Here is a 72,089-nt window from a genome sequence, read left to right as displayed (position 1 = left end):
TGGCAGGTGGCTTCTTTACTGCTGAGCCGCCTGGGAAGCCTGTGGGTTGATTAGCACAGGGGATTATTGGCTTGGAGTGGATCCCCGTGAGAGCCTGGCACAGGAGGTGGTTGGGGGCTCGTTTTGCATGTAAAAGATTGACTGCATTCAAAAGGCACACTCACAGGGGAGTTGTTTGTTGTCTGCAGGAACTTGCTGGCCAGAGTGGCCCCAGGAGCCAGAGTGTCAGGAATTCAGAAAAGAAGAAAATATGGTTATTCTAGCACCATTGCCATGGCTTTGGGCAGGACCCATGCCCTGGCTTGTCTGTCACTTTATACTGGTATTTAAAGCTGCTCTGTGGGCCTCGGTGGAGCCCTTCAGGGTGGGGGTGGGGACAAGGCTACCCACCCAGTTGGCTCTAACTTATAGATTAAGACTTCTTGCACAATTTCCTCTGAACAGAGTTTCCAGAGCACTTTAAAAAACATAATTTAAATAGCATGGTTTTCACTTTCCTCATCTGCAAATGAGATGGTAGATCTGGAAGGTGATGGATGCGCTGCAGTTGTGTGGAGGACCTTTCTGTGGTTCCTCTTGCAGAGGTACAGAAGGAGGAGAAGAGGGGCCCTTTGTGTTAGGCGGGAAGGGAGGCGACTCTGTCCAGGGAGGGGGGTTGGTGTCAGGAATGAGGAGGAGGGGGCTCCAGGGCTCCGGTCTTTGCTGACAGCCTGCTCATTCTTGTTGTGCTGCCTTTTACATCTTCATCCTGATTTCTTCTCCCTCTGCTGTGACTCTAGACTCCTGTCTCACCTTTTCGTCTTCACATGCCTGTGGAGAGTTTTTAATTGTCACCTCCTCACTTGTATCCTGGAACAGAGAATGTCTCCCTGTAGGAGCAGTGTTTTAATGGAGGTGTTTTTACCAAAGACTCACACACTTTCTCCTGCTTGTGTCTCCTGGTTCACTGAAATGGACATTTTAAACAGAAATGATGATTCAAAACTAAAAATTGGTTATAAGTGTGATGTGTCCATCATTGGTGGCCAGGGGAGGGAGGTGGTAGCATATACCACTGAGTCAAGGGGACCAGGTGCAGGAGAGGGGTGAGGATGTTGGCAAAGGGGTGGATGTGAGCTGAGTGGCCCCTCTCAAGATGCTCAGATTCAGCAAAGCTCAAGGCACTTTGGACCCAACACATCTGAGTCCAGTGTGCACTTTCTACCATAAAGTATTTATCCAGCCTGTTAAACGCAAATCACTACCTAATAAATCTTGACCTGAAACTATTTTGTTAGTTGTAAACTTTTAAAAATGTTTTTCCTTTCCATCTTAGGTGTTGGAAGGGCTTTGTTTTGTTTTTACAGGATATTGTGGATTGCCTAGGCCCCTTTTTACTAAAATAAAGTGTTTGAGCCAAAGTATACTTTTTTTTTTTGACATTTTCCTTTCAGTGTTCTCATAAGCAAAAAGTTTCATTCACTTTATAGCATGTATTCAGTGTTTTTGTTTTTATCATGGATAATCTATTATATGGATATATACTGCATTTTACTTACCAACTCTTCAGTTGGTGAAAACATTTTGATTGTTTTCACTTTTTGCCATTATGAATGATGCTGCTGTAAACATTTGTGTGCAAGATTTTGTGTGGACATATGTTTTTTGTTTTCTTGGATAGGTAACTAGGTACAGACTTGCTGGATCATGTCCTGACTCTTGTTTAACCTTTTGAGGGACTGCCAGGCCATTTTCCAGTATGGCCGCACCTTTGTATAGTCTTATAATGTAGGGAGGTTCCAGTTGGTCCCTATCCTCGTTAGCACTTGTTACTGTCCATCTTTTAACTTGGGCATCCTAGTAGATGTGAGGTCGTATCTCATTGTAGTTTTGACTTGGATTTCCCTAATGACTCATGGTATGGAGCCTCTTTTCAGGTGCTTATTGTCCATTTGTTTACCTTCTTAGGAGAACTGACTTCAGATCCTTTGCCCATTTTAAAATCTTTTTTTTGTTGTTATTGTTTTTACTATCCAGTTGCGAGAGTTCTTCATACATTCTAGATACAAGTCCCTCATCAAGTGCATGATTGCCAAACATTTCCTACCACTCTGTGGTTGTATTTTCACTTTCTGGAAGGTGTCCTTTGAAGAACAGAAGTTTTCATTTTGGGGTCTGGTTTATTTTTCTTTTTGTTATTTGTGTATCCTGAAACTTTTACCTTTGACACTGCCCTTAAGCCAGTTCTAGGTCTTGGCTCAGGCATGGGCAGCCATCTCAGCATGGGTAGCCATTCTATTGACAAGGAGCCCATTCCTTCTTCCCTTGAGCCCTCCTATCCACATGATATGATGATTGAGTGTGTGCATGGGAGCCCAGGTAAGCTGTACCCAGAAGTTTTATAAGCTGGCGGCATCTTTAGTAAAGAGAAAGCAGCCGGAACCAGAAATCCGAATTCCTACACCCAAGTCCCAACCGTATGATTTATGAGCTACTGAGTCTTCAAGCCTCTGCTCCCTCATCTAAATGAGGATTTGAGGTACCTACCTCAGTTGTTGTAGAGATTAAATGAGGGGATTTGGGGAGTACAAATGCTTTGTATTATGTCCTAAACATACTATAGACTGAATGCATGTTGGCTAGTTCTTCAAAAAGTGGAAGATTTTGAATGTTGACATGGTTCATGTTAAGGAAAAACCCCAAAGGAAATTGAGAAATGAACATTGGAAGTGCTTAAATTTTTTGAGACTGGAAGGTTATAGACATAAAACTTATGTTTATTAAAAACAATGTGGGAAAATGGTTATGTTGTAATGACTGAGAAGAGTAGGATTTATACATATAGACATGCAACACACAATTTGTCTCTAATTTGTGTGTGTTGTTGATGAGATCACCCACTTATGTGGCTGTAAATTCAAACGGTACAAAAGAACAGCCTTTCCCACTTCTGCCCAGACACTCAGCCCCCCTCTTTGTGGACAGTCATATTACCGTGAAAAAAATCCTTCCAGAGGGATTTCATGTACAGCAGTATTCTGCTGTGAGTATATTCTGGTTCCTCCGATACACTATAATTTAAAAGCAGATACTTGGGGGCTCCCCTGGTGGCTCAGTGGTACAGAATCCTCCTGCCAGTGCAAGGAGACATGGGTTCTATCCCTGGTCCAGGAAGATCCCACATGCCATGGGGCAACTAAGCCTGTGCGCCACAACAACTGAATCTATACCCCTAGAGCCTGTGCTCTGCAACGAGAAGCCATCACAATGAGAAACCTGTGCACCGCAACTAGACAGTAGCCAGTGCTCACAGCAACTAGAGAAAAGCCTGCGCAGCAGCGAAGACCCAGCACTACCAAAAATAATAAAAGCAGATATTCGAGGTCTGTATCTCTAAGCAACCCAACAAAAGGAGACAACTCAAAGGATGTTATTAAGATAATCTCCTCCCCTTTAAGAGGAGGTTTGTCATGGATGTTTTCATGTAGTCAGTTCAACTGGTGCATTCAGCTTCTTGTTTATTTCACCGTAAGGTTTTAAAACGGGGAAAAAACAAAGTGGAATTTTAGCTACTCATGACATAGAAGACAAACCTTACACTTGAGACCTCAACATACGTTTTAAAAATCTCAATCCTTACCAAAGTATCTAGTGACCTACATAGCTAGTGTGTTAGTGGGGGATGAATGACCCAGGTTAAAAGTCTGCCTCAGCTACTGTGTGACCTTGGGAGAGTTACCTAACTTCTCAGCGCCTTAGTTTCATTATGTGAAAAACGGAGATCTTAAGATGAGTGGAGATAATAACCTACCTCATAAGGTGGTCGTGAGATTAAGTGAGCAAATGTATAAAACAGGACAAAATCTGACATGTACTTGGCAGTTGAGAGTTCACTGTTGTTTTACTTGGCTGTGCTACTCTGGTACTTCAGATAAAGCCATTCAATTTCTCATCAGTTAACAGGGAAATGAAGGCATGCGCATGATTTTTTCAAGGTCTTTTCCAGTTCTAATGTCCTTTGATTCACAATTTGCGTCACTAGCAAAGGCTGGTATCCTGCACACAGTAGGCGCTGCTGATTCCAGGTGCTGCAGCTGACCAGCTTTCAAGAACCTGAGTGTGGTTTGGTACCAGCAGCCTTGTTTCCTCATGTGTTGAGTCTGGAGAAAAAACTAAATAGTCATCATGTTTGAAGGATGGCAAGGTTGTTCCAGAGAGGAGCAAGTCTTGGGAAATTGTTCCTAAGATTAGTAATCAATCATGCACAATAAAATTGGACAGTCCTGTTTCACAGATGGTTCATGTGCTTGTATGTGCAAGATTAAAGATGTCAAATATTGACTCGAGTGCACTGTGAATATGATCTTTGTGGCCTCAGAGCTGCTGGATTGGGCAAAAGATGACTGATTGTTCGTGGTGGGGACTATAGTAGGTCCCTTCAATTTTCAAAAAGAAAATGCATCTTCTTACAAGGTTCTATGCCTCCTATTCCTTCCCCAGCCACGCCTGGAGGACCCAGCAAGACAGATCACTGGCTATTAAAGCCTGATTCCCTAGCACATGGGAAGTGCTCCTGTGGGTGCCATCAGTCCCTGTTTGTGGGTGTTGCTTGGGTGGGTTTCTTTCTCTAGGGAACAGGCTGAGGATGGGAAATTCAGGTTTCTATGGATACTGGGCTAGTTGGGATTTGTGTCATGTATTTCAGAGACAGTCTAGGAACAACGTGGGCTCAGGAGGAACATAGAGGCACGTGGAAACAGTTGGAGGGCATGGGTAGGCAAGCTCCATTTCAGCCCTTCTCCGGGGACGCGGATCTGAGATCCCCACCCTTTGGAGAGGCTGCAACTTGGAGCATGAGGATCCAGGGAGGTGGTGTGCGAAACGCACCCCCTACAGGATGTGGCAGGTACTGAGAGCTCTACAAAAGTTAATACCCTTTTGCTTCCCTTTTTATCTCAGCAATTCCCTCTCTAGGGGGTCTTCCCTACCCAGGGATCGAACCCCAGGTCTCCTGCATTGCAGACAGATTCTTTACTGACGAGCCACCAGGGTAGCCCCATTGACTAAAGAGTCCATCAATAAAAAGGTTTAGTATGTGAATTCTCCCTTGTTTATTTATAAAGCATTCCACCATGCCCCCACTTCTCCATTATCTTATTTTAAATTTTTATTGTAAAATACACATAAAATTACCATCTCATTTACTTTTAAGTGTACAGTTTGATAGTGTTAAGTATATTCACATTGTGGTGTTTCCTTCCTTATCTTAACCCCAATGTTAACTACAGTTACATTTTTCCATGTCCTTTCAGAAAATGATATTGTGCCCTCTTGTTTTAATCCCCACTCTCCCTTGACCACCCTGCGAGATAGATTCACCAGGTCAAGAGACTGGTCTATACTCATGTGACTAACTGGCAGCAGATCCAGACCTCAACCCCAGGTCCCCTGAAGTTAGCATCTCCAAATCCAAAAACACCTTCTGGGGTCCCCAACATCAAATGTGGCATCATGGAGGCAGTTCTGTTTGTGAGGCCTGAACTGAAGGATGAGGTGTAGGGATAAAGAGGAGAAATAGGCATTAGATATACTGGAGGAGGTAAGAGGGTCAGGAAAGGTCCTGGAGGAATGTCCTACATGAGGAAAATCAGGAGTCTGATGGCTGCCAGTTTCCTAGCTTGAGTGATGATCCAGTCTCTGAGCAGTGGACCATAGGAGAACAGGTGAGTTCAGTGTTGTGTAGGGGACATCGGGTGGAATTACAGAGCTCTATAGCCCAGGATTCGAACAGCGTGTGGAATTCCAGAGGAGCTCTATAGCCCAGGATTCGAACAGGATGGGAAATAGGAGTTGTTGGCAGAGTTGTCTTGTTGAGACTACTGGAGTCTGAGCTCTTGTGTAGAGAGTATCTGGAATAAAAGGAGCAGAGACAGGGTCCTGGGGGCACTGACACGTTGGAGGGGGGCTGAGGATTCCAGGTCAGAGACATGAGGGAACAGAGAAGCAGAAGCAGGGCAAGGTGGTATGGCCGAAGCAAATTGAACATGTAAAAGGTAGAACAGAGGAAACCACAACATTAAAAGACCCAGAAAGTCAGGTAAAGGGAAGATGAAAAAGAATTCATTGATTCCAGTTTACCTGCAGCCCCTGGCACAGCTTCTCCCAATATCAGGGAAAACAGAAAAGATGAAAATGTACAGTATCCACAAGAAGCAATGGGTGACCAGTCTGTTGGCAGAAATTAGGAGGGATGATCCCAAATTATAAAGCAGACGAGCTTGAGTTTTAGCTCCCACCCAAACTTTGCTTCTTGAAATGTCCACTCAGGAGACATCAAAAGCTACTTTATCCTCCCCTATCTCTATCTGTACTGTGTGAACCAGATGTTACAAAGGTTCTGCCATTGGGCTTTGGGGCTCTAATGGGGTGGAAAGGACAAAGTGGAATTTAAAAGAATATTTCATACTCATAAAAGCGTCAAAGTATATAAGGTGTTAGGCATACGTTACAAATTTGCTGCTATAATATCTGCCTATAAACCCAAGAAAATCAACTGAAAGCAGAACTAATAAGAGATTTGGTAAAGTGAATCCAAATGACAGTTTATAAAAAACAAAATTTTATGCCAGTAATATCCAGCTGGAAAATGCGATAGAAATAAGATTCCAATCACAAAATCAACCAAAATATAGAACTACTTTGAACTGAATTTTAAAACAGAATTAGAAACTTTAATGAAAAAAAATTTTTTTTAATTAGACTGACCAGTCATAAATCAAAATAACTAAGGTTTGGCTTCAAAACTGAAGTGATTCAAATTTAATTTGGAATAAGTAGAAAGGAAGCTTAACCAGAATATTCGTGGCAAAAAGTCTTTAAGATAATCCTATCCCTAAGATTGCATCTGGAAGAAAACTAATGATATTGGGTCCAGAAATTATGTACAAAAGACCCCTCGTTCAACACAGATTTAAAGTAGGGAACAGTTGGAAATCATCTAAATATGTAAGAATAGGGGTATAGTTAAATTATTCTGTTTGCTGGAAAACTGTGATGCCACTAAAACAAAATCAAACCACTAAGAATATTTAAAGACATGAGGAAATGCTTACATGAGACAAGCCAAAGAGGAGAGAGGACAAAGTATTTATAATCAGTGCCATTCCAAATTTAGTGCAAATTCCAAATCAGTGCAAATCTATCATCTTTCTAAAGTGACTGATATTGTTAACCATGGCTATCTCTGGATGGTGTTCACCCTTAACTTCTGTTTTCCTCCTGTTTTTTTTTTTTTTTTTTTTAACGAGAAAGCATTACCTTAAAACTCAGAAAAATGTAACATTATGAAAAGCAGAGCCTGTTACAGGTGGCTGTAAAATGATGCCGGGTTTTATTTTCAGAACTGTGAGGCTAGGAGGGCAATGCCTGAACTGATGAGGGACAGGAATCATCCGACGCTGACTCGGTCCCCACAGAGAGGATGAGTGACAGTATGAGGACAAACGGAAGCAGTCACATTGACTTGTGAACCTTCGATTGCTTTCAGCCGTCTGCTGAAAAAGCAAGCAGCAGAGGTGTCCGGGGGAAAAAAAGTGGTGAAGCTCTGGATAGAATGGCTGGGGGAGGAAGCCAGAGCCCTTCAAAGAGCTGCCGCACAAGGGACAGCACCGCAGACTCAGAGACCCTAGGCTGGCCCATGTCTAAGCCCAGCCTCAGGGCGAGGAGGCGTCTAGATCCCCAGGTCTGGTCCACAGCATTCAGCCGCCCACATCTCAGGTGGAAACGTCAGTTCACTAGCTGGTCCAGAAGTCTCTTTAAGGCATCCGGGTCTTAGGGACACTTTACAGGCAGGGATGCTACTATTGGTTCCTGCTCCCGGCATGATGTCACCATCAGCCAATCTGAAGTCAGCATTTCCTCCTAGGCAAAGGAATTAATTACGAATTAATTAACTCTTCCTAAGCCATAGAGGCAAGCAAAAGCAGTGCCCGTCATCTTTTCTGGTTTCTCTTTGCCAGCAGAGTAAGGAGATGGAGTTGGAATAAACTGGATAAGAGCAGATGCTAGGTTTTGTAGATACGTGCTGTGCTTAGTCTCTCAGTCGTGTCCGACTCTGCGACCCCATGGACTGTAGCCCGCCAGGCTCCTCTGTCCATGGGGATTTTCCAGGAGAGAATACTGGAGCGGTTTGCCATATCCTTCTCCAGGGGATCTTCCCAACCCAGGGATCAAACCCAGGTCTCCCGCACTGCAGGCGGATTTTTTTTACCGTCTGAGCCACCAGGGAAACCTTTTGTAGATGTAGGCATAGATACCATTTTTTAAGGTGTAAAAGTAATATATATTCACTGAAAAAATTGTGAAAAGAATTACTTGAATTCCACCACCTAGAGTTAACAATAATAAGCATTTCGATGCAGGTCCTTTCTACATTTTAAAACTCAGAATTGTGGGATTTTTATGGAAATTAACTCCCACTATAATTTTTGTAACATTTTAAATTTATTTGCTGTGAAGAATTAATGATCTTCAAATGAATAGTACTTAATGGCTGCAAAACTTTTCAACTAAATGGACATTCCATAAGTATCCCATTAAGTATTGTATGGGCATATCATAATTTATTTTAAAAGTGCCCTGATCACAACCAAAAATAATACTGTCACAAACACTACTGTATATACTTTGTATATTTTGTTATTGTTCAGCAGCTAAATCGTGTTCAACAACTTGTGACCCCATGGACTGCAGCACACCCAGCTTCCCTATCCTTCACTATCTCCCAGAGTTTGCTCAAATTCATGTCCACTGATATACATTGTCCAATTAATTCCTTAAGATAAATCCCTAAGAGTGAAATTCTCGTGTCAAAGATTAAAATGTGTGTTCCCAGACTGCTCTCCAGAAATGTCGCCAACAGTCTACAAGAGTGTTCAATTTTTCACATCCTAAACAAACCAGTACAAAATGATAGATAGCTCATGAAGCTTTTTCAAAACTAATCTTCTTTATTACTGGTGATATTGACCATGTTTTCATTTATTCAGTGCCCTCTTATATTTCTTTTTTGTGTTCTTTGTCTTTGCCCACTTTTATATCAGGATGTTTGCTTTTTTTTTTCTGACCCATGTACAAGACCTTTAATTCAACTTGACAATATTTTCTTGAGTGTTTTTTTCATAGGTACATTAGTGGGTATACATAGGCACACGGTTGCCTTGTAATGTACTATGTTTGTCAAGCTTTTGTTTCAGGGTTCAACCCTTTTCGTAGTGCAGTTGAACAACTCTCTTGTTTTTTTCTGTGCCATGAAATAGTTTCTGTAGTGTGTTTCTGGAAAGTTTAAAGAATCAGAGTCATTTTTGAAGAAATTCTTTGAATACTTTCAAAATATCTTACATAATTATTAGTCAACCAGGTGGCACTAGTGGTAAAGAACCTGCCTGCTAATGCAGGAGGTGTAAGAGACGCAGTTTCAATCTCTGGGTTGGGAAGATCCCCTGGAAGAGGGCATGGTAGCAAACTCCAGTATTCTTGCCTGGAGAATCCCATGGACAGAGGAGTCTGGCTGGCTACAGTCCATGGAGTCGCAAAGAGTCAGACATGACCGAAGCAACTTAGCACAACATGGCACATCTTTGGCCAACTAACCGGGTCTTGAAAGGTGGTCCACATGTAGCATGAGTCTGTGTATGGCAGGAATGGAGGGCAGGAGGGGAGAATATTTCCCATGGAAGACTCAGGGACCCACAGAGAGGTCTGGACTCTTTTCTGTAGGTTCTGGGGAGCCATTGGTGATTGTAAAGGAGGGTCAAGGTATGATCAAGAGCAGGTTTCCCCTCTTTCTCTTTCCCCTGGTCCCCAGCCCAGTGAGATTGTTCTCCCTATAGGAAAGGATGACAATAATGACCTGACTTCCAAAGCTATGGTGCTCATTACTTAGAGAACTGCAGCTACTCAGGGTCCCTGAAGGACCTGCCCCATGAAGTTGCTGGGAGAACTGAGGGCATCACTGGAGTCTCAGAGCCTCACAGTCAGGATGATGTCATGCTCACTGTGACCTGAGACCTCCTTCCCCCACGGACAGCTCTCACTGGGCTTGTTACTAGCAGGCCTCTCCCCAGGTGCAGAGAGCATGCCCGTCGGCTGAGGAAGGTCACAGATGGTGAATTGAGAGTCAGGCAGAGATAAATGCCCAGAGATGACTTGGGATGTTTTCTGAACATTAGACAGTAATTTTTCAGATTCTTTTCCCATATAAATCATTATAGAATATTGAGTAGAGTTCCCTGTGTTATACAATAGGTCCTTGTTGATTACCTACTTTAAATATAGTAATGTATATATGTTAATCTCAAGCTCCTAATTTATCCCTCCCCTCTGTGTTTCCCCTTTGGTAACCATAAGTTTCTTTTCTACTTCTGTGACTCTGTTTCTGTTTTGTAAATAAATTCATTTGTATATACTTTTTTAGATTCTCATGTAAGTGATATGGTATTTGTTTGCCGTCTATGGGGTTGCACAGAGTCGGACACGACTGAAGCGATGCAGCAGCAGCGGTTTTTTGAAAAATCAACTTTATTGACATATAAGTTACCAACAATAAAATAAACTTGTACTAAATTTGATGAGCTTTGACAAACATTTAATCTCATGCAATCACTACCACAGTCAAGATAGGGAAGATTTCCATCACCCCAAAGTTTTTTGAAAAACTTTTTTTTAGAAAAAAACTTTTCAAAGTTTTTTGAAAAACTTTTCTTTAGATTCTCATGTAAGTAATATGGTATTTGTTTGCCGTCTATGGGGTCGCACAGAGTCGGACACGACTGAAGCGACGCAGCAGCAGCGGTTTTTTGAAAAATCAACTTTATGGATATATAAGTTACCAACAATAAATAAACTTGTACTAAATTTGATTTAAAGTTCTCCTGGGCCCCTCCCCAGAGAGTCCTCACACCCCAACCCAGCTCTGCATACCCTCTAGTCTGCCTTCTATCCCTTCAGATGAGACTAGTCTTTCCTGGAGTTTCATATAATTGAAGTAACATGTGATTGTTCAAGAAAGAAACCTGTGTGGATAAGAAAAAGCCAGTTTCTTTCTGAAAAATAAGAAAATCATTTAAAAATGTGAATCATTTCCTTCTGAGGAGCAAACCAATATTCATTCTTTCTAGAGGGCAAACACACAGAAGTGTAACCTTTTGACTGCAGATTCCAACTAGCTCCACATCTCTATGCCTCCTCCTGCTGTGCCCTTCCTTCAATTTATCTGTTGCCGTTTTCCTTCGATGTCTTATTTATTTTACTACAGTATGAAAATGCTATTGGCATTCCGCTTATGGCTGTTTCTAATTTCCTTGGATTTGGGGACATAAATAGATTTTTCATGGGCTAATATGTCTTCAAGAGTGCTTGAATTTGGCCTGTTCATCAATCTAAAATGGGTTTGAAGCCTTTGGACAGAATGAGGCAGATGCTAACCTACATGGTGAATGAGAGTCTCCAGGGCTTTTTGTCATTGTGGCAGGACTATGTGTATTTCTTCCTATTCAGCTCTTACCCTATTCCTCATCCCTATAGTACCTTAAAGGTTTCCCAGGTGGTGTAGTGGTAAAGAATCCACCTGCCAGTGCAGGAGATGCAAGAGATATGGGTTCGATCCCTGGATCAGGAAGATCCCCTGGAGGATGAAATTGCAGCCCACTCCAGTATTCTTGCCTGGAGAATCCCATGGACAAACGGTCACAGGGTCATGAAGAGTCTGTCACCACTGAAGCGAATTAGCCACTGTTCTCTTACCCTCCTGAGTGGAGCAAGGAGGGAACATATCAGGATGATCCCAGAGGTAATACTAGCTTCCTGATTCTATCTACGTGCAGAAACATGCAGCAAGCAGACCTGGGCAGCTGGGCTACCTGTGACCTTGACTGAGGGGCAGGTGGTCCCCTCATCTCCCAGGCCCCAAGCCATCTGACACACTGTGTTTGAAGCATCACTTCTTTTCAGTTATCCTTTTTAAATACTGATTGATTTATTTGACTGTGCCGGGTCTTAGTCGTAGCACATGGGATCTTTGATCTTTGTTGCAGGATGTCTAGTTGTGGCATGTGAACTCCTTGTTGCAGCATGTGGGATCTCATTCCCTGACGAGGGATAGAACCCAGGCTGGATACAACCTTCATTGGGAGCTTGGAGTCTTAGCTGCTGGACCACCAGGGAAGTCCCTGAAGCCTCCCTTCGTAGCTCCCTGCTATGATACCAGTCAGAGGAGGCATCTTTCTAGGGATTCTACCCTTGCTTCCCCCAGGAATTCTGCACTGGGGATGGAGCTGGCTCTAGTGCTAGCGGCCAAACTATGCAGAAAGGCAAATACTCTTCTCATCCTCCGCATTTCTCTTTTATACCTGTCCTGATTCGAGCATTTTGCTACTGGCAGTTAGCTATTGTTCAAGGACATTTTTGCAGTGAATGCAATATGTATGGGATATCTGCTCCACTCTCCACGATGCCCCACTCTGAGAACAGAACCCTTACTCCCTGCAGATTCACGGAATGAAACCCAGCCCCTGGCCCAAATCCTTGACCTCAGACACACACACCTCAGTGAAACTGGGCCAGGTGGATTCTTTTCCCTAGACATTTGAAATGGGGATTGAAAGGCAGCTAGTCTGTCTCTCTGTCACCCCAAGAACACGAGATGGCCAGGGCTCACAAAGCAGAGGGACTCTGTCATGGAGATGGAAGGAAATAGCCATGTAGATGAATGTACATGTGGACACGCGTGACCACTTGATGACAGAGGTGGGAAGGGCATCAACATCCAGAAAGAAGGAGAGAGGCCGAGAGACAGAGGGAGACGGAGAGAGAAACTGGCTGTCCAGATTCAGTCGGTTTCCCAGTTCCTAGTTCCAGCCCAGCTGTTCTTTTGTGTTAGTTTTTCTGTGATAGCCTGGTAAACTTGAATGAACTTCCTGTTTTTGCCTAAGGTAATTTGGAGAAATTTCCTGTTAATTTGCAGCCAAAAAACTCTAAATAAGAGGCAACCTGGTACCAGAAAATGAAGCTGCACATAACCACAGAAATGGCCCATTTCAGAATTTGGGAATAATAAGGATTCTGATGTCTTGGGATATGGAGGAGTGTTGTTGTTCAGTTGCTAAGCCATGTCCGACTCTTTGCGACCCCGTGGCCTGCAGCATGCTTGGAGGAATGTTGGTGCAATTGAGACTAAAGCAGCCAGGGAAATTAGTGTCGGTGGTTTTGGGGGACTTGGATGACTTTCCTTGAGGCTGAAGCTTTAGGAGGCTCCAGGGCCAACTTGAAGTACGCAGGTGATTCCTTGGGACTCCAGTATGGTGTATGGGAGACATGCACCTGTATGAGGCTTAAGGGGAATGAAGGAGAGCAGGTCAGTTATGCAACTCTGCTCCTGGAAGTCCTTTCTGCCTATAGTATGGGAGCTGAGACCACTTCCAGTCCAGTTTTGAAATTCATCATAGGATTTACTGAACTGCAGCACTTACACTGTGTGGCAACAGGCATCAAAAACTAAATCTGGTGAACCAATTATGAAACAGTGACGGTAGCAGTTAGAAAGAGGACATCTGGGGAATCTTGATCCATCAACACTTCTTCCAAGTGTCTGCTCTGCCCTCTTGCTGGAGAGAGGTACTGACACCCTGTGAAACCCACCATTGGACAGATGCAGGGTGCTCTATTCAGCTAATGAGGTGAAGCAGGCTCTCCATTGCCCTCTGCACCCAAAGGTGAAACCCATTAAACACAGAACTGGGCACAGCCTTCTGAGAAACTGAAGCCTCCCAGGCATGGCCCACCTCTGGCTGCCTAGTTGTGCAAGATGTCTAGGAAAGGTGTCCAGCAAGTTGAATCTCTAACTTAAGCCCAAGTTGAATCTCTAACTTAACAAAGCCTTAGATGAGGTTTGAGAGAGGTGGGAGGTTTGGGGAGCGTCCTGAAGGCAGCTGTGAGTTGGCTCTGCAGTAGAAACACCGCTGTGACAGGCAAGATCCCTTTGGGGACAGGACACGCTCCTCTGTGCCTTAGGGCTGTAACTATGTGTTGCTGGTGAGTCACTGAGCAGGATGCCTTGGGGCCCCTGGCATCTGAACAATCAATCATCTGTGCTGCTGCTTCTTTCCACACTTCCAATCAAAGGGAGGATGCAGGAGTTTCCTGGCAGTCTGGGATTCCAGTGCAGGGGCTGTGAGTCTCATCCCTGGCTGGAGAACTAAGATCCCACTTGCTGTGCTGTGCAGCCAAAAAGAGAAAAGGAAAAAATAAAAACGCAAGAGGATGCAAAGCCCATTCCCACACATTAGACAGTCATGTTTCTACCCTTCGAAGAGGCAAAATGAATGAGGTGCCCACGGCGCAGCCAGGCAACACATGGGGATTTAAGGAGTGGCCATAGGTGCCTGTCTGGTCCCAGTACCATTGCCCCAGTACAGCGCGGCGTCATGCAGAGTGAAGCCACAGATCTGTGCATTGTTAGCCCAAGTCCCCTGGACCAATGTTCAGCAACTGCATTTTGATGGATTGGTCACAGTCATTTATCCCAACCCCAGCAGACCCAGCAGGTCCTGGGCTATCCTCTGCCCGCACATCTTTCTCAGCGAAACTCAGGGCAATGCTGGAGGTGTGAGAAACACGTAGCCCACTGCCCTACTTTCCATCTCTTCCCTGGTCACCACCCAGCCCTCTGAACCTCCCAGGTTTGACCTTGCCCCTCTTTCTCCTCACTATTTATCCTCTGGACTTGAGGCTTGACCCATTTTCTTACAAAACTCCAGACCATGTTTTTCTCTTTAGTCTACCACTGTGTTGCCCTATGCCACCTCAAGGAAGCAGCCCTGGTGAGACAGGAAAGGGGCAGGGCACAACATTTAAAAGAATGATGTAGCTTGAGGACCCTACATAAATGGATTAGAACCACCTAAGTCCAAGATGGCAGACAAGTCAACTTCACACATTATAACACATCAGCAAGCTAAATGACACATCCACAGACACCATGAACATGAAGGTCAAAAGTGGACATGACCCAATTCCTGCAAATCCCCACCCCTTCCCTAAAATAGCTGTTACACCCCACCCTTCCCACTCATTAGACTATGAAATTGCCCACTCCTGTAAAAACTGACAACCCCATACCCTGGTGACTCTCTGGCCTTCCAAGATGGCCCACACTCTGTCTGTGGAGTGTGTTTCCCCCAGATAAACCTTTCTCTTTACCATGGCTCGCTCTTGAATTCTTCCCTGTGCAAAGCGAAGACCCACCCTTGGCAGTGGTCCCAGGCTCTCAGATGCGGCCTGGGATGTGACCATCTTCTCATGCCCCACGCTCTTTCCTGCAACACTGGGACTCTCCCTTCCAGCAAGGCTCCGGGGGGAGGGTCGGTTCTGCCCACCTCCCTCTTCCCAATATTATTTTCCCTCCCCCTTACCAGCTAGGCTGTCTGCAAGTTACCTTTCCTAGCTGACTCTGCTTCCTTTATAAATGGGGTCCCTTTTGAGTGGGTCCCTTTCTCACAAGGCTGACGTGAGATTGATGGATTCCATTATACCAGGGGGTGTGATGGTAGAACGAAAGGGAAATTCTTGTTTAAATGGGCACAAATTTTCAATTTCTGGAGATGCATGGCAGCACATCATTGTAATTATACTTATATATCCCATCACGTCTTAGTACTCAAACCGTAGTTAGATAATTCTAGAAATGGGCGGCCCTTCCTTTTCCTGTCCCCGTCTTGATCTCTGCTCTCAGATCCTGATAACCTGTCCTCCACCCCCTGGTCCCACTCCCACCCTCTTATCAGTCACTCAAGGGGACTCACAGAGCGCCCCTCTTACCCAGCAGTGGAGGACCGCTCCCTGACTGCCATCACCATGGCAACTCACTGTCTTCTCCTTCCTCCCCACCCCCCATTTTCCAGTGCTGCTGGCAGATTTATGGAGTTCCAGACTTCTCAGGGCTGGGAGGGAAGAGGAAAGAGGCTGAGGGAGATGGGAGGCTCCCTTGACTGCAGAGGCAGCTGGCCACACAGCTTAGGTTGGCTTGGGTCCCTGATCCCAGCCTGGTATGCAGTGTTCCCTCTGTTGTCCCCACACATTGTGGAAACCACTTGGGGATCCCTAGGCACCCCCAATTCCCTCTGAGAAAGGGCCAGCGTGGGCCCTGAGGGTGGGGGGTTAGTGGCACATGGCAGGCATGGTAAGCGTGTGGTTCAACCAGAAGATGGGTCTCTTCTGCTCTTGCAGCATGGTGGGGTAGGGGCTGGGGGATTACCTGATTGAACCGGGGCAGCGAGCTTTGCAAATGCCAAAGGCTGTCAGGGGGCATTGGTTATTCAGCCATTCCCAATGTGATTGGCCAGAGTGGGGCAGCCTAAGGAATACTCACCCCTCCTGACATGAAGTAGGGAGTTTGGAGATATATTTCCGCATGGGACCCCCTAGAGGACAACACAGGGACAGTGGGCATGAGATGCCAACCAGTAGGTCCCAGCTGGGGAGGCAGCCTGGTGGGGGTCAGCAGCAGACCCTGAGAACTTACCTTTTCCCCAGCCCACCTGTAGAATGAACACACCCATGTCTTATACATGCGGGACCTGCAACATGCAGATAAACTCTCACTGGTGCTCTTGTAGTCAGAAGAAATCATTTCAAGGCATGAGCTGAATTTAAGGTAACTTAAAATATTTTTAAAAATTTATTTATTCATTTTGGCTGTTCTAGGTCTTTGCGGTTGCATAGGCTTTTCTCTAGTTGCAGAGAGCTTGGACTACTCTACTCTTTAGTTGCGGTGTGCGGGCTTCTCATTGCGGTGAATTCTCTTGTTGCAGAGCACGGGCTCTAGGGTGCATGGGCTTCCGTACTTGCAGCATGGGGCTCAGTAGTTGCGGTTCCCAGGCTCTAGAGCATACACTCAGTCACTGTGGCACACGGGCTTAGTAGCTCCACAGCATGTGGGATCTTCCAGGATCAAGGATCGAACCCATGTCTCTGGAATTGAGAGGTGGATTCTTTACCATTGAGCCAACAGGGACACCCTCAAGGTAACCTTCTGTCATGATGTGTATTCTTAGTCAGCAGGGCTGTGGTGGTGGCAGGTGAGAGCCCATGAAAATGATGGTGGTTGAACAACCCCTCCTCTGAAAGGTTTCCCAAACGTGGTGGAATTGAGACCCAGGCTACAACCTGGATGAACCTTGAGGATGTTCTGCTGAGTGAAGTAAGCCAGACACAGAAGGACAAATACTGTATGATTCAACCTACATGAGGTAATAGATGAGGTAATGAATTTACTAGAATAGGTGAATTCATTGAGACAAAAAATAGATTCGAGGTTATGGGAGGTTGTGGTGGGGAGAGGGAGTTAGTGTCTCATGGAGGCAGCGTTTCAGCTCAGGAAGGTGAAAAGGATCTAAAGATAGGGGATGATGGTAACATAGCCTTGTGAATGTACTTAATGCCACTGAACGGTGCATGTAAAAATGGTCAAAATGGTAAATTTTAGGTTATGTGCATTTTACCACAGTAGCAGAAATCACCTCCCCCGCCCAAAAGGGGGTGGTGAGGTGAGGCTGGGTGGAGGATTGCTCTGTCCCGGCCATGGGCCGTGGGGGTGCAGGGCTCATCTGAGGCTTTGATGTAGAGCAGTGTTCTATGCCCCTAACTGCCTCACTCTTCCGCCTCCAGCCGCCTGTGGTGTTGAGAAGGCTGTGTCCCAGCGCCCTGCCCCTGATTGCTGAAGCCACTGTGGATGCCCCGTCACCTCCCCGTGGGGTTCCACCTCATTTGGGAAACCCCAGGGTGGTGACCACCCTCAGCGTCAGTCATGTCTCCCTCCCTCTGGAAGGCACAGGTATGTGAGGTGGACTGGGAGGACCCACCAGGGCTGGCCAGCTGGCTACAGCGAATGTGTGGCCCACGTGCCAGCCAGCTGGCAAGAAGGTGGCTCTGCTCTCCTAGGACCCCCATGTCGCTCCCACACCAGCTCCAGGGCTTGGGGTGCTGGCAGCCCCTCCTTGCCTTCTGACTCACTGTTCAAACCCACCAGCCCTTCTGAAAGAGCTGGAAACAGGCACAAAGCCCTCCAGGGAGCTATTTTTAGGGTTCATCTGTTCCTTTTGATTTCTCCTCTAGATTCTATATTCTCCCACCCCCAGATCAGAAAAAGCTAAAGATTCTGGACACCGTTCATCAGTCCCTCTGTCCAGGTGCTCTTTCTTTGCTGGGCAGCTCAGTTTGCAAGCTGGGCCCTCACCTCCACCTTCCCGTACCACTCCTTCTCTCTTTCTTCTTCCCCAACCTCACCCTCTGGTTCCCCAGCTCCAGAGGCAGTGCAGAAGGCAAGCTATTTGTCTGACATCATCTTCTACTCCCTGGTCTGCTAAGAGTTACTCACTCAGGCAATCCCTGTTCAGCCAGAGGAGACTGTCCAATTGCCAAGCAACCCACTGTTGGCCAATCACAGAGCTCAGAGGTGATGTCATGGTGAGAGCTGAGCAGTGGTGCTGATGTGGAGAGAAGCCCAGGGTACCACTAATTGAGGGAGTGAAGAAGGCAGCAGCTCGCATCTAACTGGACTGCAGGTAAGTAGAAATGGAAGGCAAATTATTTGGGGCTTTTCATACAAAAGAAAAGAAAAACAGCAGCTGTAGAGAGGAGAAGCGAGGAGTCTGGTATCTATTGTGTTGCCTTTTGGTTTCACTCAGTTCAACTTTGCCAAATCCTGGGGGCAATGGGGTGAGGCGAAAAGGATGGTGCCTGGCAGAGGGGCGAGGGTGGGCTCCAGGAGTCTCTTCTATTCTGGACCTCAGGGGACAGAGGATGGGTGGGAATCGCCAGAGCTTCTTACAGATCAGCCATCCACAATGAGTTCTTTCTGCATAAAAATGTTTTGTTGCTGAGGGAGAAGGGTTTTATTCAGAGTCTGGCTTTCTCTGGATCATCTCTGGCCCCACAGAGCCCTCACAAACTGAAAGCAGACTGTGATTTACATTTCCTTTCTCAGCCACAGCTATTCTGTCTCCCTTGCCCATTGGCAGCCTCCTTTGCTTTCTCCTCAGTCTGTACTGGGTTGCTTTTTTCTCTTGGTTCCAATAATACAATGAGCTCACCATCTCTTCTTGCCCCGCCCCGCCCCTGAGGTCAACCTGGTCCTACCTCGGCAGGGACAGATGGCTGTGAGGCTGCAATCTGTGGGAACCCACACCTGCCACACCCTGTTCTCTGCCTGTGGCCCAAACCAGGGCGCGACACCTCCCCAGCCCCAGTGCTCAGCCCACTGCCTTCACCAGTTTAGGCATTGTCCCCGCCTCATCCCGGGGACACAGGGTTTTGACAGCCAGCGGCCAGCTGTGTCCCTGCATGGCATGCTGCCTTTGTTTTATTCCTCTTGGAAGGCATGGTCAGTTGTGGGGGAGTCTCAGTGTCCTGAAAAGGGCAGGACCCCCTAGGGCAGCACAGAAATATACCAATAGCACCTGTCCAAATGTGTGGAGAAGGGACCCCAGAGGCTAGAATAGTGGTGGTGGGGGAGAGGCGGCAAGCAGTGACCTGTGGGGTGGGTGGGAGGTTGAGGGTGGATGTGGGGGAATCTCGTCTCCACCAAGGCTGAAGCTCCCTCAAGAGGGCGGAAGCCTCTCCCACAGGCAGGAGTCAGGGTGCCAGAGGGGGATGAGATCATCCTTCAGACTAGGGGATAATCCTAGTGCTGGAGCTAGCAGAGAGGAAAGGTCTGATCGGCAGCTCCATGGCACGGAGGTAGAGTCGCCCAGAGACCCTGCCCCACCCTTCAGGGCCAGCCAGACCTGCATTGCCTCGGCTCTCCCATGCCCCTATCTTGCCACTGGGAAGACTTGTCATTTTCCCTGAAGCCCACTTATCATCAATAGGGCTGGAGCACCTGTCAGCAAGTCCCAGCCCATTTGGGATCCCTGGCTCCTCCCAGGCTGCTCAGGGAACAGGCTTGAAATGGGTAAGAATCCTTAACTGCTGGAGGATCTGCCACAGAGCAAAGTAGAGAGTGAGTCCCCCATCACTGGAGGCATCCAAGCCAAAGTCGGATGACCACCCAGCAGGGTAGCTATAGAGATTTCTGCACTGTCTTGGAGATTGGTCTGGATCAGTGTTTTTCAAACTGCAGATTGAGACCTGTTTGTGAATTTTGAAATCAATTTTGTGGGTTGGACTTGTTATTTTCTTTTTTTAGATAAAATGGGATAAAACAGAGTAGGAAAAAGTAAAAATACATCCCATACAGTAGTGCTTTCTTTTCTTTTTTTTTTTTCAGTAGTGTTTTCTATACCAGTTTTAGTTGCATATTCTCAGTTATGTTAAATATAAATATATTAAGTTTATAAATATATTTAATAACATTCATAAGTAAATATGAATATACTTATGTTTTATTTCAGTTATATATATGTATATGTGTATACATAGATATACATATACATAGATATATACATATGTGTGTATATATATGTAAATACATATACATATATATGTCAGTATCATGGCATATACATATTGGATCATGATATAAAATGTGGTTCTTTATTGTGGATTCCAGTAAGAAAAAGGATTGAGAAAAACTGGCCTAAATAACCTCTTACCACTTTTTCTAACTATAAGATGGTAAACCTGTAGATAACTCTTACTAGACTACGAAGTTCATTTAAAATTTAAAAAAATTCTTGATTGTGGTAAAATACACATAATATGAAATTTACCATTTTAGCCATTTTTAAGTGTTCAGCCAGTGATATGAAATACTTTCACACTGTTGTGTAACCATCACCACCATCTCCAGAACTTTTTTAATTTTCCCAAACTGAAGCCATCCTCACTAAACAATAACTCCCCATTCATTCCACCCCACCCCTGGCAGCTCCCCTTGTACTTTCATTATTGTGACTCTGAGTACTCTAGGTCCCCCATCAAAGTGGAATCCTACAGTAGTTATCTTTTTATGACTGGTTCATTTCACTTAGCAGAATGTCTTCAAGGTTCATCCCTGTTGTGGACTGTGAGCTTCCTACAAGAAGAACTGATTCATTAGTGCCCCAGGTACAAAATAAGTGCCCAAACTCCAAGTGTTGTTTTAAGTGGAAAACTATATCTCTTTAGGGAGAGACAATTCTAAATGACCCATCAAAGACAGAGAAGTCTGGTGTAAGATGGTCCCCTCTGAGCAGACTATGGAATAGATACTATGCTGATGGGTAGTGGGAGTGTCTTTTATTTCTGGCTTCATATCTAGATTTTACTGTGGCTCAATCATAGACATTCTAGGGGCAAGTGAGGTTAGCTGTCTTCTCTTGTCCAACTAGGTCGTTTTAACCACACTTTCCCTGTGGGACAGATGCGAGCTTACTGGCAAGATTTAAAATAGAGCAATAAAGACATAAGCTGAGATCCAGTGAGCGAGGTCCTGGAACAGAAAAGAGAGAAAATGGCAAAGAAGGAGCATAAGGGAGAGCTAGAGAGAAAGTGCCTACATGAAACCAACCATATAGAATGGGAAAATTCAGATCTTTGGGGTTCTTGGTTTTAAATCATTGAATATTTTTTTAAAAATCAAGATCAGAAATAAAGGCTTCATTTTTCCTGAATTCCTAAGATCTTCTCTCCAGATCCCCTTGATATTTTTATATTATTTCCCGCTTACCTGGAGACTATCGTTTGGAGATACAGAGATAAAGAGTTCCCAGAGCTTTTGAAATCCTGAGTAGGTGGACATTTTGGAGGGTGGGGTGGGGAGCAGAAGAGAAATTTGGAAGAAAATTCTAAAACATGCCATGTGCCTGTAGGGAACCAAACTTTTATAATGCCCTGTAGGGAACCAAACTCTCTCCCTTCCCATCTCACCTCCCCCCTTTTTTGGCTTGGGAAATAAACATGCATCATATATAACTTAATTTGCTTTTAAAATTAGAATTTGCTGTATTTAGAGATGTGGTAGTCTTGGAAAAAGGTTACTTTTTATCCTTTTCTTTGGGGGAAGAGTGAGAACCCCCCCCCCAAAAAAAATCTTCCTTGACATTTAAAAAAGCATTTTTGAGATTTGTACATTTTCAGTCCCACGAGGAAGACAGGGAGACACACAGATAGAGGTATTGGGTTGGCCAAAAAGTTTGTGTGGATTTTTCCATCACATCTGGCTAAAAATCCAAATAAACATTTTGGCCAACACAATACACCATACCTGCATCCCAATACACACCGATTCTGCTTCCCCAGTAGAACTCACTGGTTTTTTCTATCATTGCAGACTGATCGTTGTGTGTCCACTCTTTTAGGGTCCTACTTTTAGTGGTGGGTGGTGGGCTTCTGCCAGACTGAACAGATCAGAAGGGGCAGGAATCTGGGGGTGGTGGCCTAATTTATGACAGGGCACAGGTGACCTGAGAGCTCAGAGAACAAAGTAGTGAGTGTGAATCCTGAGAAAGGAGCTAAGCACAGACTCTGTGTTGATAGACCCAGCGGGGTGGGCAGAGTGCAGCGTTCCAGTGGGTCATTTGGGTATGGGGGCCCAGAAATCCAGACCAGGTAGAGAGCATCGTCCAGACTGAGTGTGTGTGAACAGGTGGACCGACTATCTGCTGACTTCACGAACCAACTGGTCTGTTGATCCCACAGTAGGTCTGTCTATTTCCTACACCTGCCGCCAAACCAGATAGGCAAGGACTCAAGGATTCCATGAAGCCCTCCTGGAAAAGAATTACTCCAGCATAGTCTAGATAATCAAAGAGTTTTATCACATTAAAGGACTCAAGTACAAAAAAGATGGGGTATTGATAATGATCACCAAGAAAGAAAATGCTAGAATTTAGAGTCATTGCCTAAGTATAATCAATATGCTCAGAAAGGTGAATGCAAATGTTAAACATCTGGAGCCAGGGAATATATATATATAATTCATCATCGTATTTCTCCTTAGTACCTTGCCTTGTGCTTATAGTAAATATTTCTCCAAAAGTATTTGTTGAATGAATAATGTAAGAAAGAAATCAATAATGATACTCTAGAACTGAAAATCCAAGTCACTATGACAAAATTCAAGTTTGTAGGGAAAGGAGGTAAAAGTGTGCTAAAGCTCTTATCTCTTAAAGAAAACCATTAAATACTGTTCTATTCTTCATGTAATGAAATTACATGCATTCCTCACTTTAGTGCCCTTCACAGATATTGCAGTTTTTACAGACTGAAGGTTTGTGGCGACCCTATGTTGTCAGATGATGGATAACCATCATTTTTTAACAATAAAGTATCTTTTAGACAAAATGCTATTGCACATTTAGTAGACTCTAGTATAGATAAACATACTTTTATACCTACCAGGAAACCAAAAAATTCATCTGACTTGTTTTATTGCAACATTTGCTTTACTGTGGTGGCCTTCAATGGATCCCGCTATGTCTCCAAGGTCTGCCTGTAGACACAAATGATTTTAACTTCAAGATAAAATCAAGATGTAAAACTTACAAAGCATTGGAGAAGAATGAAAGAACAAAGAAACCAGAGTAATATTGCAAAAGAGAAGAGTCTCCCTCTCATGTAGCTAGATGTGGGGCCAGAAACCAGGCTCTGCCCCTCCTACTCAGTCTTGGGAACAACACTGGACCTCTTGGGTCCTCTGTCTTCTCATCTGAACATAGATGTGAACCAGAAGCCCTGTAAGATCTCCATGGCTCCTCCCATTTATGGGCACAGAACTTGACTCCTGGAAGTGTTCCCAAATCTGTTGCTTGTTCTCTGCTGACAGTGAAAATGATTTAATTGATTGCACTTGGTAGGTCATGTGTGTGCATTTTAACAGGGACTTTTTGAGGCAATGCCTAATGCAAGAGAGGGCTCAGTGTTGAGACTAGGGTACTTGTGGCTGGGAGGGAGAGTCGGGACAGGCAAGCTCTTGTGCGCCCTTCAAACACATGCTGCAGGCAATCATTCATCTTCCTTACATTTACGCTTGGCCTTGAGTCTCAGGAAGTACCATGGAACTGTGATGTTGGGCTGACCAAAAAGTTCATTCTACGCTGTCCGTAACGTCTTATGGGAAAATCTGAATGAAACTTTTGGCCAACCCAATATAAGAAGACTTTGATAAATCCCATCTTTATGGGATCCCATAAATCCCATCTTTATGATTTTCGACTTATATGACTTTAGGCAAATCAAGTCACCTTCCCGAACTGATCGTCTGTTAAGTGGTTTAATAGCACCTATTAGATAGAATTTAGAGAGAATGAAAGGATAAAAGTGATGATAACGATGTAAAAATAATAGACATAAACAGAAACTAGAAGGAAATACCAATAGCAAAGAGTAGCAAAATGCCAGAGATTCGTTTCCTTTTCTCTGTCACATAGATGTTCTGAAATGTATTAATATGTTTGTAATTAAAACATTATCAGTAAAAGGAATATATATATACACATACACACACACATGAAAGTGCCTGGCAAGCTGTAAAGCACTATGAAACATTCCTATTGTGACTAGGGGTAAGATTACAGGGACTTTCTCTATGTGCTGATGCTTCCAAAGGCTTTGACCCCAGGATGTGACACAGAGTTGGGTCCCAGTTCCTTGTTCTCCATCCAGCAACCCTTCACAGAAGCCCATGCCCCAGACTTGTGTGTGTGTGTGTGTTTCTATGCTTTAAAAAAATTTTTATTGGATTATATTTGCTTTACAATGTTTTGTTAGTTTCTGCTGTATAGCAAACTGAGTCAGCTATAGGTGTATACATATATCCCCTCTCTTTTTGATTTCCTTCCCATTCAGGTCACCATAGAACATTGGGTAGAGTTCCCTGAGTATACAGCAGGTTCTCATTAGTTATCTATTTTATACATAGTACCATGAGTGTATATGTGTCAACTCCTCCATGTACCTGATTCATACTTCTAGTATGTTGATTCTCCTGTATCTATTGAATGGAAAATAAAACTCGCCCCCAAAGCACCATCACTGTGGATTATTTGGGGCTGTCTGTTTTCCAGACTTCATTTTCCTCCTCTGGCTTGCCAACAACAAGCAGGGGCCCCTCAGACTTAGGCCATCAGAGCTCTGCATTTGCCAGCAGGTGATGGCTCCTTATTTCCTAGAAGCACTGTTTCTAGGAAATGAAGCTGCATTTCTCAGCCTGCTAGGGACAGTCTGGAGGTTATTCTTGGCCAGGGCTCCCACCATTTCTTCCCCTTGGAGCCTCAGAAGCAGACCTAAGCAGGTGCTGATCAGACACTCACCAGTTCCCCAAATCACTTAAAATCACAGGTTGCACATACATGGACAGGCAGGGCCCACTGAACCACACCAAGGTCTTGAGCATCCAGAGATTTTGGTATCCACAGGTATCCTGGAACAGATTCCCCCGTGGATCTGGGGGAATGACTATATTCTGCTTTGTCTAGTGTCTCTCTGCAAGTCTCAACCATCCGTTCCTGGCCCATAGCCTAATACCTACTCTTTCTGCCTTTATGACATGGTCCTTATTACTGCCAGAGACTTGCCCAAGGCTAGCAGAAACTTCCAAGACTCTAAATTCACACCCAGGGGACCCATTCATTTTTTTCCTTATTGAAAACCCTTGTGGTTATTTTAGGACCTGGCTGAGGGCTTGGCACAGAATTAAATATTCAACAAATATTGTGGAAAGAATGAAAACCACAATCATGAAAAAATAATTTATCTCTTCTTTTAAAGAAAACCCAAATGAGACACATGACTGCCGATCAGAACCTTTGGATCAACATGAAATAACCAGGTTTACTGAATGGACATGATATGATTCCATGACATTTAGGCAGCTCGTGCAGTGTATTTCAGGTTAATGTTATAATTTCAACAGGACTTTAAAAAATACTGGTAATTGGCACAAATCAAAAGAGCCAGCTTCCTCTACTGCTTGTGGTTAAAGGAACTGGGTCAGAACTCAGAGCTTCCACAGCATGATTCTATGAGTTCTTTTACTTGTCTCTGAACACTCTTGCCAGGGACCACTCATTCAAACCATTTGGATGCACATTAGCTTTTTTCCTCTGGAAAATAGTCTACAGGGGATTTGACACATTTTGATGGCATTTTCTGGGCAAAGCTTGCAGTGACAAATAAAATGCTTGTTTACTCGGGTCATATGGATGGTCAGGGATGCCTCCGGAGGTCAGGCATGTACACAGTAAATGGCCACATGGCATCTGAGAGCTGGATGCTCTTCTCTATTGGCTCTTGGCTATTGATTAATTTATAGAAAGACTGAGGGCACGAGTCACCATTTCTCATCTTGTAAAAAAGTCCTTCAGCATCCCTATCACCATCAGTGGCCCTGGTGGACCCCCTAAGTCTCCCCCCACCACCTTATGGGATGTTCAGAGAGGGAAAAGCACTGACTCTGGAATTCAGAGGTTTGGTTCCATCTCTGCCACCAACTCAGTGTGGCGTCTAGAAACCTAGTCCCCTGGGAGGAACACATTGGCGTTATGGAAGGGACAGTCGTTGGTTGTGTGTGACCGTTGTGTACCATGAAGGACATTTAGGCTACCTGGTACCACAGGGATGCCTGTAGCACCTCCAGTCAAACAATCCTCCAAAAGTCACATATATTTCCCAGGAGTGAGGTTGCCCCTAGTTGAGAATCCCTTAGCTAGTGATGGCCAGTTCTTCCTTCCCTGACATTTTCATGTTCTGGGGGGAACTGAGGCTCTGATCTCTTCACTCTCATTTTTTCCTCCCACGAAGAGATCCCTCCTCTGTCAACAGCCTTGATTCTAGATCTTCATGGTCGGCTGCCCTATACTCAACCAAGATTTCCTCCTTCTGTGTCTTCTGATGACCTGGACCTCAGCTCCGTGTGATTACCGCTAACTGATTAAATTTACCAATTGTGCTAATGGTTCAATCCATCAACAAAAATGTGTAAATGCTTGCTTTTCCATACACAGACTCTTAGATGCTGGAGCTGGACTAAGAGTAGGGACCAGTTTGCAAATGGGAAAACAGTGCTGCATGGGATGCAAACAGTCCAGGGTTTAGCTCATTTAGGCAGGCCCTCATCCCTTTGTGCCTCATCTCAGCTTCTAGTCTTCTCCTAATCTTTTCCCCAAGCTGGTGCTGCCCAGATGAATCATTTTGCTCTAGCAGTATAATCTAAAGAGAGAGATGGGTTTTAGACTGAAAAGTCCAGCTTTGCCCCTTACTACCGGTAGGACTTCATGTAATTAATCTGACTCTGTTGAGCTCCAATTTCCTCATTATAAAAGGACCTCAGAAAATAAAATTGAGATAATGCCTATGATTTTTCTGGTACCAAGGAGGTGCCCAAGAAGTGGTAGCTGTTATTATTGCAATGATCCTCAGCATCACTATTTTTCCTCTTTGTTTGTATTCAAAAGATGCCAGTGGCTTCCTACTGAATAGAAGATAAAGTACCTTTCCCTGGTCTGGAGGTCTCTGATCTTCCTATTCCTATTCTAGTAACTGGTCCCAATGCATCCTGCATGCAGCCCAGAGGGCCCTCTCTATTTCACCAGTAAACCCAGTCCACACACCCAGCACACAGGCAAGTTCCAGAGCCACTGCCAGACTAGAAGCACAGCCGAAGCCACAGTGCATCAGAGCCCCACCAGCTTCTCACCTTCGCCACCTGGAGCGTGAGTCCTCTCGCCACTGGCTAAGCTTGACCGTACCTGACAGCGCAGGGGTTGGGCTGCCCAAGGAGGCCCTGCCTCTCCAACAACAAGTCTGCACCCGTCAGACTTGTATGGGAGTGAGCACCAGGGGACAGATGGGACGGGGGAGGCAGGGGCGACTGGGAGGCTGTGGTCCTGAACTCTGGCTCTGGTTCTGTGGCTATCGGCTGAGTGATTGAGACATGTTCCCATTCTGTTGTGGGCCTCTTTGAGCTTCTGTTGCTGGATATGGTCAGTTTCCTGGTCTTCCTTAGGGGGAACCCAAGGCCTGGGATTGGCCTCTGCCTTAATAGAAAACATACCAGGAGACTCTGGGAGGGCCAGAGCTGTGCCTCAGCAAGGGTTTTTGCCAGATGATGTTCTGATATCTGGTGTCTTGGATAGAATCTCCCACTGATGGGCCTGACCTCTTAGCCTTACCGCCTACCCTGGCCTCTATGGTCTTTTAAACTTCACCTGCCTCCCTGAATTCCTAGCATTCTGTCCTCCCTGACCTTGGCAATAACACCCCTTATTGCCCCTCTCTGGTAGTCCCTGGATAGGCCTGGTTGCCCCACTCCATTGCAGGTATTCTGCTGTGACTTGACAACCCAACCCACACTGTCGAGCTGTTTGACAAATTCCACAGCACTGAGACAAGCTTTCAGGGCCCAGGTCTCTAAACTAAGGCTGGTCTGTGGGCCCTTGGGTTCATGGGATGCACCCAGGAGAATGGCCTGGGCTCTTGGTGTTTAAGATGGGAGAACAGAGGATGGAGAGCTGCTTTGAAGGGCCTGAAGGTCAGGGGTAGCATAGCTAGATCTTTCTAGCTATGAGTGTCCAATCTGGGTGTCACCCACAAGAAACCTGGAGTCCTCAGGCAGCAAGGCTGAGTGCTGGGGAGGGAGTGGGACTGGCCCACCACCCACATTGATGCCACAGGTTAATTAGGGATGCAGTCAGGCTCCCTGCTGTGGCCACCACTACCCAGGGACTCAGGACCACTTTGCATTGTTGGGCCCTTCTAGAAGAATCTTCTCTCCCCCCCCACCCCACCCCCCATTATATCCTTTCTTAGAACGTTCTTTTGAGTCTTGAGTGCTATAGAAGTGATGTGACTATTGGCATGAGGATTTATAAGGGTACCATGTACCTCAGGTACACATACACAAATCATCTTTTTTTTTTTTTTTTCAATTCAGCTCCAAGACATTTGGGATCTTAGTTCCCTGAGCAGGGATCAAACCCATGATGCCTCCATTGGGAACCCAGAGTCTTAACCACTGGATCACCAGAGAAGTCCCAGAGATTATCCTGAAAACCAAATCAGACCATGTAAAAATACTGGTAGCTGAGATACAGTGAATGAATGAATCATGGATTTGAATGAATCCTGGCCCTGTTGCTTATCAAGTATATTAGATTGCTTGAGCTACTGTAACCAATGATCACAAACTTAGCAGCTGAACACAACAAAAATTCATCCTCATGCAGTTCTGGTGTCCAGAAGTTCAGAAATGGAGATGTTAACAGGGTCTTACTCTGTCCAGAGACTTAGAGGAGGGTTCCCCTGCCTCTTCCAGTTTCCAGTGCTTCAGGCCTTGCTTGGCTTGTGGCAGCATCACTCCAGCCCATCTCCACCTTTCCAAGGTCCTCTCTCTGTGCATCTCTCCCCTGCATGTTTCTTATAAGGGCACTTGTACCACTTGTACAGACAGAATGATCTCATCTTGAGATTCAACTTACTTAAATGTGCAAAGAAGTCATATTCCCAAAGCGCAAGGGTTAGGATGTGGACAGTTTAGGCTCGAGGACACCACTCAAAGCACTACACTGAATGACCTTGGTAATGTCATTTAGCCTCTCTGAGCTTCAATTCACGCCTCTTTAAGGCAGGGGTAGTAAGATCTACATCACAAGGTTATGATGAAAATTAAAGTGAAAGCACTTGTCACATAGTAGATGCTCTATAAATACACATGTTTAATGATGCAGATTTCAACCCTGTGAAACTGAGAGCTTGCAACTGCAAATCTCATGGCCATGAATACCTCTGCTCATCTTTTAAAAAAATTCTTTTGTTTTATTCACACTGCTTGGCCTGTGGGATCTTAGTTCCCCTACCGAGGATCAAATGACCCCTTGCCCCCTGCACTGAAAGCACAGAATCTTAACCACTGGACTGCTGGGGAAGTCCCCTCTGCCCATCTGACCTGTACTTGATTCCTCCTGCAATTAAAACTCCTCGCATAATATCTTTCATTGATGTATAGAGAGCACCTAGTACGTAGTCTTCATTAAATCATATCCTGAGGTTAGACTGCCTTTCCCTGAGTCCCCACGACCATGGAGGAAACAGTAGTTAGCATTCAGTCCTTCCACTGGCTATAAGAGATGAGCTTATAAGTCAGAAGACTTGGACCAGCTCTACACCAACTAGCTGTGTATCCTTAGCTAAGAATCTTAACATCTCTGAGCCCCAAGTTCTTCACCTAAAAGTGAAATAGACAATGCCTGTCTTATCAGTCCAGCCCAGCCTCCTGCAAAGATCAACTGGGATAATGTAGGCAACCAGGACTGTAATCAGTCACATGCTCCACGAGTGTAGGGTCTTAATTGTCATTTTCAGCTCAAGCCAAGGGATGTGGTCCCTGACTCTAGTTAGCCATGCTCACAAAAAAAGCCCAGCTTGGTCTCCTTCTTCCTCAGGGTGTTGTACTTACTCTGCCTCCCCTTTCCTATTTGGACCCCCACTTTTAAAAACAAGTATTTATTTATTTTTCCATAGAATTTTTTGTTTTGGCCTCACCCTGTGGCATGAGGGATCTTCACCAGAGATGGAACCTTCCCTGCCTTGCCCCCTGCAGTGGAAGCTCAGAGTCTTAACCAGCAGACCACCCTCATTTCTGATCCATTACCCAGGTTGAGGTCTGAGGCTGTGCCCTCTCCTGGCAAGGTCTCACTCCCTCTGCCAGTCGCCCCATCAAGCAGCCTGGTCATGAGTGGGAGATGGTGTGGAACAGAGCTCATGACTAGAGTGGTTGTTTCTGGGCTGCCCACATCTCTGCTCGGGGACTCACTGGTGCTGCCAGGATCAACTTGACTCCGAGGACAGAGCCCCATTGTGTTGCATCGGGAGGGGCCCTGGCAGGGACCTCTGGCTCCAAAGCACAAGGAGAACACAGAGGCCCTGAGGGGAACAGAGCCCTTCAAGTCTGGTTGACCTGGTTTCAAATCTCTGCACTTTCACTTTCTAGCTGAGTGACATTGAGCAAGTCGCACAAACCCTCTGAGCCTCCATTTCCTTGTGTGCAGATGGGGATGACAGTCCTTACCTGTAGGTGTGCGATACCTGGTAGTGAGCTTGATGTAAAAGGCTGAGGAAAGGAAACTAATATTTATGAAATGCTCCCTTTTGCTGGATGCTTTTCTCATTTTATTTGGACAACTCTGTGCAGAATTAAGATGGGGAGAACAAGGTTAGATGTGTGACATGACTAGTGACTGCTACAAGAGAGATGAAGCCTGTGTCTGACCCCACATTGGTCCAGCCTTAAAGCCTGGGTGGAGCCTCTTGTTCCCATCCACTCCTCTGCCCATCTCCAGTCAGTACGGATTCTGATTGCAGAAGGAAAACACCCCAGTAAGCAAGGAAAGGGGTTCTAAGTTTGGTTTCAGAGTCCCTTTCCCTCCTGGGGTGGCAGGCAGTGAGCTCAGGTCACCTTCTGCTGGCACAGCGACCACGGAGGATGACTGGGTTTGTCAGGGTTCTCCAGAGAGATGGACCAGTAGGCTACATACAGAAAGAGATGTATCATGAAGGACTGACTCATGCAGTTATGGAGGCTGAAAGTTCTCGCTATCAGCTGTCCGCAAGTTGGAGGCCTGGGAAGGCCGGTGGTATAATCCTGTGTGGATGAGTGCTTAGTCGCTTCAGTCATTTCTGACTCTTTGTGACCCCACGGACTATAGCCCACCAGGCTACTCTGTCCATGGGATTCTCTAGGCAAGAATACTGGAGTGGATTGCTGTGCCCTCCTCCAGGGATCTTCCCGACCCAGGGATCAAACTCACGTCTCTTATGTCTCCCGCATTGGCAGGTGGGTTCTTTACCTCTAGTGCCATAAGGAAAACCCAATCCTAGTCCAAGTCTAAAGGCCAAAGAACCAGGAGCTCCCATGCCTGAGGGCAGGAGAAGATGGATGTCCTAGCTCAAGCAAAGAAAATCCTCCCTTTCTCCACTGTTGTGTTCTACTCTGGCCCTCAATGAGTTGGGTGATGCCCACTCAAACTGGGGAGGGCCATCTTCTTTTCTCAGTCTCTTGACTCAAATGCTCACCTCTTCCAGAGACACCCTCACAGACACACCCAAGGATGTTGTTTACCAGCCATCTGGCCATCTCTCTTAGCCAAGTCAAGTTGACACAAGAACGAACCATCACAGCAACCAAGGATCGAGGGGTGCCCATGATGGTGGCTCACTGCTGGTTGTTCCTCACTCCACCAGATAGAAGGTTTCAGTAGATCCTATTGCCTCCTATCTGTCCTCCAGACACGCTCCAGTCTGTTTCCTTCCTGCCTGGTCTTGTTTCACCTCCTCCTTCACACTTTCACATCCAGCATCAATCAGCTTGGTACCCCCATAGCTTTCTCACTCTGACTCTCTCTTTTATTAAAAAAAAAAAAAGTGTTCATTTGTTTGGCTATGCTGGATACCAGCTGGAGCATGCAAGATCTTCAGTTGCATCATGTGGGATCTAATTCCCTAAGCAGAGATAGAACCCGGGCCCTTTGCACTGGGATCGCAGAAGTCTTAACCACTGGGCCACCAGGGAAGTCTCCCTCACTCTGACTCTGGCATGTGCTATTCCCCCAGAAGAATGTCCTGCTTAATTTTGACTCATCATTTAAGACTCAGTACTGGTGCTGCTAACACCAGGGGTCCTTTCTGGCTCCCTGGACTTCATGCAGAGTCTAAAGCCCCGTCTCTGTGGTCCTGCAGTAATCCCCCATGCTGATTTCCATCTCTGCATGAATCACATGATGATCACATTAATATTCAATATTTGTTTCTTTTCATAGTCTAGGATTGTCTTAAAGGGGGTCCAGCAGTGCTTAGGACAGTGGTTCTGGAGATGAGCAAGAGAAGGTGAGGGGGCAACTGAAGAGGTTAATTTGTTGGGTTTTTCTTTAGGTTTTCTAAAAGAAATGTATTTCATTTTATTATGACATCATAGCTCTTAATATTCTTTTTTAAAAACTGGAGTATATTTGCTTTACAATGTTGTGTTGATTTCTGCTGTGCAACAAAGTGAATCAACTGTATGTATACATATATCCCCTACCTCTTGGACCTCCCCCCACCCTTGCCCACCCCCATCCCACCCCTCTAGGTCATCTCAGAGCACCAGGCTGAGCTCCCTGCATTATACAATAGGCTCCCACTATCTATCTGTTTTACACATGGTTAGTGTATATATGTCAATTCTAATCACCCAGTTCATCCCACCCCACCTCTCCCCACCTGTGGCCAAATGTCCATTCCCTACATACATGTCCGTTCCCTCCATCTGCATCTCTATTTCTGCCCTTCATTAGATTCATCTGTACCAGATGAATCTTTCTGACTTACTTCACTCTGTATGACAGACTCTAGGTCCATCAGTGTCTTTACAAATGACCCAGTATCATTCCTTTTTACAGTTGATGTTCCATTGTATACATGTACCACCCTGAAGAGGTATTTTGACATCCTCTGTCCACTGTCATATGGTCTGGACAGGAAGGTCCAGGGTGAGTGTAGGAGAAATTCAGGGCACAGAGTTATTTTGTGAATATGTCCAAGGTGATTCTGACTTAGGGTTGGTCTCTCACCTCAGCCTTTGCCTTGGACCAGGCCACTGAGCTGCACAAGGAGACAGATGAATATCTACTGATACATTCAGTTTGGGGAAACCCGTGTTTGAGGCTCGAGGGGTCTTGAGATTGGGAAGTCAATGATGAAACTCTTATTGTGCTTGGAAACTGAACTTGACTGGGGTGATGTGGAAGAGGTGGCTTGGTGTTTGGAGAAGGGAAATTCAGCCTGGAGGTGGGGGACAGATGATCCTGAAATTTCCTCCCTGGTTGTATAAAGACCTTCCTCGTGTGAATAACCTGTCAGCTAAAATGCTCTTATTTTTTGGATTTGTGACAGTGTCCTGAGCTGGCAGCAGACTTACCTTGACTTTCACTAGGACTCAGCTCTCATATTCCGGAAAACATGACCCTTGCTGGTAAGTACAAAAACCCACTTATGTTATGGGCACCACAACACAGGATATTTCTGTACGTACGTGTTTGTACTTACTTGTGCACAGAGAAGATACAAGGCTGACAGGAAATGCACCTAAGGGTTAAAGAGATTATCTCTAGGTGGTGGGTGGGATCCTAGCTGAGCTTTTCTTCCTTTTATCTGAGTGTGTTTTTTGTTTTCTACAATGGCTTTGTAATATTTTTGCAGTTAATCCTGCTTTCAATTTGTAAAAGGAAATGAGGGGTGAGTAGCAGCAGTGGGGTGTGGAAGGGACTGACAGAAGCATACACCAGGGCCTGGAGGAGTTGGGTTGGACTGGACTCAGCATATCAGCTCTAGGGACTTCCCTGGTGGTCCAGTGGTTAGGACTCCGTGCTTCCACTTCTGAGGGCCCAGGTTCGAGCCCTTGTTGGGGAACTAAGATCCTCTAAGCCGAGTGGTGTGGGAAAAAAAAATCAGCTCTAAACATGACCTCCTGGTTTCCAAACCCTCTCCAGACACAGAGTGACCAGATAGGGGTGGGGGTATGTGTCCAGCCTTCACGGAGGGACACCAGCCCTTTTGCCTTTGACCACTGCATTGGGATGACCAGGGAAGGCTCACAGCCTAAACTTGTCACCCAGGGAAGGACAGGATCACAGGAATGGTGGTGGCCTTCTTTGCCCACACAGAAGTACTGCCAAGTACCTTGAGAATGGAGTGTGTGTTGCCTCTATCCTAGAGTGAAAGGAATGGAATATCCTGGGCACATGGGGGAAATAGAGAGAGGTCCAGGGTGCACGCTGGCCTGAGGGCACTGGTGCTTGGGGTCCATGTTGCTGCTGTTTAGTCGCTCAGCATGTCTGACTCTTTTCGACCCCCAAGGACTGTAGCCCGCCAGGCTCCTCTGTCCATGGGATTTCCCAGGCAAGCCTACTGAAGCGGTTTGCCATTTTCTTCTCCAGGGGATTTTCCCTGACCCAGGGGTCAAACCTGCTTCTCTTGCAAGTCTCCTGCATTCTTTATCACTGAGACCTGGGAAGCCATCGGGGTCCATACCTGAGGGCATTGTTTGCATTCAGTATCACAAAGGGAGATGATGCACTGGTGAGAGGATAGGGTCCTCTGGGAGCTCTGGCAGGCTCAGGTTCTCATAGGTGGGCAGAAGCGGATCCAAATCACACACAGGGATTCTAAAGAGAGCTGCTCAGGGCGGAAAGGGCTGCGTCACCGTGCAAGGGTCTGGGCGGTCTGGGTGCCTCTGTGGAGGCTGGTGAGCCCCGGGGTCTGTGTCTGAGTCTAGGAAGGGGGTCGCCCTCTTCACCTGTCCATGTTTCCACAGCCTACAAGGAGAAGATGAAGGAGCTCCCGCTGGTGTCCTTGTTCTGCTCCTGCTTCCTGGCCGACCCCCTGAATAAGTCATCCTATAAATATGAAGGTACATGAGGGCCACCATTGGGGGACTAAGGACCGAGGCTTCCTGTAGCTTGCCTCCAGGAGCCCAGCATACCCACCCTAGTTTCCCGAGATTCCGCCCTATGTCACATTTTCTTCCCAGAGCCAGTAGAGTCACCGCAGCTGATTCTGGGGGGTCTATGTGCAAGGTGATGGTGGGGGTGGGGCTGCAACCAGGGGACCAGACAGCAGCTGAGGGTCTGAGTCAGACCCTCTCAGAGTGCCCTTGAACTCAGCTTTTGTTCACTTGTGTGACAAACAAATGTGGTGGAAGATGCAGAGGCCAAGTAGATGGAGAGTCTGCCCTCAGGGACACCTAGCCTAGAAGAGGGACAGTCATGTGTCAGTCACCAGACACCCTGGCCCATTGTCTCTGCAGTGAAGGATTAAGAATGCTCTGAGCAAGTCCAGAGGTGGGAAGGGACTTCTGTGCTTTGGCCACCCAAGGAGTTTCTGGGATGGCCGTGTTGCCTGAGCCCTGTGACAGGTCCCAGGATATGGACAAGGAATATTGATTGGCCATGTCCTGATTGAGGGGGGTTGGTGGTTGGGAAAGCCAGGTCATCTCTTAATTTCCTGGGGCTTAAAAGGAAGGTATGGGTTTGGTCTGGAAATGAGAGATGGGAATGCTTGGGTCACCTGAGATTGTTTTTTCTGTTTAGGCTGGTGTGGGAGACAGTGTAGGAGAAAAGATGAGAGCCAGCGGAGAGACAGTGCTGACTGGAGAGAAAGAAGAGAGCAGGGTAGGAGGGGGCGGGGGGAGAGGTCCTCAGGCCGAGCGTCAGATCTGTAGTGGGGTGAGGAGTCGATGGGCGGTGGGTGGTGAATGCCTCCACGTGCACCAATTTGAAAGTGAAAGTGTTAGTTGTGTTCAACTCTTTGAGACCCCACAGCTGTAGTCCATCAGGCTCCTCTGTCCATGGAATTTCCCAGGCAAGCCAGTTTGAGCAAGAGCCCAGCTAAGGGGGGACCCTTGTGGCAGAAGCAAAACAAAGGCAGTTGCTACAGCCATGATTAGAAATCCCCTGTCCTGGGGCTCCTGCTCTTAGAGCCAGAGACCCTCCAGTGGCTGTCCACTCCAGCCCCATCAGAGCCCAGCGAGCTTGGGTGCTATGTTCAGGACAGACCCAGAACCCTGGCCTTTGATCAGCCTTGGGGACCCTGGCTCTCCCTCATATGAGTGCATGCTATAGGGGGCCCCGTATGGTCTTCAAGGAGGGATGAGCAGCCCCTTTTCTGTTCTCTGCAGCAGACACAGTGGACCTGAACTGGTGTGTCATTTCCGACATGGAAGTCATCGAGCTGAATAAATGCACCTCCGGTCAGTCCTTTGAAGTCATCCTGAAGCCACCCTCCTTTGATGGGGTGCCTGAGTTCAATGCCTCCCTCCCCAGACGGCGAGACCCATCGCTGGAAGAAATCCAGAAGAAACTGGAGGCAGCTGAGGAGCGGAGGAAGGTAAGTGGCTCTCCTTATATTCCCTGTCAGGGCATGATGGGGAGGAAGTTGAATAAGACAGGTTCTGAGCTGGAGTCGAGTCACCACCAACCTCTAGATATGAAGGCAGCACCTCCAGATACCAGGAAGGGAATGAGACACTATGGAGAGAAACAAAGATGTAAAAGCCCAAGGTGTTTAGGAACTTGCTTAGGGGAAGAAGATGCTATATTACATGCCTCCAAGAAGTGACCTTATAGTGACCGGGGTCAACACTAAGGATTTAAGGAAAGGCTGGAGAATTAAGGAAAGGGGTCCTTAACTGGGGGAGAGGGAAGAAGGTCATGGCATGGTATATTTGGGTTGGTCGAAAAGCTTGTTTGGGTTTTTGGTTAGTGCTTACAACAAACCCAAAAGAATTTTTTGTCCAGCCCGACACTTTCACCCCCTTGGTGTGCCTTCCTTGCTTTCTATGGATTCTTATGATTCAACTCCAATGGCGTTTCTGTGTAAGCTTTCCTTCATCTTTGAAGCTGAAAATGATGATCACTCTTGAATTCCTATAGCACTTCATTTCTGCCTCTCAAGGCATATGTCACATGCTAGGCTGGTTTAGAGTTATTTATATATGATTAGTCTCTACTAGACTTTTTTTTTCTTTCCCAAGTTGCTAGAATAATGACTGCTACACTATATCTGATCACTTTTTTGTGAATTAACGAATGGATGGATAGATGGATGAATGATGGCAATGAGAAAAAGAGGACTGAGAGCCCAGTGGGAGAACCCAAGAAGCATCCTTGCTTCCCGCCAGCAGGCCAGGGGCCCAGGCTCAGGGAGGTGTGCACTCTGGGTGTGCAGCTCTTAAGTTATGATGATAAAATCACACCCTGGCTTGCTCACCTGCAAGGGCCTCCTTTTCACTTCATGCTCCCACAGTACCAGGAAGCAGAGCTCCTGAAGCACCTGGCAGAGAAGAGAGAACACGAGCGGGAGGTGATCCAAAAAGCCATCGAGGAAAACAACAACTTCATCAAGATGGCAAAGGAAAAACTGGCCCAGAAGATGGAATCCAATAAGGAGAACCGGGAAGCCCACCTTGCTGCCATGTTGGAACGGCTGCAAGAGAAGGTAAGAGGCCTTGGATTGGAGAGGAGACTCCTAGGACTTGCTCTTCCTTCCACGGCGAGTACAGTGGACATGCCTATCATTTCAGGGAGCAAGTAGCCTCAGGCAGGAGTGGCCACGTTTCTGTTAGGTTAGATCCTTAGAGAGTTCCAAGGGATTACTTGGGAGGTGGCAGGCAAGAACCATAAACTGAGCCAAGAACCATGAACCAATGAACCAAAAACCATGAATTCCTTGGGGGGATGAATTGCCCAGCTACACAATTGAAATTTCTCATTGTCCGAGGGAGATTAGACCACTTATCTTCCAGAGAAAGCCTGCTGAATGCTTTTGTACATTCCTGGCTTCATCCTTAAATGCCCTGATTTGATTTAATGAAAGATGCTGACTTGAGCTCTTGGCTTGAGGCCACGGGCGTGATCAGCTGAGCTGCCCACTGAGCAGGAAACATGATCCTCTCCAGACCTCTTGATGTGGGCTGAGTGAGTCACCGGTCTCTCCAATATTCTGCCTTTTGTCAATAAACCTAACGATGTCACCTGAAAAGAGAAACGTGAGAGATGGGGGTTGGTCCCGCGTGTCAGCAGAACCACAGCCCATACTGCTGAGAACACGCTGGCCTCGTTTCCTGAGTCCCGAGGCTGCCCCAGTTTCTCCTGCGGCTCCTGGGAGAGCTCCAGCTCTGTGTTTTATTTCCAGGCGCCGCCTGCCGCGCGGTGACTCCGGGGACCCGATCGGTGGCCTCATCCCATGGTGAGCAGCGTGGTCTCCGCTCCTTCCTGCCCATCCACCTAGAGTCTCAGGCCCTTGGCACAGCTACTAGAAAGATCTGGTTTCTTCACAGGGGATCTGGATGTTGTGTAGGCCTTGCAGCTGGCCAGCATGTGGCAACCCCCATCCACTCTCTTTCTCCATCCTTTGGGGGGGCAATGAGCCCTCCATAAGTATCAGATGGGAGGGAAGTGTTCTGGGTCTGATTTCAGGCTTCCTCAGTTATTGAGAGATGGGTAGGAACAAACTCTTGCAGGAAAAAGAAATCAGGGATTGGGACAGGATGTGGCCTGGGCATTCAAGATAAACCTGAGACAAATAGTGAGGATAAAGCCATGATATACAATTTGAAAGACTGCAAAACACTTTTATTTTATCATACCCTATCCTCACAATGCAATGAGCAGGATGGGCATTATCCTTATTTTACCAGTAAGAATCCATGTCAGAAGAAGGTCCAATGACTTGCCCAGCATCACATAGCCACTAAGCAATGGAGCTGGGAACAGAACCGAGTTCTTTGACTATGAGTCTAGGTGGCTCTTTCTATGCTTGTTTCAGGAAGACCAGACCACAAGCATCCTGCCAGCCTTTTGTCAGACAAGGAGTCACTTGGAGGCCAGGGAAAGGGAATCCAGGAACCTAGGGATCCGTCCAGTGAGCAGATATAGGGAATAGAGAGAGAGAGAGAGGCTGGGAAAGTCCAAGGTCTGGAGGAAGAACTGTGGGGGTGAGATAAGCCTCAAATGAGCATGATGTTAGAGCAGATGTGTGGGTGGGCCTCACTCCTCTGGGTTCTTGACCCCTCTTCACCTTTGCCCACCAGTGAAGACAGGAGGTAGGATGAGATAGCTGTGTGGTGTCTGCTCTGCTAGGCACCTATAACAATGCCTCTGCATCAGTACTTGTGTGAGTCACCAAGTGTCAGCACCAGACTTACCTGGTGTAAAGTTGAAAACTATAGGTACTTGGACCCTAACCCCAGATCCACCAATCCTGGCTCTATAGGGATGGTGCCTGAGGACCTCAGTGGGTTTTTTTAATATTAAAATTTTTTATTAGAGTATAATTGCTTTACAATGTTGTATTAATTTCTCTGTATAGCAAAATGAATCAGCTATACGAACACATACAACCTGTTCCTCTTGAGTCTTCCTCCCAGCGCCCCTCCATCTCACTCCTCTGGGTCATCACAGGGCACTGAGCTGAGTTCCCTGTGTCATGCAGCAGCTTCTCACTAGCCATTTTACACATGGTAGTGCACATAAGTCAATGCTACTCTCCCAGTTCACTCCGCCCTCCACTCCACACTCCCCTGTGTCCATGTAGGGCCTCAGTTTAATAAGCTTCCAAGATCATGCTGATATGTGGCAAGGTTGAGAACCACTGCCCTAGATGTACCATTCCCCATGCTTTCTCCAGGGCCATGGAAATTTCTAGGGTCTCTCCAGGGACAGATCTGTAGTCTAAGATACCTCCTGGGATCTTGGGCTGCCTCAGTGGGTCTCCCCCAGGCTGATTCATACCTGGATGTGAATGGATAGAAGGCTCTGGCAGAGATACACCTTACTAAGCACCTATTATGTGCATGGTGCAAGTTGAGGAACTGGGAGATACTAATACAAAGAGGAAAAGGCATGCTCCCTGCCCACAAGCAGGACCCAGATGTCTTCACCATGATCAGGGATAGAAAGTAGACCATGAAAAGCCCTAGAGGTGAACCCCAAAATCACAGAATTCTAGAGGTAAAAGAGCTTCCTTTCCATTTGTTGTTTAGTGGCTAAGTCACGTCTGATTCTTTGTGACCCCACAGACAGTAGCCTGCCAGGCTCCTCTGTGGAATTTTCCAGGCAAGAATACTGGTAGCCATTTCTTCCTCCAGGCGGATCTTCCCAACCCAGGGATTGAAACCAGGTCTCCTGCTTTGCAGGTGGATTCTTTACCACTGAGCCACAGTGATGTCTGTGGCCCTCCCTGAGCCTGATGAGTGAAGTGAGTTGGTCAAGGTCACACAGCTGATGGGCCTTTGAAGTCAGAGCCCATTGTTTGGTTTGATGATACTCAGAAGCAAAGGGAGCTTCCCTGATGGTTCAGACAGTAAAGAATCTGCCTGCAATGCAGGAGACCAGGGTTTAGTCCCTGGGTCGGGAAGAGCCCCTGGAGAAGGGAATGGCAACCCACTCCAGTATTCCTGCCTGAGAATTCATGGACAGAGGAGCCTGGCAGGGAAACAAAGAGCTGGACACCACTGAATGACTAACACTCACTTTCAAGAAACAAAGGAAGATTCTCTATCACACTTTGTGGAACTGGACATTTTCCAAAATCCTTTATTTGATTTATGCTTTACAAGCCCTCGTCTTTCATCCAGGGGCTTAAGACAACCTTCACTAAAGAGGTGGATTGGAAACACAAGGGCAGTCCAGTTGCCTGTGTGTAGGGGCCACCTGCAGTGAGTTCTCCTGAGCTACTCCTGGCATTAGGTCAAGCAGTGTAATCAGCCCCCAGATGGCCAGGTGAGGGTGGCAGAGGCTGATGGTCCCTGCCAGGTGGGTCCCCCAGGGAAGCTGTTCCCAGGTAACGAGCATCCTGGGGCCAGAGGCACCAGCAAGCTTGCTCACCTGTCTCCTGCCAGGCCCACCTGCCTCATCTGGTCCCTTCTCAAAATGCCTTTGCAGACCCTGCGTGTCTCTTCCTGTGGTGGCCAGTGGTGACCACACTGTTTGCTTCGGCCCTCCAGCCCCTCGGTCTCTCTTTATCCCAGGGTAGTTGGTGTGACCCAACCTTTTCTCTCCCTTCCCTCCCAGGACAAGCACGCGGAGGAGGTGCGGAAAAACAAGGAGCTGAAGGAAGAGGCCTCGAGGTAAAGCCCAGAGGCAAAGAAGTTTCCAGAACGGCCAGACAGCTCCAGCAGCTCCGCAGTTCCGGAGGCAGCCTGGCCCATCGCTGGCTGCTCTCCCAGCACTGGGGTTTGGGGGGAGGGGGGTGGCCAGGGGCGTTTCCTCTGCTTTTGGTGTTTGTACATGTAAAGAATTGACCAGTGAAGCCATCCTATTTGTTTCAGGGGAACAATGATGGGGTGGGAGAGGGGAGAGAAGGAGAGAGGTGGGGAAAGAGAGATGGAGAAGGACTCGTGGACATTGCAACCCAGCCCAGGTCAAATCCTAGGCTTTTCTTCACAGTGAGCATCCGGGCACCGCCTTGAAGGAAGTTAACAACAGGCGGTAGAATTCCCAGCAAAGGGCAGAGTCCTGGGTGGAATGAGGGCTGCAGGGCGTGGCAGAAGACGCCAGCAGCAAGTGGGGGTCCCTGTGACGGGGGGATGAGGTGTGACTGTGTGTGTGTGTTAACCATTATCTTTTGATCATCATGACCAACAATGAAACATTTCCTCCAAGTCTCCAGTTCTTTATTTCCTGAATTTGTCCTTTGTGTAATTTATAGAATGTACTTGAATTTGGTTTCCCCCGATCAGGGGCCAGGTGACTCCTTATTTCTTAGTTTGACCATTAGGGCATCTGAAGTGCTGGGTTAGGATGGTTGAGACATGCCATTCTTTGGCATTGTTTGATTTTTCTTCTTCATTTTAACCCGCCACTCCCCTCGCCTCTCCTGGGCTGCTGTATTGAGTTGTATTGAGTCCACTGAATTGATAAAATTAATATTCCTTTGCATGGATTGACATTCTAATGTGGTCTTCAAGAAGAAAGAGGGCTTCCCTGGTGGCTCAAATGATAAAGAATCCTCCTGCAATGCAGGAGACCTGGGTTCGATCCCTGGATTGGGAAGATCCCCTGGAGAAGGGAATGGCTACCCACTTCAGTATTCTTGCCTGGAGAATTCCATGGACAGAGGAGTCTGGTGGGCTACAGTGCAAGGAATTGAAAGGGTAGGACACAACTGAGTGAATGAAGGAACGAGGAAGTCTGCCTCACGTGAAGGGTATGAGATGCTGCTGCTGCTGCTGCTAAGTCGCGTCAGTCGTGTCCGACTCTGTGTGACCCCATAGACGGCAGCCCACCAGGCTCCCCTGTCCCTGGGATTCTCCAGGCAAGAGTACTGGAGTGGGTTGCCATTTCCTTCTCCGATGCATGAAAGTGAAAAGTGAAAGTGAAGTTGCTCAGTCGTGTCTGACTTTTTGCAACCCCATGGACTGCAGCCCACCAGGCTCCTCCATCCATGGGATTTTCCAGGCAAAAGTACTGGAGTGGGGTGCCACGGATAGTGAGCAAGTGAGGAAATAAAATTTGTTAGTGGAAAGCAGAGAGGATTGTTTCATGATCCAGAACACGGAACCACAGCTGGGAAAGGAGTCTCCCTACTTTTCTCCCTGCAAACAGAGGGGGTGGGGACAGCCTGTATGTGAACAGGGTCCCAGGGCACCTTGCCACCCTGCCCTTCCCACTGTCTTATACAACTCTGTAAATAAATCCTTTTTCTTCCCACTAGTGGCACTGTAATTTAGATTCATTTAGAATAGGATAACAGGAGGGATCAGAGATGTCATTTTGTAATTGTGTGGCAAGAATTTTGATTAATACATGGAGCAGACACAACTCTTCCTTTGAGCGGGTGGAGACAAGGATGATAGATTTACACCAAGAGTATGTCCACACCACACTCAACTTCTGAGTGTAAGTGACAAACCTGCTTATGATTATCTAAGCCCAGAACTCAGTGTTACATATAAGCACAAACTCCCTCCCACCCCACCGTGGTGGCTTTTGCAGGAATGCAGTCTCTCTGCTGTGCTGGTCTTAGGTCTTTAGCCCTTGATCTATCTTATTTCTCTGTGCTCTCTCCTTGGCTCTTGAGTCCTATTCTTCTCCATTTACTCTGTCCTTGGACTTAATTCTTTTCTCCTGCTCAGCACCTTCTCACAGACAAGAGGTTAACTTGAATCCACTCTGACAAAACTTAAAAGCAAGCTTTGAAAAAAAATCACACTTGTTTCAAGTAAATTATTGGCATGCCAGAACAAAGTCCAAACTGAGCCCAATAATGTAAAATTAAAAATATCTGGTATCTAGTAAAAATCTACAAGGCATACAAAGAAGAAGGAAAATATTGCAAATAATCAGGAGAAAAATCTATGGAGGCAAATATAGAAAGGAAAACTTTGATGGAGTTAATAGATAAAGATTTTAAAATAGCCACTAAAATCTGTTTCATATGTATAAGGAAGTATTAGAAAACAAGAAAGAAATGGAAGATATATACAAAAAGACCCACTGGAAGTTCTAGAATAAAAAATATAATATTTGAAAAAATTGCACATATACACTGGATGGGATTAGTGGCTGGTTAGCCAAAAGAAAGCTTGAAGACAAAACCACAGAGATTATTAAAGCTAATTGCAGAGTGAAAAGTACTTAAGAAATGAGGAGGGTAGCAGTGATCTGAGGAATAAGAAAAAAAATGTTTCAGCATATGTAAAATTTGAAGAGAGGAGAGTACAAGGGAGATGAAGGAGCAAAAAATTATTTTAAGAAATAATGGCTAGCATATTTGAAATTTCATAAAATGTATAAATTGGAGAAGGAAATGGCAACCCACTCCAGTATTCTTGCCTGAAGAATCCCATGAACAGAAGAGCCTGGTGGGCTACAGTCTGTAGGGTTGCAAAGAGTCAGATATGGCTGAAGCTACTTAGCAGCAAAATGCATAAATATCAGATTTTTTAAATCTCAACAAACCTCAAGAAGAATGAACAGAGAAACAACAGCAAGATACACCCCAACCAAATCGTTGAAAAACAGTGATAAAGAGAAAAATTTTCTCCTCCTCCCCGCAGTTTTTTGAGATATATTCAACCTACAGGACTGTATAAATTTAAGATGTTCAGCATCATGACTTGAATTACATATATTGTGAAATGATTATCACTTCATGTTTAGTCAACATTTATCATCTCATATAGAAATGCAAAACTTTTTCATAGTGATGAGAGCTCATAAGATTTGCTCTCTAAACAACATTTAAGTATACCATGTTGATAATTACATTACCCTAACCCTAATGCATTTCCCTAGTAACTCAGTTAGTAAAGAATCTGAGTTCTTTACCTGGTTCAATCCCTGGGTCAGGAAGATATCCTGGAGAAGGAAAAGGCAACCCACTCCAGTACTCTTGACTGGAGAATTCCATGAAAAGAGAAGCTGGACAGGCTACATTCCATGGGATCACAAAGAATTGGACAGGACAGTGTGACTTTCATTTTTTCTTTTCTTTTCACCATAACCTTTAATTATATAAACATTCCAATTACAAAGTATAGACTGCTACATCAAATATAAAAGCAAAGTCCAAGCTATTTGCTACATACAGTGGGTTCACTTTCAATATAAATATGAAGATAGGTTAAAAGTAAAAATAATAAATAAAGATATGTCATGTAAGCACCACTCAAAAGAAAGCTGGGGTGAATACAGTCATATCAGACTAAGTAAGATTTCAGAACAAAGATTATTACTAGGAATAAAAAGGGACAATATAAAATAAAGGAGGGAATTTATCAAGAGAAAACAATTGTAAATGCTTGTGCATCTAATAACAGAGCTTCAAACTACATTGGGAAAAGCCTGATAAAAATGAAAACAGAAATAGTTGACAAGCTTGACCAACTAGAACATTATCTCCAACAACAGTGGAGTATGTATTCTTTTTCAAGTACACATGGAATTCATCAAAATGGACTAAATTCTCGGTCATAAAGCAAGTGTCAAAAAGTTCAAGAGAATGGGAATCATATGAAATAAATTTTCTGACTCTAGGGAATTAAAGCAGAAATTAGTAACAGGAAGATCTCTGGAAAACCTCCAAATATTTAAGAATTAAACAACACACTCTAAATAACCCATGAGTAGAGGCATAAATCATGCATAAAATTAGCATAAAAAAAGTGAAAGTCATTCAGTCATGTCTGATTCTTTGCATAGTCCATGGAATTCTCCAGACCAGAATACTGGAGTGGGTAGCCTATCCCTTCTTCAGAGGATCTTCCCAAACCACACTTTGTGGGCAGATTCTTTACCAACTGAGCCACAGGGAAGCCCAAGAACACTGGGGTGGGTAGACTATATCCCTTCTCCCGTGGAACTTCCTGACCCAGCGATTGAACTCAGGTCCCCCTCATTGCAGGTGGATTCTTTTTGTGCCCTCCAAGAGTCTCTGTTTTCCCTAGTCCTGTGGAAGTTCTGTAAGTCTTGCTGGACTTTACAGTTGGATTCTCTGGGGATCCCTGTCCCTTTGCTGGATACCCAGGCTGGGGAGCCTGACATGGGGCCTAGAACCTTCACAATAGTGCAAGAACTTCTTTGGTATTATTGTTCTCCAGTTAGTGAATTGTCCACCCAGCGAGTATAGAATTTGAGCTGAACTACCAGGGAAGCCCCAGAAATTAGCATACTTTGAACTAAATGAAAAAAAGCACAATACCTCAAAAATTTTAGGAAACAGCTAAAGAAATGCTTAAAGAGAAAATTTTATATTTTAAATGCTAATATTAGAAAAGAAGGAAGATTTCAAATCAACAAGGTTTCACCTTAAGAATTTAGAAAAGCAAGAGCCAATATATCCAAAATAGCCAGAAGGAAAACATAAAGATAAGAGCAGAAACCAGTGAAATTAGAAACAGAAAGACATAGAGGGTAAATAGGAACATGAAAAATGCTTAACATTGCTAATTACTAGAGGAGTAATTGTGCAAATGAAAGCTACAATGAGGTTTTAATATCACCTCACACCAGTCAGAATGGCCCCATTAAAAAGTCTACAAATAATATTTTGGTTAGCTTTCTGTGATTGTGGTATTCCTTCTGGAGGTTGCAGGATTGTATTCTTGCTTCTTCTGTCTGCCCTCTGGTGGATGAGGATAAGAGGCTTTTGCAGGCTTCCTGATGTGAGAGACTGGCTGTAGGGAAATCTGGGTCTTGCTCTGGTGGGCAGGGCTGTGCTCAGTACATCTTTAGTACAATTGCTGATGGGTGGGACTGCACTACCTCTTTGTTAGTTCTTTGTCCTTAGGCAACCCAGTCTTAGAGTCTACAGGCTCTATGAGACATCTAAGAGGACTTATGCCAAGATGTATCTCCCAGCACTGCTGCTTCCAGTGACTCTGTCCCTGCCAAGGGCCCCTGCCAACCTATGCCTCTGCAGGAGACGCTCCAACACTAGCAGGTAGGTCTGGCTCAGTCTCCTGGGGGGGTCACTGCTTCTTACTCCTGGGTCCTGGTATGCACAAGATTTTGTTTGTGCCCTCCAAGAGTCTCTGTTTTCCCTAGTCCTGTGGAAGTTCTGTAAGTCTTGCTGGACTTTACAGTCAGATTCTCTGGGGATCCCTGTCCCTTTGCTGGATACCCAGGCTGGGGAGCCTGATGTGGGGCCTAGAACCTTCACAATAGTGCAAGAACTTCTTTGGTATTATTGTTCTCCAGTTAGTGAGTTGTCCACCCAGCGAGTATAGAATTTGACTTTATCATGATGTGCTTAGTTGCTCAGTCATGTCCAACTCTTTGAGAGCCCAGGGACTGCAGCCTGCCAGACTCCTCTGTCCATGGGGGTTCTCCAGGAAAGAATACTGGACTGGGTTGCCATATTGCTTCCCTCCTAACATCTCGTTGTGGCTTCTCCATTGTGCTTGGACACGGGGTATCTTTTTCTGGTGGGTTCCAGTATCTTTCTGTCAATGGTTGTTCAATAGTTAGTTGTGATTTTGGTGCTCTGGAAGGAAAAGATGTGTGCGTGTCCTACTCTGCCATCTTGAACCAATCCTCAGGCCTCAAAAAGTCTACAAATAATAAATGTTGGAGAGGGAGTGGAGAAAAAGAACCATTCTACGTTGTTGTTGGGAATGTAAATTGGTGTAGCCACTATGGAGAACAGTATGGAGATTCCTTAAAAAGCTAAAAATAGAGTTATCATATGATTCTGCCTTCCTACTCCTGGGCATATACCTGGACAAAACTGTTACAGAAGCCACAGGAGATGCGAGTTCTATCCCTTGGTCAGGAAGATCCCCTGGAGGAGGGCATGGCAACCCACTCCAGTGTTTTTGTCTGGAGAATCCCACAGACAGAGAAGTCTGGCAGGCTACAGTCCATGGGGCCACAAAGAGTCAGACAAAATGAAAGCGACTTAACATGCATGCACATTGTGTGATGCAGAGTAAGGCTTCTCACACTGGGCACATGGCATCTGGGGATATACAAAACTGCAAGACAAAAATTTCACGTCTTCCTAGAAGATCATCTTTATTGAAAAGTTGAGGGGAAACATTGTTATGATAAATACGAAAAGCAACTACAAAACAAAAATGCACCTCAATATTTTTATTGTAGTAAAAACACAAAAGGTAAGACGAACCATCCTAACCATTTTTAAGTGTATCAGTTCAGTTCAGTTCAGTTCAGTCGCTCAGTCGTGTCCGACTCTTTGCGACCCCATGAATCGCAGCACGCCAGGCCTCTCTGTCCATCACCAACTCCCGGAGTTCACTCAAACTCACGTCCATCGAGTTGGTGATGCCATCCAGCCATCTCATCCTCTGTCGTCCCCTTCTCCTCCTGCCCCCAATCCCTCCCAGCATCAGAGTCTTTTCCAATGAGTCAACTCTTCGCATGAGGTGGCCAAAGTACTGGAGTTTCAGCTTTGGCATCATTCCTTCCAAAGAAATCCCAGGGCTGATCTCCTGCAGAATGGACTGGTTGGATCTCCTTGCAGTCCGAGGGACTCTCAAGAGTCTTCTCCAACATCACAGTTCAAAAGCGTCAATTCTTCAGCACTCAGCCTTCTTCACAGTCCAACTCTCACATTCATACATGACCACTGGAAAAACCATAGCCTTGGCTAAACGGACCTTTGTTGACAAAGTAATGTCTCTGCTTTTCAATATGCTATCTAGGTTGCTCATAACTTTTCTTCCAAGGAGTAAGCGTCTTTTAATTTCATGGCTGCAATCACCATCTGCAGTGATTTGGGGACCCAAAAAAATGAAGTCTGACACTGTTTCCACTGTTTCCCTCTCTATTTCCCATGAAGTGATGGGACCGGATGCCATGATCTTCGTTTTCTGAATGTTGAGCTTTAAACCAACTTTTTCACTCTCCTCTCACTTTCATCAAGAGGCTTTTTAGCTCCTCTTCACTTTCTACCATAAGGGTGGTGTCATCTGCATATCTGAGGTTATTGATATTTCTCCCGGCAATCCTGATTCCAGCTTATGCTTCTTCCAGCCCAGAGTTTCTCATCATGTAATCTGCATATAAGTTAAATAAGCAGGGTGACAATATACAGCCTTGACATACTCCTTTTCCTATTTGGAACCAGTCTGTGGTTCCATGTCCAGTTAGTTCCTTATATTCACCTTGTTGTGAAACAGATTTATGAAGAATCTAAGCTACTCCATTTTGTAAGGTTCCGAGAAAAGAGCCTTTGGAAATCCAAGAGCCTTTGGAAATCCCCTGACCTCACCCCACCACCTGCGAACCAATCAGAACCCTTGGCCAGCCCGGGAAATTCGAATCAAGCCCAGGAAACGAGAACCAATCAGAACTCAACACCTAACCCTTCACCAGAAGGTGACCAATCAGACCCAGAGACTCCCGTTTTTTGAATTTATCGTGAGATAATACCCTATATAAGCAATGTAACCCTGAGCTCAGGGCTCCTCCCTATAGCTGCTGCGATGGTATCGGTGGGAGCTCCAGCTCGAGCTTGGTAATAAAAACTCTCTTGCTTTTGCATCGGATATCGGCTCCCTGGTGGTCATTGGGAGATTTCGCGACTTGGGCGTAACAATTTACAGAACTGTTCATCTTGCAGAACAAAAAACTCTGTACCTTTTAAGCAACAATTTCCCTCCCCCCCCCCCGCCTCCAGCCCCTCCCTGGTAACCACAATCTACTTTATATTTCTATGCATTTGACTACTTTAGATACCTTACATAAATGTAATCAGACAGTATTTGTTTTTTGTAACTGGCTTATTTCCCTTAGCATGATGTCCTTAAGGTTTCTCCATGTTGTGGTTTGTGCCAAGATTTCCTTCCTTTTTAAAGCTGAATAATATTCTATTGTATATATTTTGCTTAGGCTTCCCTGCTGGCTCAGTGGTAAAGAACCCTCCCAGCAATGCAGGAGACTCGGGTTTGATCCCTGGGTAGAGAAGATCCCTTGAAGGAGGAAATAGCAACCCACTCCAGTATTTTTGCCTGGGAAGTCCCATGAACAGAGGAGCCTGGTGGGCTACAGTCCATGGGGGTCACAAAGTGTCAGATATGACTTAGAGACTGAGCACAAGCATGATATTCTGTTTATCCTTTCAGTCATTGGTGTACACTTGTGTCCCTTCCACCATTTGGCTAATGAGAATAATGCTGACATGAGTATGAATGTACACATATCTCTTCAAGGCTCTTCCTTCAGTTGTTTGGGATGTATGTCCAGAAATGGGGTTGTGGCTCATATGGTAATTCTATTTTTAATTTTTGGAAGAACTATCATACTCCATATGCTGGGCTGTGCTTAGTTGCTCAGTTGTGTCTGACTTTTGCAACCCCATGGACTGTAGCCTACCAGGCTCCTCTGCCCATGGGGAATCTCCAGGCAAGAATACTGGAGTGGGTTGCCACGCCCTCCTCCAGGGGAATCTTCCCAACCCAGGGATCTTACTCAGGTCTCCCGCTGCAGGCAGATTCTTTACTGACTGAGCCACCAGGGGAGACCAAGAACACTGGAGTGGGTAACCTATCCCTTCTTCAGAGGATCTTCCTGATCAAGGAATCAAACCGGGGTCTCCTGCATTGCAGGCGGATTCTTTACCAGCTGAGCTACTAGGGAAGCCCACTCTTTTTCATAGCAGTTGCAAAAGTTTTCATAGATTTTTGAGGAAAAAACAAAAGCTTCTAGGATTTCACTTGTTTCTAAATGGCAAGCTCTGTCTACACTCCACACACCCCAAGGATCAGCTTGCTCACTTTTCTAACATTATGCTCATTTTGGTGGAAAAGTTTGGGAAGTCTTGATGTAGGTTGAAAATAACCTTCTAAAGGTTGAAAATAACCTTTAGAATCATTGCAATCTGGATTTATGAATATTGGATCTACTGTTACCTCTGTGACTCTTGATAAGTGACTAAACCTTTTGAAGTTTCAGTTATCTATCTCAAAAATAACTGATTAGTCACTACTAAAGCTAAAATGCATAGTACTGTGCCTGGCACACAGCTAACGCTCAGTGAATAGTAGTTAGTGATATTCCATGACTGTTCTCCTCTGCAACGAGATTAAATTTACTTCCTCTTCCTCATGATAATGTTATTGTAATCTTCTTCATGATAGATGTTTAAAAATATCTAACATGTCTGCCCTTATCCTCTGGTAAACTTTCCACATTTATCTCCAGTAATTACTTGCATATAATGTTTGCTTTCTATAGAGACTTTCAAGTTGCCCCATATCTCCCTTAAGTGTGATGTTCTACTTTTGTGAATCCAAATAGGTTTGGCCATTTTAGCAAACCATTCGGTGATACATAACATGACGATAAAAAACGTCTATTGTTTTTGTTCTTGTTTGTTGTTCAGTCGTGTCCAACTCTTTAGGACCCTGTGGACTGTAGCCCACCGTCTCCTTTGTCCATGGGATTTCCCAGTCAAAGAATACTGGAGTGGGTTGCCAATTCTTTCTCCAGGGGATCTTCCCAGACCAGGGATTGAACCCGCATCTCCTGCGTTGCAGGCAGATTCTTTACCACTGAGCCACAGGGAATCCAAATGTCCATACCCACTGATTTACTTACTTTCTAGAAATCTAAAGAAATCTGAAATACAAAGTTTATGGACAAAATGCTTATGAGAATATTAAAGATAATATTAAAATGCTGCTCATGTTACTGTCTGGCAATAGGGAAATAATCTTGAAAGTATGGGACAATTATACAGGGAATGTTTGTAAAAATTTTTAATGTTATAGGGAGCTTGACTCGGCAGCCATGTGAAAAAAATGATATAATTTAAGTGGAAAAAGCAGGGCATCAAATTATATATAATTTAGTAATTCTTAACCATATAAAATTACACAGGCGGTATATGCTAATTTATGTATTTAGCTTTTCATTCTGTTGAGATCCTGTTGTAATTTAGATAAGGGCAATGTTCTGAAGATACAAATAGAAACAATAAAGATTCTTTTTCTGGAATGTCCTGTAGTCTAGTTGAGTTATATAGATTTTCAAAGTATTGTGATAAGTCATATAATGAAAGTAGATGTTTTATGGGAAAGCCTGACTGTTCAGTGGAGTGGGAGGAGGTGAGGAAGCAGAGAAGTTTACACAGGAGAGGGATGTCTGAGCTGACTTTTGGAGAATTACCAGGAGTGGGTCAGGCAGGCAGAGGATGGGAAGAAGAAGGTTTACTGTTGTTCAGTCCCTTCAGTTATATCTGATGATTTGTGACCCCATGGACTGCAGCACGCCAGGCTTCCCTGTCCATCACCAACTTCCAGAGCTTGCTCAAACTCATGTCCATTGAGTTGGTGATGCCATCCAACCACCTCATCCTCTGTTTCCCCCTTCTCCTCCTGCCCTCAGTCTTTCCTAGCATCAGGGTCTTTCCCAATGAGTTGGCTTTCTGCATCAGGTGGCCAAAGTATTGGAGCTTCAGCTTCAGCATCAGTCCTTCTATTGAATATTCAGGACTGATTTCCTTTAGGATTGACTGGTTTGATCTCCTTGCAGTCCAAGGGACTCTCAAGAATCTTCTCCACCACTACAGTTCAAAAGCATCATTTCTTCAGTGCTCAGCCTTCTTTATGGTCTAGCTCTCACATCTATACATGACTACTGGAAAAACCATAGTTTTGACTATATGGACCTTTGTTGGCAAAGTGAAGTCTCTGCTTTTTAATACACTGTCTAGGCTTTTCATAGCTTTTCTTCCAAGGAGCAAGTGTCTTTTAATTTCATGGCTGCAGAAGAGAGCAAGTGAAGAAAGCAGAGAGCCTTCCAGACTGAGAGAATAGCCTGTGCAAAGGTAAGAATGCGACATGGCATTCTGGAAGTGACTAGTAGTTCCCTATAGCAAGGATTGATAGTAATAAAGGATGTGCTGGACCCAGATTCTTCATGGACTGTAGTCTGATAGGCTCCTCAGCTCGTGAGATTCTCCAGGCCAGAATACTGGAGTGGGTTGCCATTTCCTCCTCCAGTGGATCTTGCCTGACCAAAGGATCAAATCCATGTCTCCTGTGTTTCCTGCAATGGCAGGCGGAATCTATCACTAGCATCACCCGGAAAGCCCAGAGAGGAAAGAACTATGGCCCAAGCAGGGAGCCTGCAGGGGAATGTTCAGGAGATCATGCAGGCTGAGAGCCTGAACTGAGTATGTGATGGTAAAGCATTAGAGGGAAGGGTTGAAACAGGAAGAATCAATGGCATTAGTGACTTAATAAAGAGATTTCTAGGTTTCTAGCTGCTTGAGCAGGTGGGCAGATGGTGTTGCTACCATTAAGACGAGAAAAGAATATGGGAGAACAGGGAAGGTTACAAGGGAAGCATTCAGTTTGGGGGATGGTTAATTTAAGATTTGATTTCTTTAAATAATATAACCAAACTGATTTCTTGATTACAATTAAGTTACATAACTTGCTTATGAGTTGCTTTTCATTAAACAGCATTAGGGAGTAAGTAATGGGGCTCTGTGTTCAACAACCAAGGCTGGAGTGAATAGTCCTGCTAAGTGTAGAAATAGGCAATCTCGGAAGCAGTGACTACAATAATATCCTAACACCTGATGGAGATCAATTTAAGTTACAGCTATAAACACATACAAAAATTTATGCTTGAATATAGAGTAACTAATTAATGCTAAATGTATTGGACATTAACTTGTCATGAGCATAACTTCAAATTATCATAAGTCATTTCAGTTTCAGGGAATCTGTTTCATGAATATGTATTTAGTTTGCATAGTAAAACTTTAGATAAAAAACTTAATCTCCCTTGTTGTTTGTTTATTCATTTTTGATCAGGAAATGGAAACAGTACTTACAACTTCTGGGAAGTGTTTTTATTTTATTAAAAAAATTTTTTATTGAAATATAGTTGTTTTACAATGTTGTGTTAGTTTCAGGTATACAATAAAGTGAATAAAATTCAGTTATATATATATGTGTGTGTGTGTGTATTTTTTTTACATTATCTTCCATTATAAGTTGTTGTAAAAGATTGAGTATAGTTTCTGGTGCTATACAGTAGGTCCTTGTTGGTTATTTATTTTATATATAGTAGTGTGTATATTTTAAGCCCAAACTCCTGATTTATCCCTCTCCCCTCTCCCCTTTTGTAACCAAAATTTTGTTTTCTATGTCCGTGAGTGCATTTCTGTATTGTAAATAAGTTCATTTGTACAGGAAATGTTTTCATTTGAAGGAGTGTGTTCTTTTTCCCTTTCCTATCTCTTGCCCTCCCCGTCTCTTGCTGGATTGAATCTGGGTGTGATATCTGGAACTGGAGGAGCCATTTGGATCCTAAGGTATGCACGGGAATATAACAGGGTCACAGAAGCCTGGATCCCTAACACCAAAACTTACTTCAGATGCATAAAAGAGAAATAAACACCATTTTAAAAAGAGATGCAGACACAGAGAACAGATCTGTGGATACAATAGGGGAAGGAGAGGGTGAAGTGAAATGAGAGAAGAGCATAGACATTTATATACTACCATGTGTAAAATAGATAGCTTGTGGGAACCCACTGTATAGAACAGGGAGCTCAGCTGGGTGCTGTGATGACCTAGAGTGTGGGATGTGGGGTGGGTGGGAGGGAGGTCCCGAGGGAGGGGATATATGTATACATATAGCTGATTTACTTCATTGCACAGCAGAAACTAACACAACATTGTAAAGCAACTATAATCCAATTAAAAAACAAAAATTTTATTTAAAAATTATAATTGAATCTGGTCATATTAGATTTAATTTCTGTATTTATTAGTAAAATTTATATCAATTTTTTTTCCTAGCCACTTCCTGCATTTGTGCTAATACACTGAAAGCACTGGAGTGATAGATATGAATAAAACGACCCCAGAGCTTGTATTCTATTAAGGAAGAATCATACAGCACCAATCAAAACAACAAGTGATAGGTTCTATTGTTATGTGCCGGGGGCCCATAAGAGGAACTCCTTAGCCCAGGCTGAGTAAGCGTGAGTTTGAACTGAATCCTCTGCATAAGGAGGGGTGTGGAGAGAGGGTATTTCAGGGATTATACAGTATGAGGAAAGGAAATGGCACATACAACTCTTAGATAGTATTTTTTGAAAGTATTTTAGGAACAGTAAATTATCCAGGGGCTTCCCAGATGGCTCAGCGGTAAAGAATCTGCTTGTCAAGCAGGAGACATGGGTTCAATCCCTGGGTCAGGAAGATCCCCTGGAGGAAGAAATGGCAACCCACTCCAGTATTCTTGCCTGGAAAATCCCATGGACAGAGGAGTCTGGCGGGCTATAGTCCATGGGGCTGCAAAGAGTCAAACACGGCTAAGCAACTAAAACAACAAATTATTCACAGTGACCAGAACCCCATATACAATGGGGTTGCCAGAAGATAACCCTAGCATGATTGTGTCATTGAAAAGGGTTCTGATTTTCAAACAAATCTGGACTTAATCTACAGGCAATTAAGAGCCCTCAAGTGATCTACAATGAAAATAAATCTCTTTACAGACTGCCATGGCAATGATCATACGGAACATCAGTTTGTTGTCAACCAAATGGAGAAGGAACTCCCCATGGAAATACAATATAATTACAATTTTCTTCCAAGGGATTCAAATAACTTTGGGGGCAAGAGGTGGGAGTTGGAGGAAGGAAAGAAGGAAGTGAGGGAAGGGGACACACACACACACAGAGACAGTAAAAGAGCAAGATAGAGAAAGAAGAAATGAGACAAGAGTGTGTGCATGAGTATGTCTGCACTTTTGCTAGAGGCTACAGACGGTAGACAGCGGAGGGGAGAAAGCCTGAAGACTTGTAACAGAAAAGCTTTCAAAGGAATGGAAAGAAGAATCGAGATGAATTTTGAAAAGTTTAATTGAAACCATGGAACATTCCTGCCTCAGGGAAGGAGAAAACAATCTCTAAATTTATCTGTAATGAGATCTTCACACTTTCTTCCTCGATCTATTTTTGTGGTATCTCTACAGGCTAATGGTAATAGATGTTAAATGTCTTTTCTGATGGAGTTTCCAGAAGTGGTAATATATGATATTTATTTGATTTCAGATTTATTCTTTATAAAACTGAATATTTATATGTATTCTCATGCTAAGTCATGTTCGAGTCTTTGCAATGCTATGGATTGTAGCCCGCCAGGCTCCTCTGCTCCTGGGATTCTCCTGGCAAGAATACTGAAGTGTGCTGCCATTTCCTCCTCCAGAGGATTTTCCTGACCCAGGGATTGAACCCATGTTTTTTGTCTCCTGCATTGGCAGGTGGGTTCTTTACCACTAACACCGCCTAGGAAGTCCTATAAAACCGAGGGAAATGTTAAATCTTTTTAAAATTATATTTTGTACAGGGGACAAGAGAAAAAATAATACATTGCTCCTACAATGTGCCTTTTATCTCGTGGCACTTAGCTTGTGTTATGTCATTTAGTTTCATCACAACTCTAACCCTATCAGAGAGGCATTGCATTCATTTTACAGAGGGAGATGAGCATCTCAGAGACTGAGGATAATGTCCATATTGTTCTTGAAGGAGAGAACCAGGATTTGAATTCTGCTCAGCTTGACAACAGAACCTGTATTCTTTCTAAAACACTGAGAATATTCTGACTTTGTCTTTTCTTGGCTAAGAGAACCTGGGCAAGTGGTACAGCCTCAATGAGGCGAATTGAATTCCCAAAGGAGAGGCTTCTGGGAACCTTGAAATGAGGCACACAGTTACTGTCGGCTAAATTTCTCATGGGAAACAAATATAGCATATATATATATTTTTTCTTTTTAGCAGTTTTACTTGAAGCCCTTGAATTTATGCAAAGAAAAGTCTTCTGAAGCCACTTGAAATGCTCTGAACTCAGCAAGGAAGGAGGAGTAACTGAGAAATTCTAAGGAGCTTTAGGTCACCAAATCTCTTTATATATAAACCATACGATTCCTTGCAAGGTCAGGAGGGTCCATATGGGAAGCTTTAAGAACATGGGAATGTCTAATGACTGGGCTATTTCAGTCGTGTTGTGTCACACAGGATATTAATCTGCTTTCTTTATCTTCTAAAATTCAGCGAAAGTATTTGCACAGTCATGGCAATGTGCATTTAAGCTTTCTTACTTCTTTTTCTCCGTGGTTGTTTTATGGAACTGTCATGTACATAGAGACAAAATAGAGTATTATGAGTATAAGGCTCTGTGGTTGGATGATGAGACCCTGAAGCAGGAATAAGAAACAGAATTCCAGTGGTTAAGGCTGCGCTCCCAGTGCAGGGGGCAAGCGTTCATCCCTGGTCCTGGAAACTAAGATCCCGAATGCCATGTGGTGCAGCCAAAAAAGAAAAGAAAAGAAAAGAAAAAAATGGGGTATCTCGTATTGCCCTATAGTCCAGAATTCAAGAGTTCGCAAATTCTGGCATTTATCTCCCACGTCAAACTTCTTATACTCCTTCCAGCAAAGCTCTTTTGTCTACCAGTGTGTTGTCCTTCATGTGCTGTATGTTCTTCTCTGGGCCTTCTCGTCATCAACTCATCTAAGCCCTGCTCTTTTTTCATTGAACAGCTCCAATCTGACCTCTGTCAGGAAGGCTTTGTGGTTCTTAAAGCCCGCCCTGCTCCACTAGGCAGGAAGGGGTCCTTGGGGCTCCTCTGATATAGGGGACAACTGCTCCAGGGGAAAAAAAGGCAAGAACAGCCACCTGGGAACCTTGGGGTGCAGTCAAACCAAAGATTTACTGGAGAAAGCTGCTTCTTTAAGCAGCAGCTTCACCAAAACAAGCGTAGGAAACTGCACAGGGATCATTTTGCCTCCTGGGTCCCCCATGGATTTTTCTCTTCCATCATCTAAGGCTGCTGAATCACTGAGTAGTAATGTAGACTGTTGTCAATCTGCTTTTTAGCTTATGCTCTGATATGGACTCTACATAAACTAGTTGTTTAGTCGCTCAGTCATGTTCGACTCTTTGAGACTCCATGGACGTGCCAGGCTTCCCTGTCCTTCATCTCCCAAAGTTGGCTCAAACTCACGTCCATTGGATTAGTGATGCCATCCAACCATCTCATCTTCTGTCATCCCCTTGAGCACAAAGAGAATCTACTGACTCCACCCGATAGAACTGTCCTTATTCAAGGATGTGTAACAGGGAAAAACCAATCAGACTGTGATAAAGGATGAAAGTACAAAATAAAGCTTTCACAGCACTCAAGTTATATAGGAATACTTGGTATTTTTTGAGAAATATTTACTATCATGGAACAGAGAAGAGTTTTTAAACTCTATATTTTGTATAGGAGTACAGCAGATCAACAATGTTGTAATAGTTTCAGGTGGACAGTGAAGGAATCCAGCTGTATATATACATGCATCCATTCCCCCCCAGACTCCCCTCCCATCCAGGCTGCCACAAAACATCGAGCAGAGTTCCATGTGCTATTCAGTAAGTCCTCATCGGTTATGCATTCTAAAAATAGCAGGGGATACGGAAAATTTTAAATTGCAACTGCTGGGGGGGGGGATGTGGGAGGAATTGGAAGATTAGGATCAATGCATATATACTCTGTGGAAAATAGATGACTAATGAGAACATATTCTATAGTAGAGGGAACTCCACTTAATCCACTGTAGTGACTTGAATGGGAGAAGGCGATGGCACCCCACTCCAGTACTCGTGCCTGGAAAATCCCGTGGATGGAGGAGCCTGGTGGGCCGCAGTCCATGGGGTCGCCGGGAGTCAGACACGACTTCACTTTCACTTTCATGCACTGGAGAAGGAAATGGCAACCCAATCCAGTGTTCTTGCCTGGAGAATCCCAGGGACGGGGGAGCCTCGTGGGCTGCCGTCTGTGGGGTCTCACAGAGTCGGACACAACTGAATCGACTTAGCAGCAGCACCAGCACCAGTAACTTGAATGAGAAGAAAGTTCAAAAGGGAGGGGTTAGGCTCCCCTGCTAGCTCAGTGGTAAAGAATCTGCCTGCCAATGCAGGAGACGTGGTGGGTTCGAGCTCTGGGTCTGGAAGACCCCTTGGAGAAGGAAATGGCAACCCACTCCAGTATTCTTGCCTGGAGAATCCCATGGACAGAGGAGCCTGACGAGATACAATCCATGGGGTCACAAAAGAGTAGCGTGATAGTGACTAAACAACAACATATATGTGTGGACGGATGATTCATTCTGCTGCACAGCAGAAACTAACACAACATTGTAAAGGAATTATACCCCAATAAAAATTTATTAGAAAATAAATAGCCCCTGCTATTTATTCATGAAATTCAAGAAGTTTGGCCCAAATTACAAGTAAAAGATGATAAGAAAACACATTAATATGAAATAGACTGAGAAGAAAGAGGAAGAAATATGGAGATGCATACAATATTGGGAGCTATTGAAGGAAAATAAAAATGTACACCAGAATTAAGACACAAAATAGTAAAATAAACTAATAAATCACTCACCATAAACAGATGATTTAAGCCAAGTATAAAATGAGCTTAAAGATTTCTCCTAAAATGCTGAGGGGAAAAAGAGAAGTAAAAAATTTACAGCGAACAACAAATGAATAAAAAGTACACTGTTAGCATTGGGTTAACCATTCATTTTAAAGGGAATATTTGTTCACTTATTTACACATTATTTATTGACAATGGCGAATGCAGTTACAGTAGATCTCAGGAAAGAATCTATGGGGAAACTTATTTTCAAGAAATTAACTTGACTGAACTTGATTCTACTTTCACATTCTAATTCCTACTTTCCTATTATGTTTTGAGAGTGTGCCACTGGGTTTGGACCTTCCTTATTCACTGACATAAGAATGGGAGTTTATAAATGTGCAAATTCTGTATAATCACAATTCATTTCTTTCTGGAAATCGGGAGGGCTTATGCAGTTGTTCTGATTATCAGGCATTGCACCTCAGTGGGCAGGAGTGTGCAGGAAAGAGTGGCAGCCACCAGGTGGTGCTCTTGGTTCTTGCTGATTTCATTCTGGGAGTTTCAGCAGTAGTTCTGCAAAAACACAAGACTTGCCCAAGACAGGTTGCTACACCAGAGCTCACAGAATTGGTAATTAGGAGTAGGGTTGCTATGGTGATGGCAGGGGGCATCCTGGGATGTTTATGGCTTTGTAGGAGCCAGTGCCTATAAGCCATCAGATTGCTTCCTTTGATGATAATGGCTGGTGTAGCAAGGTCATGAAAATCCTTTCAGATTTTGCACGTTGCAATGGTTGCTGTTCTTCCAATGTTCTTCTTGATTCGTGGGTTATAACTGGGGTAATGAGAGTGACAGAATGTACTTGTTTTAATATGTTTATCTTCTACCATATTGTACTTTTGGCATTTTTCCATATTTGGTTTTCCTCATCCCTAGCATTTCTCAATTTCTTTTTTTTCATACTCTATGAAGAAAAACTGGATGGTCTAACAGGTTCGAGCAAGACTGCATGTTAATTGCTCTTGAAGATTCAAAATATCCACCAGTATATTAAAATCAATGCAAAGTCCTGTTTTATGTTAAAAAGATCGTGTGACAATTGAACCTGTTTTAGTGGAATATTCATTAACACTTAGGGATTCTTCCCTCATTTTGTCCCTAACATGTTAACGAATGTTCCATTAAAATGGGTTCAGTTGTAGTAATTTATTATGTTTACATGGGTCTCCCCAGGCTTACTGTCTAATCGAGGTTCAATAAATGTTTATTGTTGTTATAGGCTCCTAAGAAATATTTTTTAGTTGAACTATCTCTCTGTGGATACTATCGGTTGCAATTAAAAAAATATATTTATTTATTTATTTATGTCCAGTCTTAGTTGCAGCAGACAGGATCTTTGTTGAGGCACTTGGGATGCGCTAGCTGTGGAGTTCAGGCTTAGTTGCTCCATGGCATGTTGGACCTTAGTTCCGGGACCAGGAATTGAATCTGTGTCCTCTGCACTGCAAGGCAGATTCTTAACTAATAAACCACTGGGAAAGTCCCACAATTAGTGTTTATAAACAATCTTTAGCCATAAGTTTTAGTGGGATTCCAACAGCAAGATATAGCAACACCATTAGTGATAAGTCATTTATAACTTAGTGGGTTGCCATTTCCTTCTCCAACCAAATTATCACCACGTCCTCATGAAAGGACAAAAGAATGAAGTGTTTTTGCCTCTACTCAACATTTATTTTTTGTCTTATTGCATATTCTCAGTGTTTCAAGATCATTATGTTGCTAGCAATTTTTCCAAGAGACACCATTTCCCCTGTGAATAATTTTCTGCGATTGATCATAAAACATAACCCATAAAAAAACTCACAAAAATGCAAAAACACTGAGCATTTGCTCATACGTCTTTTGTTTCCCCAGGGAGCCATCCTTACTAACATTTTATTGCGTGCATGACCTTATGTCTCTTGCCTTTTTTGGAAGTGTTATGCATGTCTGAAACCCTACTAGCATAAAAAGAACAATAACCATGAGGGCATAAAGGGGATGCTATTTGTTGAAACCTGTATCAGGACTCCAAGCAGAAGGCTCCCTGAATCCTTTCCTTTGAGTAAATCTAGGCCGCATCCATTGAGGTGGGTTCTTCTACAAAGAGTATAGCCTCTTCTTTCTGAATTTAAACAGATCAAGGCTCTATAACCTTTTTCTGTTCCTACAAGTTGTGCAAGATTGGGGAGAGGGGTACCTCTGAGTCTTTGTCTTATTATCTCTGAAATGGGGGTAATAAACCCCAGAAAATGAGTTACTTTGAGAATCAAATGTGATAATGGACGTGATGAAACAGCAGAGTCTGTCATATAGGTAGGCACTCTGTTGAGGTCACTTCTCTTGTTACCTTCTTACTTTTTCCCTTTCTTGGCCCTAGAAACAAAAAAATCATTGAATCTAAGGACATGGGATGGAGCTAGAGTAATGGCAGAGACATAATTATACTCTGAATGTTTGTGTCTCACCAAAATTTCTGTGTTGAAATCTAATGCCCAAGGTGACAGCATTAGGAGGTGAGACCTTGCAAGATGGTTAGGTCATGGGGGCAGAGATCTCATAAATGGGATCTGTTGCTGTTTAGTCGCTAAGTTGTGTCTGACTCTTTGCAACCCCATGGACTGTGTAACTCCACCAGACTCCTCTGTCCATGGGATTTTCCAGACCAGAATACTGGAGTGGGTTGCCATTTCCTTCTCCAAGGGATCTACCCAACACAGGGATCGAACCCAGGTCTTCCACATTGGAAGGCAGATTCTTCACCACTGAGCCATCAGGGAAGGCTCTTCATAAGACTACAGTGAACATTAATCATATAAAGTATACAAAGCTCCTGGCACATTTTTGGGAGACAGTATTCCAGGAATGTTAGTTCTCTAACATCCTTCCGTTCTTCCTTCCTTCCTTCTTTCTACTTTTCCCCCCTCTCTTTCTCTATCTCTACTTCTCTTTTCCTTCCTTCCTTATTTTCCTCCCTCTGAGTATAAATAAGTCTTTTATGCATATCTCTGAAAAGTATGCTTTACTTACTGCCTTTCTAATGTCTCAGCAGAAGAGAGAGGGGAGAAGGGAAGAAATCAGAAAAGATTTTCTGTCAGAGAAAGACAAAATAATTGCCCTAAATAGCATTGGGGGAGTGCAAGTCTTTCTCCTGTGTTCCACCCTACCTCTTGGTTTGAGGGCTGGTAGTGTCCTGGTGGGCAATGTGTGAGTGTGTGTATGAGACAGGGATACATCTGAGGCTTTGAGTTAGGAGTTGATGCTCTCAGAGGGGAAAATTATGACTCAAAGATTTCTCCCAGTTGGTATTGCTCCCTTATTCTTCTTGAGTCCATTCCCCTTTTTGGATTGTTTCCCTTTGTAATTATTCTCTAATTTGACTGATACAAGATGACTTGGTATCTCCTGTCACTTTTAAGAAGGCCACACCCCACGTTCCCCTGCATCTCTCAGAAAACAAGGCAGTAAACAAGGTGGTACCCAGAGGAAAGAAGACAGGTCTATTCAGAACGGAATATTAATTAGGTGAAAATGAATTCTCCCCAGTCTGTGAGGAGTATACTTTCCTGAGCTCATACAGAGCCAGGAATCATTCAAGTTCCCTTGAGATGCGGTGGATGGACCCGGCTGAATTCACAGAGCATTTCAGGGAGACTCCAAGAGGGTCACAGGTCACATGGGCATTTTATCTCATCTGAATGTCTCAAGCATACACCACAAGCTTAACCTATTACAAACCAAACACTCAGTTCCCTCCTAATCTTCTGAAAGTCCCAGTTTTCCCCAATCTCCCTCATCTCAGTGAGTAAAAAGAAATATCCTCAATTAGAGTCTCAAAGTGGGTGACCCTCTGAATCCTCTCATGCCCTCAGCACCCACATCAGCAGGTTCTCTAGTTTGTATCTCCCAGATGGATATCTTTAATTCCTTCCATTTTCTTTATTTCCACTGCCAACCATCTCCTGTCTCACATGTAACCAACCCAGCTATCACTTCCCAGTTAAACTACTGCAACCAGTTTTTCTGACCTGCTTCCAATTCATTCTTCATATATTAACTATGTGTGTGTGTTAGTCACTTAGTCATGTCCGACTCTTTGCGACCCCACGAACTATAGCCTGCTAGGCTTCTCTGTCCATGGAATTCTCCAGGCAAGAATACTGGAGCCAGGCTTCTCTGTCCATGGAATTCTCCAGGCAAGAATACTGGAGTGGATTGCAATTCCCTCCTCCAGAGGATCTTCCTGACCCAGGGATTGAACCCTGGTCTCCTGCATCACAGGTAGATTCTTTACCACTTGAGCTACATGGAAGTTGTATATTAGCTATAGAACCTTTTAAAAACCTTAAATCATATCATGCCATCCTCTTAAGTTTAAACTTCTTAGTAGCTCCCTATTGAACTTGGAAAGGGTGTCCCTGGTGGTTCAGTGGTAAATGGTAAAGAATCTGCCTGCTAATGCAGGAGATGCAGGGTCCATCCCTGGGCTGGGAAGATCCCCTGGAGAAGGAAATGGCAACCCACTCCAGTATTCTTGCCTGGAGAATTCCATGGACAGAGGAGTCTGGGGAGGCTCCAGTCCATGAGGTCTCAAAAGTCAGTGAGTCAGTTCAATCACTCAGTCATGTCTGACTCTTTGCGACCCCATGGACTGCAGCACATCAGACTTCCCTGTCCATCACCAACTTCCAGAGTCTACTCAAACTCATGTCCATTCCGTCAGTGATGCCATCCAACCATCTCATCCTCTGTTGTCCCCTTCTCCTCCCACCTTCAATCTTTCCCAGCATCAGGGTTTTTTCCAATGACTTGCTTCTTTGCATCAGGTGGCCAAAGTATTGGAGTTTCAGCATCAGCATCAGTTTTTCCAATGAATGTTCAGGACTGATGTCCTTTAGGATTGACTAGTTGGATCTCCTTGCAGTCCAAGGGACTGTCAAGAGTCTTCTCCAACACCACAGTTCAAAAGCATCAGTTCTTTGGCACTCAGCTTTCTTTATGGTCTAGCTCTCACATCCATACATGAAGACTGGAAAAACCATAGCTTTGATTAGATGGAACTTTGTCGGCATAGTAGTCTCTCTGCTTTTTAATATGCTGTCTAGGTTGATCATAACTTTTTTTCCAAGGAGTAAGTGTCTTTTAATTTCATGGCTACAATCACCATTGGCAGTGGTTTTGGAGCCCCCCCCAAATAAAGCCTGTCACTGTTTCCATTGTTTCCCCATCTATTTCCCATGAAGTGATGGGACTGGATGCCATGATCTTAGTTTTCTGAATGTTGAGCTTTAAGCCAACTTTTTCGCTTTTCTCTTTAATCTTCATCAAGAGCCTTTTTAGTTCCCCTTTGCTTTCTGCCATAAAGATGGTGTCATCTGCATATTAGAGGATATTGATTTTTCTCCCGGCAATCTTGATTCCAGCTCGTGCTTCTTCCAGCCGGGCATTTCTCATGATATACTCTGTATATAAGTTAAATAAGCAGGGTGACAATATACAGCCTTGATGTACTCCTTTCCCTATTTGGAACCAGTCTGTTGTTCCATGTCCAGTTCTAAATGTTGCTTCTTAACCTGCATACAGATTTCTCAGGAGGCAGTTCAGGTGGTCTGGTATTCCCATCTCTTGAAGAATTTCCATAGTTTGTTGTGATCCAGACAGTCATAGGCTTTGACGTAGTCAGTAAAGCAGAAGTAGATGTTTTTCTGAAACTCTCTTGCTTTTTTGATGATCCAATGGATATTGGAAATTTGATCTCTGGTTCCTCTGCTTTTTCTAAATCCAGCTTGAACATCTGGAAGTTCAGGTCCCAACGGGTCCCATCACTTCATCATAAATAGATGGAGAAACAATGGAAACAGTGAGAGACTCTCTTTTCTTGGGCTTCAAAACCACTGCCAATGGTGACTGCAGCCATGAAATTAAAAGACGCTTGCTCCTGGGAAGAAAAGTTATGACCAGGCTAGACAGCATATTAAAAAGCAGATAGATTACTTTGCCGACAAAGGTCTGTCTAGTCAAAGCTATGGTTTTTCCAGTAGTCATGTATGGATGTGAGAGCTAGACCATAAAGAAAGCGGAGCGCTGAAGAATTGATGCTTTTGAACTGTAGTGTTGGAAAAGACTCTTGAGAGTCTCTTGGATAGCAAGGAGATCTAATCAGTCCATCCTAAAGGAAATCAGTTCTGAATATTCTTGGAAGGACTGATGCTGACGCTGAAGCTTCATTACTTTGGCCACCTGATGGGAAGAACTGACTCATTGGAAAAGACCCTGATGCTGGGAAATATTGAAGGCAGGAGGAGAAGGGAATGACAGAGGACAGGATGGTTGGATGGCATCACCAACTCAATGGCCATGAATTTTAGCAAGCTCTGGAAGTTGATGATAGACAGGGAAGCCTGGTATACTGCAATCCATGGGGTTGCAAAGAGTCAGACAGGACTGAGCGACTGAACTGAACTGAACTGAGCTTTTCTTAATTAAGTTACACTTGCTCTTAATATTGTGAGACTATTTTATGTTTGAAATCACTATGGAAATACCTTTTCTAATTTGATATGTTTATTTTTATTTTATTGTTTTTATGATGCATGAATATTTTGCATTTTTTTTAGTTAAATCAGTTATATTTTTCTTCAAGGGCTTTGACTTTGGCTTAAATGTTCAGAAAGTTTTTCCCTACCACAAACTTGTGTTAACATTTATCTGTTTTTTCTTCTGATTTTTTTGGATTTTATTCTGTGCCCTCCATTTAACTACTCCATCTGGAATATATTTGGATATATGGATTGAGGTAAGGTTCTAATTTTAAATCATTTCCAGCCAGTTGTTTTAATACTATTTTTGAATAATCCATTCCTTCCATATTGAATGTTCTGAAATGTCTTTAACATATGATGCATTCTTGTTCTTACATATTGCTGTTCTGGGATTTCCTTTTCTGTTCCGTCAATCGATATTTTTATCCTTTATTCCAATACTATTTTCATAGGTGTTAATTTTATGCTTTAAAATAAAATAAGCCTACTAAAATAATTTTTCTTTTGGTTCAAATTATGGCCAATCCATGAAATTCTTCCTCCAAGGGGAGAAAAAAAAAACTTTAGAAGCAATTTTCCAGTTCCTAAAAATTATATTGGAGATTTTATTGAAATTTGATAAAATGTATAGTCCACATTTGGGAGAAGAGGATTCTTTTTCCCTTTAATAATTTATTTACTGATTGACTTCTGGCTCTGCTGGGTCTTCACTGCTGCTGGCTTTTCTCTAGTCGTGGTGAACGGAGGCTGCTGTCTAGATGGGGTACCCCCGGCTTCTCACTGCAGCGGCTTCTCACTGCGGAACACAGACTCTAGGTCACGTGGCCTCCAGTAACTGCAGCACCCAGGCTCTAGAGCACAGGCTCAATAGTTGTGGTGCACGGGCCTAGTTGCTCTGTGGCATGTGAGAGCTTCCCATATCAGGGACAGAACCTGGATCTCTTGCACTTGCAGGCGGATTCTTTACCGCTAGCCACCAGGGAAGCCCGAGAAATGAATTCATTATTCATTAAATATTTTTGTCTAGGAATAGAATGGCTTTCATTTTCTTCAATTATGCAAGTCACTTTTATGTCCCTTAGCAAAGTTTTATAGTCTTCTTCAAATAGGTTTATAAACATACAGTTAATGTAGTGCTTGCATGTATGCATGCTAAGTTGCTGCAGGCGTGTCTGACTCTTTGCAACCTTATAGACTGTAGGCCACCAGGCTTCTCTGTCCATGGGATTCTCCAGGCAAGAATACTGGAGTGGGTTGCCATGCCCTCCTCCAGGGAATCTTTCTGACCCAATGATCGAACCCGTGTCTCTTGTGTCTCCTGTACTGGCAGGAGGGTTCTTTATCCTACTAGTGCCCCCTGGGAAGCCCAATGTAGTGCTTCAGTTCAGTTCAGTTCAGTCGCTCAGTTGTGTCCGACTCTTTGCGACCCCATGAATCACAGCACACCAGGCCTCCCTGTCCATCACCAACTCCCGGAATTCACTCAGACTCACGTCCATTGAGTCAGTGATGCCATCCAGCCATCTCATCCTCTGTCGTCCCCTTCTCCTCCTGCTCCCAATCCCGTGCCCCCCCCCCCCCCCCCCGCCAGTATCAAAGTCTTTTCCAATGAGTCAACTCTTCTCATGAGGTGGCCAAAGTACTGGAGTTTCAGCTTTAGCATCATTCCTTCCAAAGAAATCCCAGGGCTGATCTCCTTCAGAATGGACTGGTTGGATCTCCTTGCGGTCCAAGGGACTCTCAAGAGTCTTCTCCAACACCACAGTTCAAAAGCATCAATTCTTCGGCACTCAGCCTTCTTCACAGTCCAACTCTCACATCCATACATGACTACTGGAAAAACCATAGCTTTGACTAGACGGACCTTAGCCAGCAAAGTAATGTCTCTGCTTTTGAATATGCTGTCTAGGTTGGTCATAACTTTTCTTCCAAGGAGTACGTGTCTGTTAATTTCATGGCTGCAATCACCATCTGCAGTGATTTTGGAGCCCCCCAAAATAAAGTCTGACACTGTTTCCACTGTTTCTCCATCTATTTCCCATGGAGTGATGGGACTGGATGCCATGATCAGCGTTACTGGTTGGGGCATAGGCTTGGATTACTGTGATATTGAATGGTTTGCCTTGGAAACGAACAGAGATCATTCTGTCGTTGTTGAGATTGCATCCAAGTACTGCATTTCAGACTCCTGTTGACCTTGTTGGCTACTCCATTTCTTCTGAGGGATTCCTGCCCGCAGTAGTAGATATAATGGTCATCTGAGTTAAATTCACCCATTCCAGTCCATTTTAGTTAACTGATTCCTAGAATGTCGACGTTCACTCTTGCCATCTCCTGTTTGACCACTTCCAATTTGCCTTGATTCATGGACCTGACATTCCAGGTTCCTATGCAATATTGCTCTTTACAGCAATGTAGTGCTTAGTATTTTATATTTTATGTTAGCTATTATTTTCTAGCTTATTGCTAATGCTTTGGGAAAAAAAATCTTTGTATGTTTATTTTGTGATTGAATGTATAAACTTTCAGTAATTCTTAAGCATGTTTAGTTAATTTGGTTATGGAGGTGGATGTTTCCAGTTTACAATCTTATTATTTGCAAACACAGTGGACCCTTAGTATCCCAGGTTCCATATCTGTGGATTCAACCAAATTTGTTTGGACTTCAAATCTGTGGATTCAACCAAATTTGTTTGGACTTCAAATCTGTGGATTCAACCAAATTTGTTTGGACTTCAAATCTGTGGATTTGAAGTCCAAACAAATACCAAGTAGAACCCTTAGATATGGAAGGCTGGTGACTGTATTATGCCATTTTATATAAAGGACTTGAGCATCCATGAATTTTATATCCATGTGGGTTCTGGAAACAACTCCTCACGAGTACCTAAGGATGACTGTAATGATTATTTTTCCCTGCTCTGACGTTTATACATCATATTCTTTTTCCCGTACATTGCACTAGCTAGAACCTTCAGAAAAATACTTACCAAGAGTAATTATAATGGACATTCTAGCCTTGATCCAGACTACACTAGGACTTTTTCCAGTTTTTCAACATTAAGTGCAATAGTGGTTATATGATTAAGAAATATATAGGTATATTCATCATATTTAAGGAAACACCCACATTCTAGGTCACTGAAAGTTTAAAAAAATCAAAACAGATGTTCAGTATTATCAAATGTCTACAAGAGTTGTGTTTCTCAGGTGTGCTGCTTGGAAGCTAAGATGTACAGGTAATTGGCTGATGGATCAGTTGGTATGTTCTGAATCTACTCGTGTTCCACTGAAACCATGCTTCCCACCAGCTGCTCCCAGCCAGTGACTGAGGCAGCTGAGATACTGAGATGCACGGATCTCTTCTGGTGGGTACCCTTCCTTCCCTTGACATTTTCCCCATCAACCTTGCCCAGAATTTCTTAGAATTCAACTGCAGTTTAAGGCTCATTCTACCCCAACTTCTTTCCTTTCCTCTCTTCCTCAAGGGTCAGCCCTGCCTCCTGGCCTGATGCCTTTCCTAACATTCTAAAATTCCCTCCCCATTGGCCTCTACAGGTGTATTTCCCTGACAAATCTCTTGTTTCTCCAATCCCATCTGCTATACCGTTGGGCCACAGAAAGAATTAAGTAAGATAAGGAAGGAAAAGGACGATAGAAAGCCTTCAGTAAATGTTAGCATACAAAAACGAAGTATTACATTCTATCACAGTGTTTAACTCTCCTTTATGGATACATCCCTTTTCTTCTTCTTCAGTTATACATTTGTGGATTTTTTTTGTTTTTTGCTTTTTTCTCTTGAGTGAACTTGCTAGAAATTTGTCCATATTGTTCTCTTTTTCACAGAATCAGCCCTTGGATTTATTTATGTATTTATTGATTTGAACATTAATTTAATAATTTTTATCTTTGTATTTATCAACTTCATCTTGCTTTATCCCAAGTTTGTTGTGTATTCCACTTTATAACTTCCTGAATTGACTTTTTAGTTCTTTTGCGTTCATTCCTTCTTGTTTAGTAATGACACTGTTTAAAACATTTAGTTTTCCTAACGAGTATGTTTTTGGTGGGACTGCATTGGTTTTGATGTGTCATCATCTCATTGCTGCGTTTTGTAAATAAATAATTGGTAATTGTAGTTTTGATGTACTCTTTGATTACTATCAGTAATTATTTTCTCTGCTAAGTTGCTTCAGTCCTCTCTGACTCAGCGACCCCACCCCATGTAGCCCTCAAGGCTCCTCTCTCCAGGAAAGCATACTGGAGCAGGTTGCCATTTCCTTCTCCAGGGGAGTCTTCTTGACCCAGGGATTGAATCTGGATCTCCTGCATTGCGGGTGGATTCTTTACTATCTGAGTCATCAAGGAGGCCCCAATTATTTTGAGATGATATTTTTATTTATATGTTAGTTATTAGTTTTTTTTTATTATATTTCACTAATACCTTCTGTACAAACTTCACTTATGAATTTATTAAAATTACTTTGTGACGTGTACACCCATGGCAGATTCATGTTGATATATGGCAAAACCAATACAGTATTATAAAGTAAAATAAAAAAATAAATAAAATAAATAAAGAAAAAAGAAAAAAATTACTTTGTGGCCTAATGTATGACCAGTTAATATAAACATTCATGAATTTTAAACCAATACTAAAGCAGATGACCCATGGCAGTGTCTGGTGATAAAAAGCACAGAATTTAGCATGAAACAGAAGTGGGTTTAAGTCCTGGCTGTCCTTTATTAGCTATGTAACCTTAGATGTGCTATTTAATATTTCTGAAATTTAATTTCCTGTACTGAATATGGAGGTAATTGTAATATTCCCTTCACAAAGATGCTGTGAAGATCAAATGTAATTGAGTGATCATTTTATACTGTTGACAGTTGTACCTTTTGGCTGCAATAGTGCAGTTTTTACAAGATTATCTTTTGTTCTTTGTTGGGCAACATGGTGACAAAACTTGAGAATGGAAATAGCTTGTAGATGAATTTTTTTTTGGTCTAAGGTATAGTATAATTGATGGACTGTGTGTGTGTGTGTTAAGTCGCTTCAGTTGTATCTGACTCTGTGCCACTCTATGGACTGTAGCCCGCCAGGCTCCTCTATCCATGGGATTCTCCAGGCAAGAATACTGGAGTGGGTTGCCATGCCCCCCTCCAGGGGATCTTCCCAACCCAGGGATCAAACCTGCGTCTCCTGCATTGCAAGTGGATTCTTTATAGTTGAGCCACCAGGGAAGCCCTCTCACAGTTGACTCCTTGCTAAAACAGCAGCTTTTAAATGCTCTCACTACACACACACATGCATATAATGGTAATTATGTAAGTTGATGAAGGTGCTCACTAGCTTTTTTTTCTTTAAAACTATATGTTTACATACATACACACTGCAGAAATAGTATTTAGTGATCTCAGCCTTAATCAATGGAGTGTGCCCATTGATTACAGGCTGTCAATTGTGTTAAGCTTTTGCATGGACAAATCTAGAAAATATGTAATTTTGAAATAAAAAATTCAAACGTTTATACTAATATTTCCTATTTGGATATTAATAAAATTTCACAAAATATGCGTGCATCAAATCATCACATTGTGTACAGACTTATGCATTATTATATGTTACTTATATCTCAATAAAGCTAAGACAAAAAATGATTAGCATATCCAAAATTGGAATACTATGCAAAAGATGACTTCCATACAAGGATATAAAATGACCTCCAGGGTTCTATTTCTGCTAAAAAGAAGCAGGAATTCCCTGGTGGCCCAGTGGCTAAGACTCCATGCTCCCAATACAGGGGGCCTGGGTTCAATCTCTGGTGAGGGACCTAGATCCCACATGCTGCAACCAAGAACTGGCACAACCAAATAAATAAATAATAAGTAGAATAAATATGTGAAAGAAGAAGGAAAAAAGAATATAGGGATTCTGGAATAATAGTTATACCCAGATACAGAGAAGGACAGACATTCTTGAGCCTGGAATGTTTCATTATGTTCAAAAGTATGGTAGATGGTTCATTATGCTGGCTAGTAAGAGTGTTTAAATATAAAAGACTACTAAAAACACAGGTTCAAAAAATACAGGGGCCAAAAAAAGAGGTTCTCATTGA

General features: G+C 44.1%; 2 protein-coding genes across 5 annotated transcripts in view; both read left to right on the top strand.

Moving 5' to 3' along the window:
* TRIM35 (tripartite motif containing 35) overlaps positions 1 to 4,320 on the top strand; it is a 22,867-nt gene extending 18,547 nt beyond the window's left edge. The window contains exon 6 of the mRNA XM_040243512.1: positions 1 to 4,320. This exon is cut by the window's left edge and continues 1,383 nt beyond it. The gene's annotated coding sequence lies outside the window, so the exon portion shown is untranslated.
* Positions 4,321 to 18,487: 14,167 nt separating this feature from the next.
* STMN4 (stathmin 4) lies at positions 18,488 to 42,142 on the top strand. 4 transcript variants are annotated; one of them, XM_040243483.1, is made up of 8 exons: positions 18,488 to 18,596; positions 33,877 to 33,955; positions 35,297 to 35,392; positions 36,072 to 36,152; positions 36,659 to 36,867; positions 37,786 to 37,977; positions 38,674 to 38,727; positions 41,553 to 42,142. In XM_040243483.1, the coding sequence occupies exons 2-7, from the start codon at positions 33,943 to 33,945 to the stop codon at positions 38,692 to 38,694; spliced, it is 612 nt and encodes a 203-aa protein (XP_040099417.1). In that variant the 5' UTR covers positions 18,488 to 18,596; positions 33,877 to 33,942; the 3' UTR covers positions 38,695 to 38,727; positions 41,553 to 42,142. The 4 variants fall into 4 exon arrangements, with proteins under 4 accessions (XP_040099417.1, XP_040099434.1, XP_040099409.1 ...); XM_040243500.1 differs by lacking the exon at positions 36,072 to 36,152; XM_040243475.1 differs by lacking the exon at positions 38,674 to 38,727.
* Positions 42,143 to 72,089: the final 29,947 nt, after the last annotated feature.

Source organism: Oryx dammah, unplaced genomic scaffold (genome assembly GCF_014754425.2).
Source record: "Oryx dammah isolate SB20612 unplaced genomic scaffold, SCBI_Odam_1.1 HiC_scaffold_1, whole genome shotgun sequence".
Lineage (NCBI taxonomy): Eukaryota > Metazoa > Chordata > Mammalia > Artiodactyla > Bovidae > Oryx > Oryx dammah.
The sequence above is the reverse complement of the archived record's forward strand: the minus strand, read 5'-3'. Positions and strand labels throughout refer to the sequence as shown.

Coding starts and splice junctions, on each gene's coding strand:
- STMN4 (XM_040243475.1), top strand. Junction 35,393..36,071: donor GTCATCCTATAAATATGAAG/GTACATGAGGGC, acceptor TTTTCTGTTTAG/GCTGGTGTGGGAGACAGTGT. Junction 36,868..37,785: donor CAGCTGAGGAGCGGAGGAAG/GTAAGTGGCTCT, acceptor ATGCTCCCACAG/TACCAGGAAGCAGAGCTCCT.